The sequence below is a fragment of the Xyrauchen texanus genome, chromosome 1, assembly GCF_025860055.1.
Source record: "Xyrauchen texanus isolate HMW12.3.18 chromosome 1, RBS_HiC_50CHRs, whole genome shotgun sequence".
NCBI lineage: Eukaryota > Metazoa > Chordata > Actinopteri > Cypriniformes > Catostomidae > Xyrauchen > Xyrauchen texanus.
The window spans coordinates 17,411,292-17,472,239 of record NC_068276.1 but is presented as its reverse complement, the minus strand read 5'-3'; the positions used below and the strand labels follow the sequence as shown (position 1 = coordinate 17,472,239).

At 40.8% G+C, this 60,948-nt stretch overlaps 2 protein-coding genes across 2 annotated transcripts; both read right to left on the bottom strand.

The window, feature by feature from the left end:
• Nucleotides 1-591: 591 nt before the first annotated feature.
• Nucleotides 592-25,477, bottom strand: LOC127649906 (E3 ubiquitin-protein ligase TRIM39-like). Its single transcript, XM_052135107.1, has 8 exons — nt 25,402-25,477; nt 15,352-16,060; nt 11,767-11,862; nt 9,312-9,545; nt 6,229-6,376; nt 6,051-6,095; nt 5,920-5,946; nt 592-1,627 (listed from the first exon to the last, which is right to left on the bottom strand). Exons 2-8 carry the CDS (start codon nt 16,033-16,035, stop codon nt 1,086-1,088), a joined length of 1,776 nt encoding a protein of 591 aa, XP_051991067.1. The 5' UTR covers nt 16,036-16,060; nt 25,402-25,477; the 3' UTR covers nt 592-1,085.
• Nucleotides 25,478-29,142: 3,665 nt separating this feature from the next.
• Nucleotides 29,143-58,706, bottom strand: LOC127651910 (circularly permutated Ras protein 1-like). The gene is made up of 20 exons (XM_052137969.1): nt 58,504-58,706; nt 57,848-57,931; nt 54,898-54,990; nt 51,468-51,560; nt 51,185-51,271; nt 50,673-50,770; nt 47,148-47,348; nt 44,523-44,573; nt 44,297-44,386; nt 42,309-42,460; nt 39,596-39,677; nt 39,292-39,416; nt 39,030-39,114; nt 37,285-37,391; nt 37,035-37,144; nt 36,137-36,248; nt 35,578-35,718; nt 33,587-33,680; nt 32,365-32,415; nt 29,143-31,485 (listed from the first exon to the last, which is right to left on the bottom strand). Exons 2-20 carry the CDS (start codon nt 57,927-57,929, stop codon nt 31,390-31,392), a joined length of 1,950 nt encoding a protein of 649 aa, XP_051993929.1. The 5' UTR covers nt 57,930-57,931; nt 58,504-58,706; the 3' UTR covers nt 29,143-31,389.
• Between the last annotated feature and the right edge of the window lie 2,242 nt (nt 58,707-60,948).

Sequence of the window (60,948 nt, the reverse complement as noted above, 5' to 3'; positions counted from 1 at the left end):
ATAAATTGGCAACATTTAAAAATCAAATTGCCTTAAAATCAACCTTTAGGCATTACAATCAAAGAGCTCATGGATCAAGAGAATTTTGCAGTTCATAGTGACAAACAGGTGTTTAGGAAAGTGCTGTGGTAGTTTTTGTTGCTATTTAGTGTTTTGTGAGAAAATAAAATCAATGGAGCTTTTTAACCTGCGGAGACTTTAGCCCCATTGTACCCTAATGCTCAGAGACTACATGGACATTATGTGCAGTAACTTGCCATCTGACACTGAAATTTTTTTTTTTTTCAACATGCCTACACAATTTCTTATGAACAGACACTAACTTGCAGTGGGTGAGAATATTTACAAGACTGGAAACTAATTAGGCTAGATGAACTAATTAGGCCTACAATACTCGACAAAGCCAAGACAAACTAAATTACATGAATTAACCAATCATTTTCTGTTTTTGAAAAAGTATTTATTTATTTTTGTTTTCCTGTTCAATACTTGACAAGTAGAGGAGACCCAGAGAGCACATGTACATCTTCTCATCTGGAAAGCATTACAATACAATTAACATCTGCTAAACATCTTAAAAAGATCAGATTTACAAACATTTGAAATCATAAACATCTCAAAAACATCTGCTGAATGTCTTATTGACATCTGAGGGTAAACAACATTTAGACGTATTACAGATGAGCAAACAATGTAAACAAAATACATCTTCCAGATATAAACACACAAATCAAATTGGTGATGTACGTGTGCAGTCAGGGTACTGGGACAATGTTGACATTGATGATTATAGATCATTATACATTGCAGATTTTATTGTAATTTACAAGAAACATAAATATAAAAAAAAAATACTTTAATCTTGTGTAAGACTGATTCCAAGACAGCTGTTGATTTTGTAATGTTAGCAGAATGATGGTTCTAGAGCAGAATTGTTGGTATTAAAGGATTTTAGCAGTGATAGTGTTCTCAGTGTTATCGCTGACACAGACATGATGTACCAATGTTCAAAGTCAAGACAGACCAATCACAATGCAAAAATCCCTCATCATTTCCTCAATCCCTCACACCAGTTTCTTCACTGTTCAGTTGAGAAGGACAGGCGTGATCACCAGCGGAGCTTCATTTTCGCCTGCTTTGATGGTACAGGGACTGAAGAATGGATAAATGGTCTCAGAGAAGGTATCCTTAAAAGTGTAGATATGCATCTTTGCATCCACATTATAGAAGGACACTTGGCCTTTTTCATAGTCCACAAACAGACCTATCTTCTGAGGTTTCAAGCTGAGGGGTATGGCAGTAGAAGGCTCTGTCCTGAAGGCATAGCTGTTTTTGTCCCGCAAGCTTAGGAACCAGTAGCCCTTGCTTGGACTGACTGTGATCTTACCTTTCCTGTTGCAGGAATGACTAGCCACCCCCAGATCCCAGTCTGTCTTGTCACCCACCTCGACCTCCCAGTAGTGTCGGCCACCGGTGAAGCCCTCGCGGCCCAGAACACAAACCACACGGTTGAAGCGCTCATGGTTGTTGTGAACTGGTTGGTGCCAGCTACAGCACCACACCTTCTTCCTGTCTTCTGATAGCACCAGGCGAGGATGGGCAGTGTTGGTGTCAAGGGTAACATCCACTGATTGAAGAAATTAAAATTATTCACCTTTGTCATTTTTAGGGTACAAATTTACATGATAAAATCAAATTCAAGTTTTTTAGAAGAACCTACAGGACACATTTAGCCTTCTAATTATAAGGTAAACAAAAAAAAAAAAACACTGTTCTGTAGATAGAAAAACACAGTGGTTGTGAGTAGAGCAGAATACCCTCTAAGAGCTAAAATGATTAGATTCATATTTATGTTGGCTTGACAAAGCTACCATACTGTTAGTCTACTGTACAGACTTGGTTTAGAGTTTTCCAAAATTCCTAAACCAAGCCAAGTTGTAACTCTTATAGGGCTTTTAAGCTACATCCATCAACGCGACATGGCGCAGACCTTCAGACTGTCCTTACTTAGTGTGCTTTGTCTTTTCTAACTGATTGAACTTAAAGGGATATTTCACCCAAAATAAAAATTCTCTCATCATTTACTCAACCTCAGTACATCTCAGATGTGTAAGACTCACTTTCGTCTTGAGAAAATAAACAGATATTTTTAGAAGAATATCTCAGCACTGTTGATCAATACAATGCAAGTGAATGGTGGCCAAAAAGAACACAAAGGCATATAAAAGTAATCCAAATGACTCCAGTGGTTAAATCTATATCTTCAGAAACAATATGATAGGTGTGGGTGAGAAACAGATCAATATTTTAATCTTTTTTTACTGTAAATCTCCACTTTCACTACTGCAAGCTTTTTTTTTCATATTGCTTCTGAAGACATGGATTGTCTTATGGATCACTTTTATGCTGCCTTTATATGCTTTCTGGACCTTCAGAGTTCTAGTAAACCTTCACTTGCATTGTGAGGACCTACAGAGCTGAGATATTCCTAAAAACCTTCATTTGTGTTCAGCAGAAGAAAGAAAGTCTGTGATGGCATGAGGGTGAGAAAATAATGAGGATTTAAATGTTTGGGTGAACTATTCCTAAAAGTTTTCACATAGCTGACAATCGAAAATCCCATTGACGGAACATTCAAACTGGCCAAGACTAAAAAAATCAAATGTAAACAAAACCATGGAGTGTCTGTCTGTCTATCAATCAATCTATCAGTACGAATCATGGGCAGGGGTGTAAAATAAATAATTACAAATACTCACGTTACTGTAATTAAGTAGTTTTCCCCAGGAATTGTACTTTTTTAAGTAGTTGAATTTTTTTTTATACTTGAGTATATTTTAAGTGCTGTAACTGTACTTTTAATGCGCTATTCTGTGTTCGCTACTTTCCTTTCCTGATTTTATTTTTATCTATTAACCTGATTGGCTAGAGAATCTCGTGACTCCCGTCAAATCAAATCACACACACTTGAAGATCAGCTGTAGATTTGGCACCAATGGTGGAGAATGCCTCAAGCACAGTTCAACTCCTGCAAGGGCTTTTCGCAGGAAAAAAGGCCAATTGCTTGACTGTGTCATGTGAGTTTAACTTGCTCAGCATTAATCAGCATTAATACTGCCTCTAATTTGAAGAAACATATTGAGGTACATTTTATATTTATTATTACTAGATTCTGTGTGTCTATAATGTAGCCTGTAATTTAACTATCTGTCACTGAGATTATTGTGCTGCTGTGAGAGATTAATGCAATGTTATCAATAGGGCTGGGGGATAAAACAATCTTGATGTTTATCTGAAAGAGAGAGAGATATCCAAGATATTGATGATAAAATTTGGGTAGTTCTCTGTATTTGGCCTATGATCTACATCTAGAACAGGGGTGTTCATTACATCAATCGCAATAACAAGACAACCACTGGTTGGTTGATCTAGATAAAATATAAAATATTGACTTTTTTTTTCTCACGTCTGTAGCTGCATGTTGTTTGATTGACAGGTGGCTAATGTTTGAGTGCTAATGTTACACACCTAAATGATCAAATACACTTTTTAATTCTGCCAATGCCCGTCTTGATGAGGATTTAAAGTAAACGCAGTTGGTTTGGTCTACAGTGAACAGTGGGATATATAAAGTGGAGATTGACTGAGCAGGGAGGAGAATTTATAGTAAAAAAGACTTAAATATTGATCTGTTTCTCACCCACACCCATCATATCACTTCTGAAGACATGGATTTAACCACTGGAGTCATATGAATTAGGCTACTTTTATGCTGATTTATGTGATTTTTGGAGCTTCAAAAGTTTGTGCAAAACATTTATGGGCACACATTCACTTGCATTGTATGGACCAAAAGAGCTGAAATATTCTTCTAAAAAGCTTAATTTGTTTTCTGCAGAACAAAATCATACTCATCTGGGATGGCATAAGGGTGAGTAAATGATGAGAGAATTTTCATTTTTGAGTGAATTATTCCTTTGAAGTCTGATGTGGCCCCTGTACCAAACAACTGCTCTACCCCCTCTATTGTGCGGGAAATAATGCACCAAGTGACCCTGCTTTTTTAGTGGGTTTTCATAATTAGTTTTTTGCATTCCTTGCATTGTTTTGAACATGTTTTATCTGCAACAGTAACTCTCTCTGTCAGCATTAAGGGAAATTTAGACCCTACACATAAATTGATTTTAATGTTTACTGAATTTAATTTCGGTAATCATGAAGCCCTTTTATTTATTTATTTATTTCAATCAGATTCATGTAGTGTTTACAGTATCATAGATAAGTGATGTATTTTAAAATTTGTCAATCACAAACACCTATAAAATACCTAATTTTTATTCTTTCTGGCAAACAGCCATAAAAGGGAATGTAAATTACAGTATGTGTGCAACATTTTTAAATTGCAGCATAGTTTTTATTATAAAGGGGCATAGCTTTTGCAACTCAGTACTCAATACTCAAGAGTACTTTTAAATGAGATACTCTTTTACTCTTATGTGAGAAGTTTTTAGGACAGGTACTTTTACTCTACTCATAATACATTTTTTAAGATGTAACAGTACTTTTACTTGAGTATTATTTTTCAGTACTCTTTCCACCCCTGATCATGGGTAACAAATACACCAGTAAATAGGATATTCCTACAATAGCATGCAAATCCTTCACTTTTGTGTGATGCTGTATCCATGCCAATAGGTATCAGCATAAAGTCCAAGTCCACTGATGTATTATTGGTCAGTGTAAAATATGTGAACAAACTAGCCTACCTTGGTGCCACTTCAGTTTTAAAGGAGCAATATGTAACATTGACATCAAGTGTTTAAAATGGGTACTGCAGTCAAAATTCAAAATTTTGGAGAGAGTTGTCTCCCCCACCCAGGGCTGGACTGGGATGGAAATCGGTCTGGGATTTTACATAGCAACTGGCCCAAAAGCTGTGCTTTTCTGCATATCAGGGCACCGTTTTGTGGTCCATTCTGCATAATGCGGCGGCTCATTTGTGCTTATTGTGGACCTTTCGGCCCGTTTCGCTCAGTCCTCCCTTGATTGGCCTCCCGGTGCGTCGGCCCACCGGGAAAATGCCCAGTATGCCAGATTACCAGTCCAGCCAGATTGGAGACACGCAACAGGAATGAGCAAACTGACAATGGCAAGTGACAAGCCTTAAACTGCAAGTTGGTCAGTTAATATATACCTTTGCAATGTATTTATTGTTTGAAAATTATAAACTAGCTCATGTGAATTTTTTATAACTCTATCAATGTTAGCTAGATGTATTGCTGGCTTCTATGGCTGCAGCACGCTAACTTGATTCAAATCTGGCAACCTGGGGTGTCAAAAATCTATTGGGAAAAGGGCAGTGGGCGGGATCACACAGGCCAAAACAAACAGAAATTCCGGCCCAGAACGGACATTTCAATGTAGATTATACTGGCTGTAGCATTATTTTTGGAGAAGCCAGTATTTCAACTTAGCATGTTTCCTAAATCTCTGATAACATATTATGATAGTTTTATGCTTTAGTACAGTAAACATATTACATATTGCTCCTTTAATTATTGAAAGCATTAAACAAAGAATTTTCTATGTAAAAATGCTCAAAACATTCAATTCTAGGAAAGAATGTGCACAGTAACTTTAAAGTTCATGGACTTATGTAGTGCATGATATTCATGTGATATCACAATACCACAACTGGTACGCAGATGCGATGCAGAGAAATCAATAAACTAGAGATGTCATCTCAAATAGACTTTAGGTATAAGCCTAAGGGGTTTATGTTGTTATCAAACTCTGAGAAAAAAATTCACAAGCCATTCTATAAACAATGGCATCATATAATAGTACAAAATATGGCAAGCATATTTATTTAGGCTATACGTTGTAATAACGTAATTAAATATAATCTCTAACTCATACCTGCATATTCTTGTATTCTCTTCACCTCTGCAAAACATTGAAATAAGATGATGTTACTGAATTGAAGAACTTAAAAAATTTATTATGTAATTCTAAATCCATAATGGCTTGCCAACTGAAGTAAAGCTTACTTGGGTGTGACCTCATTGGTGATTGGTCAGCGGACACTGAGAAGCCTAAAGCAGAAGGAATCAGAATGTCAACACTTTTGACTGCATAGCAGCAAACCTAGACTGTGCATGTAACATCTACAGCTGCAACTAGATGGCACTGTAGCTTTGTGTTTCACAGGTGTCAAAATGAACCCACAAATGGCAGGTTGTTTCTGAAGCTCCTCCTTAAACTGTTCCAGCATTTGACAGGTAGAGGCATAAATTGCTTTCGTTTCAAGGTCACAGGTCAGTGAGACTCCTGTCCAGTCTTTGCTTGACAGGGGGAAGCAGAGATCAGAGAAGCCCTGTTGGAGAAGATCAAGAGATGGTTGTTTTAATCAACGAGGTCTATAATAATTGGAGAAAGCTATCCCTTCACATTCCTATTCATCTCAGTGACAGTTGCTCATTTGGAGCAGAACCCACATTTGCTCATGGGCTCCCAGCTGGCATTATTAATGTAATGTAATAAAATATTTGTTTTTCATTTGTTGCTTGAACAAAAATCTGCAGAATACTATTTTTGAATGGCCATCAATGGAGAAACAGGCTTTTTGTTAGCAAAATGGTGTTGTTATGGCATTTAATGTACCTGCCAGTAGGAGCTAACTAGCCAGGCGGCAAAAAGGTCTGGGGTTTACTGCAGCTCAAACGTTCCAAGAACTGCCTCCTGAGACAGGAAAATCCATCCAACTGATACGTTAAGCAATCACAATCAGTTTTGTCATTAAAATATTGTTGACATGTTGCTGCCGAATTTTCTAGTACCCTGACTTTGACCCTGATTTTGCAGTGTTACTGACAAGTGCTATATCCCTTCAGAATTTTTTTGCATCAGTTCAAGTAAGTTTACCTTCTCCTGTGGTGCAACTGAATTCCAGTTGGTTCAGGGTTTGTGTACCATGTTGAAAAGTAAGTTATCAGGAATGTTCACATAATCAACGATGAGAGCCATTTTGAGGTACATTTGTACTCAACTGATGGTTAGGTTTAGGTTTGGGAAGAGTTCATAAAATATGCATAAACAACTCGCTTTACAACTCGCTTTTGGCACCCCTCTGTGGGCATTTCACCCAGAAACGAGCTCACATGTGCCCTTACGTTCAAAAACACTCCCTGAATCGGCCACTGGAGGCAGTATTTAGTATTTCAATAAGCAAACTGATTTTAGCTGAAGAACTTTCGACCTACAGCTGCCAAATTTACAGTGAGATTAATCTGTTCCAACTGGTCAAATTTTTTTAGAGGAAAATCCAGTACAACAGGATCCACCTCTACATGTGTTTAATGTAGTGCCCAACCAATTAATCGGTTGGCCGATATTAGCCTTTCACAGATATATCGTATCGGCATATATACTTTCCGATATGCACAGATATTAAAAAATGGTCTCAACATATAATGCAGAAAACAGTGCTTGGGTGATTTAGAATTGGTGTCATAATGTAGTTTGTCCAGCAGAGCGCACACCGACTCCACTGTTTACAGAGCTGAGCTGACGGTGGTTCTGCAGACAAGACGAAGTTAAGTGGTGTCTTCATGGTAAGTTGCTAACTAGTTTGTGAAATACATACTGGAAAGTTAATTAACAATGACTCCATCATTTTCCCTTTTTATATAACTAATATAACTTGAACCCTGTCCCTGACAACCACGTCACTCATGTTTATCACATCTGTTTGCTGTTAGCCAGCTATAGTTTGTCAGTGCAGTCAGTAATGTAGCAGATTGAAAGGTAAACAGAGCATCTTTTTGGAGCTCAGCAGACAATGTGGTGGTGGATTGTGTCTGTTGAGTGTTGATTTCACACTACTTTGTTACCTAGTTGGTGAGATCTTTTACTCTCCGTGACAAGAAGCTTATAGCTAATTAGCTAACCATGTAACTACTTTCATACCTTGTCAGCTGAGTGGAAGCTAATGTGTAAACATGTATTCACCAAACTGTTTTGTTCAGGACTCGTAGTTTGGTACCCCTTTCAACCGAACAATTCCAGTCGTTGCATTTACTAAATGTAACATTTAAAAGTCTGGTTTTCCACTGGAATATGGTGTAACACCACTGCCACTGTTTATCTCTTAACTCGGCAGCAGCAAACCATGAGTTATAGTTTGTGACTGTTTTGTTACACATTAACAGCTAATTATTGCTGATAATGTATTGATAAGCAAGAAAAATATACTTTAGTACAATTTAGAGGTACTTGAGGGTTATCATGGCATATTCTATTACTTTATACTTCCACTACATTTCAGAGGGAAATATTGTACTTTTCCAATGTTGACAATGTTTAATAATAATGTCAAATATTCTTTGGTAAAAATATTTGTTTAACAAAGCAGCCTTCTGAATACCTTTGCATAGTCATATCGGTGCAAACTCGGTGGACAATCCACATAGAAAAGATCTGTTTTGATTCCAGCTCAAAAATGTACTATATCGGCCACCATATCGGAAATCAGGCTCTAGTTTAATAATTCCTGATTTTCAGAGCACTAAACTGACAGGTAGCCATCCATAACATCCTGCAGTTTTCTCTAACATGATATTCAAATGCCCTCTGAATCCCTAACTAGGATCCACCCAATGAATCTCAGCCATTTCCACCACTAATTATGCCATAAAAACATTGGCTTGGGAAAAAATAAATTAATAAATCACATGTTTTTGCACAGAAAACACAGGGGCAAACAGCGGAGAAAGGTGAGTAGTAAATTATTTGCTTTATTTTCATTTCAAAACCTCCAAAAGTAAACAAATAATTTTTTTTTTATAATCAATAAAAAAATTATCAATAATTACTTCAGGTGTACTGATTTTTACATTTTCACAAGTAAATGTGTGTTTTTTTGGCCAGTGCAAAACAGATTGCCATGATATTATGGTTTTATTGGTGGTTGCTAGAGCATTGCTATGCGGTTGTTAGCGTGTTGCTAGGGGGTTACTTACTAAGAGCACACTTTCAAGTGTCTATAACATTCTGGTTCAAGATATGGATTGGATCCCTCCTTTAATGTAAGTTTATCCGTTTTTTTCTCACCCTTTTAATTTTTCTGCCTGATAAAATGTGTCATATTAACATTCTTATCCAAAGCAAAATCACTGGGGGCCGAACTATGCACTGAAAGTTTATACTTATGGTTAGGGGTTTGTTTAAATCCCCAACCCTAAATATGGGCATTAATAATAGTGATGTTAGCTTTAGGAAGTAAAAATAGTTTAAAGTGACAGACTACAGACCTTCAGTCCAGTGACGTAATCTTCAGTTTGGGCCAGTTTACCCAGCGCAGAGCCTCTCTTCTTCAACTCTGCGATTTCCTGCTCCAACTCCCCAATCATCACCTCAGCCTTGTGCTCCGCTGAGCGACGATTTATCTCCGTCACCTCCAACAGTTCTGCCAGGCTGCGCTCGATGGAACTCACCAATGCTCCAAACACCTGCATGTTGCGTTGTGCCTCACGCTCGCCCATCATCTTGAGGATACAGTGAGATTAAAGAAAGAGTAAGATTGAGTTAAAAATGTGCACTTATAAATGCACAGATTTTATTGCATCACATAACAAAATATTATGTCAGTGGCATCTCCAAACAAATGTTTCTTGACCTTTTATTTATAACTAACTCACTTTTTTCTTGTAACGCTTGGGACATTCTCCCCAGCGGCCACTAGAGGCCACTAGATGGATAAATACTTTTAGTTTGAAGATTGTTTTTTGTTTTTGTTCTCTGTGTTCTCTTTGATTGATCACAGCTGTGTCTTGTTTAGTTCTTGTGTATATATTGCCCTCATGTTCTCTTATTTTGTGAGTTGTTAAACTTTCATGGACTAGACGGTTTGCTCTTTTCTGTTTATTTCTCGGAGATTTGTTAAAAAGCCTGCACTTAGACCCACCTTCTCTTGCCTCTTTCCTGCAAGCACTGCAGTTACATTAAAGGAATTTTCTGGGCTCAATACAAGTTAAGCTCAAATGACAGTATTTGTGGTATAATGTTGATTACCACAAAATTAATTTAGACTTGCTGCTCCTTAAAATATAAATAAATCTGTTACATTGAGGCACTTGTAATGGAAGTGAATGGGGAATTTTGGAATGTTAAAATAATTTTTCAAAAGTATAGCCACAATACATAAACAATATGCATTTTACAACTTTGTTGCTATTAGGATGTTAATGTCAACGAACCCTAAAACGGCTGTAAAAATGACACTTTACAGCTCAAATAATACAGTACATGAGTTTTAATAGAAATAATTAGTGTAAGGGCTATTATAAAAAAAATATATATATAAGCTTCACACTTCTGCATTTAAACCCTCCAAACATTGACCACATTCACTTCCATTGTAAGTGCTTCACTGTAACCTCAATTTGTGCTTTTTGCTTTTTAAAGAAAAGGAGGGATGATTCAAAATGAACTTTTTTGTTAATCAACACTATGCCACAAGTGCTGTCGATTGAACTGAACTTGTATTGAACCCTGAATATTCCTTTAACACCTTTTCCAAATCTAAACATAGCCATGATTTTGGAAAAATCACTTTTTGTTTACCACAACAAAAAGAAAATGGATGTGTTCCACAAAATTGAAAGGGTTAGTTCACCCAAAAATGAAAATCCTCTCATGATTTATGTGCCTTTCAGCCATCCCAGATGTGTATGACTTTCCTTCTTCAGCAGAACCGAAGTGAAGATTTTTATAAGCAGATTTCAGCTCAGTTTGTCCATATAATGCATGTAGATGGGTGCCATCAGACTGCTGGCTGTTTGACGGTCCAAAAGGCATATTTAGGCATCATAAAAGTAATCCACATGACTCCAGATCAATTAATGTCTTCTGAAGCAAACTGATAGGTTTATGTAAGAAACAAATCGATAATTAAAACATTTTTAACTTTGAATCCTTGCTTCCGCCCAGCGCTGTATTTCTGTTTGAAATGAAATAACTCTCAGGTGATGTTAGTTCCTCTGTTGTATACAAAGTCCGACTTCTCCTGTGAACGTTTTTGCTTTTGCATCCATTACGCTTACGTCACTGATGCGATTTTTAATGGTTAATAAAATTGTAATAATCGCTTTATGTTTTACACAACCCTATCAGTTTGCTTCAGAATATATTAATTGATTGACTGGAGTCGTGTGGATTACTTTTATGATGCCTAAATATGCCTTTTGGACCGTCAAACAGCCAGCAGCCTGATGGCACCCATTTACATGCATTATATGGACAAACTGGGCTGAAATCTGCTCATAAAAATCTTCACTTCGGTTCTGCTGAAGAAGGAAAGTCATACACATCTGGGATGGCTGAAAGGCACATAAATCATGAGAGGATTTTCATTTTTGGATGAACACACCTCTAATAATTAGAAAGTGTCAAAATATCTTTTGTGAAATTTTATCTTGAAAAGTGAGTTTGTGCTTGTGCAACTGTCTTTAAAATAAATGGCACTTAGTTTGAGATTTTGTTATTTAATGATTCAATGACATTTAATCATTCTCAAGTGTGTCTTAAATGTTCAAATATTTTATGGGGTATGTCAAAGCCTAGGACAGTTTTTTGATTTAGATGTGAAGGAAAAAAAAGAAAATAAATTCTGCTAAGATCAAAACCTTAGTGGTTAAGGGGCATGTGTGTGGGCAATTTTAATTGTGTGGGATGATGAACAAAAATTTGAGCCACTAGACTGCTCACTTTGATGTCAACCAGTGAATGTTTAATCTCCTCCACTTTCTGCATCCTCTCCTTGGTCATCTCCTGTATCTCTGTCTCTGCTTTACTGATCTTCATCTGTGTGAAAGGAAACAGGAAATCACACAGCAGGAAGTGCCCCAGATATGACTAGTGATAACATGACGTTTTAGTTCAAAGCGAGTGCTTCATAAGCCATGTCAGTACTTCAAACCTTTACAAGAGTTGAGGAGTAAATAACTAAAAGTAGCAATGCTACTTATTAAAAGGTGCACCAAGTCAGTTTTTACTCTGTAATTTTTTTAAGCCTAAATTAATCTGTTTTTAATGTATATTATGTTTATTGCATATAAATTATGCATACACACATGAAAAGGTACTCACTGAGAAGACTGTCATGTTCTAGTCCTGTCTTGTTCTTGGAAAAGGTGTTTTAATTTTCATAATGGTGGTCAGGGGTGATACCCCCTTCATGGAGGCTACCATGTTGAGATGATGAGATCACATGACCAACCGAATACTACTCACTTAATCAATTCAATTTCAATTTCAATTTCAAATTTGCTTTATTAGCATGACTGTGTAACACAATGTTGCCAAAGCATCAACATATTATATATAAATAATAAAACAAACAGACAAACAAACAAAACATATATGTATAAATCATGTCACATGTAGCATTGTAAATAGATGGATAAATAAATATACACACACTGTATAAATAAATACATTGGGTCATTCTAGAGAATTAGCTGTCTCTGGCGTTGTGAATAGCTAGCACATATTTAGCCGCTAGTGCAGCTGTATTATCATCTTCTCCGAGTAAGAAGGACATTTTTTCAGTGTCACTCAGTTCATAGAATGATGGGATCAAGGCTTCAAATTTGGGCAGAAACGTTTCTCTTATATTGCTATATTTCGAGCAAAAGAGCAGAAAGTGTTCCTCATCCTCTATGTGCTGTAGATCACAATGTCTACAGATCCTCTGCTCTCTCTCTGTCCATGTTTGTCTACGTCTTCCTCTCTCTATCTCTAGGTCATGGTCACTTAATCTGTATTTGGAGAGGATTTGTCTTTCTTTAAAATGTTTAATAAATAGATAACTGGCCAATTTAGTGGTTCTATTGAGGGTCGAGTAACATTGGAGTTTATTCTGGAGGTCAAAATGTGCTTTTAATGATTTATCATGAGTGTCTTTTAGATTTGTGTGGATTTCTTTAATAATAATTTTGGGGCTGTAGCTGTGGTCAATAGGGAGTATAGTCTGATGGACGAGTTGAAGAGCGAGTGTGTTCAGAGGATGAGGTTCTGCTGAGGATTCATTGGCGAGGAGGGCTTTATATTGCACTGACTCTGGATCAGACTGATGGAGGTGATGCCAGAACTGAACACATCTCTTCTGGATCTCAATGTTCAGCGGGTACAGGCCTAGCTCGGCCCTGCAGGCGGCGGTGGACGTGTTTCTGTGGACCCCTAAAATATTTTTGGCAATTTCCAATTGTAATTTTTCTACTGGTGTTTTATCCCAATTTTTAAAATTTAGTACTGGTCCCCAAATTTCACATCCATATAAAATAATTGGTTTTATTATTGAATTATATAATTTGATCCAGGTTTTAATGGGTAATTTTAAGTGTCCGCGATCGTGATTTTATGGCATAGAAAGCCCTCCGTGCCTTTTCACTCAGAGTTTTAACAGCCAGACCGAGGCGTCCCGAGGCTGATGTCGATACCCAGATAGCTATAGCTCGTGCTGTGCTGCAGGACCTGGCCTTTATACAGGAACTGGTGTTTGTGTGCCTGAGATCGGGCCTTCTTCTGGAACACCATGACTCTGGTTTTGTCCAGGTTGACTGTCAGGGCCCAGTCTTGACAGTACTGTTCCAGCAGGGACAGGCTCTGCTGAAGGCCCTCAGGTGTGCGGGACAGCAGGACCAGATCATCCGCGTACAGCAGACATCTGACCTCTGACCCCTGACCCCTGGCCTGTGTGTGGTGTAGAGTGAGACCGGGTACAGTCGAGCTCTCCAGCGCTGATGCCAGATCATTGATGTAGATGTTGATCTATCTAATATCAATATATTAATCTATCTCTGCAATTCCCCTACCCTGCCCCACTATTAACCTCACACAAATTACTTGGTGCACCTTTATCTCTATTGTTCATTAGCATGTCAGAAGCTCTGCTATTTTCATAATAGTATAGCTTGTCCTGTCATGAGCTAAATTTCCCAAAGATTAGCGTTGTAACATCACAAAACTCTTCCTTTGTCACATCAGCTCTTTGAAGCTAGCAATGGCAGTTTTGGCTGTTTCTAAGCAAGATCTGGACACCATGGTGTAAGAAAGCAGTTCCACACAGAAGAGTGTTTTTGTGACTCTCCTTGGTTTTTCCTTATTGTTTCCCTTATTTACTTTGTTGAACAGTTATATATAAGCAACATCACACTAGCAATCATGCTATATGGCACAAACAGCACTTTTGCTTGTGTGATAGTGCTTAATTAGTAACTTTTAACTAACCCCTTTTTTTAGTAGTTGCTTGACTGTTGTTTCACTTCTTCACAGTATCTGGTTGGTTGGAAGGCTACAGCAGCTTACAGTAGCTACAGGATCTTTATATCCCGAATATTTTAGTCTTTAACAATGACTTATTGCTTGCACAACAATAATGCCCAAAGATCTTACAGCACTTGCCCAGATTTGATCAGATTTGATGTAAGCACTTCAGTGCTTCAGTTATAAGCGATACAGTGGCCCCAAAAGTATTTGGACACCTAAGCCACTCTTAACTATCAATGTCAAGGCATTAGGTAACAAAATATCAATCCAGGTTCCATCTGCAAACTATTACTGCTAGACCTTTCAGAGCAAATATCAATTCTCTGAGCCATTTTTGACATTACATTTAACCAAATAGTCCAAGGTGAGTTTTAGTGGAAGTAGAAGTTACCCTCTAGTTCATACAGGTTCAAACGTCACATTAACTATAGATGTGTTCCATTAATTTTGACAAGTATCCAAATACTTTTTTTTTTCTTTGTACATGTTTTTTTAAAGGTGCAGTAAAGGTAATTTTTCCCCCATTATCTTTTTTTAACTCCTATAGAAATTAATTGTAATTTTGAAACATATGTATAAAACCATGACCGCTCACATGAGATGAGGACTGTAGTCATATCAGTAACCTTATGAAAGTTGTTTAATTCTACATGGGGCAGGGGTGCCCTCATGGGGGCTGCCATTTTAGAGTCACATGACCTGCTGAATATGACTCGCTTCATCTCAGTAAATCTCTTGTAATTGGACACTTTCACTCTTGGATTAAATTCAGCATGGCTGACTGTGAATATTGAATTTCTACAATGGCATCTGCAACTTAAAACTATTGATTTTGAATCATGCTGCATCCACACCATGAAATGTTTGCTTGTGAAATGCTATTGTTCTTTAAAATGAATGCCTCTCGGTTTGATATTTGTGTCTAATGTTCTACTGCAATGGCATTCATATTGTAAGTGTGTCTTAATTGTCCAGCTACTTTTGGGGCCACCAGAGATACAATTTTCTTTCATTCCTTCCTACCTTATTACAATGCCACTCTTTCTCTGCACATATGAAGTCATGTGATCGGTGTTCTGTTTGTCCACACTCTACACAAATACATTCCAAATCTGATCGACAGAACAGCTCCAGGCTGCGGTGGTGTTTTGGACAAAGGGGCACTTTAATAGCGTCTGCTGCCCCACTTAGGGTAAACCTTCGCAGAGACATCTGTCTGGTTAAAAAGGGTGGCAGGGTACTGTCAGTAATATCGTTGTTTGACGTGATGGTTTGGTTCAGTCCTGTTTTATCCAGACAAGAATTTCCATTTGGAGAAGGCTTGGTGAATTTCTGCTTCATTTCATCCAAGAGACCACCTGGTAGATGACATGGCTTTAGTGTCCCATCCACTGACCCTCGAATTCTTCCCCCATCCTTAACCTCTGAACCTACTCCAACCCCCCCGCAGGCCCCCGTTTTAACCGTCATCTGCTTGAACTGTTCGGTGATCTCACGAAGAGTGCGATTAATGTGTAGATCGGGCTTCCTCTTGAAGGTTTGCTTGCAGAGGGGGCACTGGCAATTCTTGGCTGAGTCCCAGTAGTGTCCAATGCAGGCCATGCAGAAGCTGTGGCCACAGGGCGTGGATACAGGATTGTCAAACACATCTAAGCAGATGGAGCACAGCAATTGCTCTTCGGACAGGAAGCTACGTGAGAATGGCATTATTGTGCAGAAGACTAGAGAAGAGCTGAGGAGAGGAGAGGAACAAAACATGCAAAATTAAGAGGAAATAGAGTTTCTAATTGAGAAAACAAACAGTCTGCATGTTCAGAATGTTTCTTTTGCACTTTTCTAATAGTGACAGACAAAGAGATCATGAAAAACATGTGATTCTCATGTGCGAATGCCACAACCCAAAACCTGACAGTTTGAAATATGCCAATAAAAACAAAAAAGCATGATATGTAAATTAGATTCACTCTTGCTATATTGGAAGGACTACAACTACACATTATATGATGTTTTAATTTGTGAGTTTCATAGTTTTTCGAAAATGTACAGTATTTCAAATCAGATGATTGCAATACGCTCGAAAAAATTGGGACAGTTGAGTGTTTACTTCTGTGAAACATCACCATTTCTTCTCATAACACTTATTAAGCATTTGGGCACTGAAGGCAAAAATTTGTTAAGTTTAGAAAGTGGAATTTTCTCCCAGTCATCCATTATGCAGGTCTTCAGCTGCACAATTGTACGGGGGCTATCTTTGTCGTATTTTGTGCTTAATTATGCGCAACGCATTCTCAAATGGAGATATATCAGGACTGTAGGCAGGCCAATCTAGCACTAACAATCTCTGCTTACGCAGCCATGCACTGGTTATCTGGGCAGTTTGTGATTTGAAATTGTCCTGCTGAAAAATGCAGTATATGTTGCTCCAACATTTTTACATATCTGTCTGCATTAATTGTGCCCTCACAGATATGCAAGTTACCCATGCCATGGGCACTGATACACCCCTGGCCCATACAGACACTGGGTTTTGGACCTGATGCTGATAACAGCTTGGATGGTCCTTTTCCTCTTTGGCCCGGAGAATACGATGGCAATGATTTTCAAAAACCTTTGAAATGTGGACTCGTCGGACCAGAAAACACAGTTCCACTGTTCTACTTTCCATCTAAGATAAGACCGAGCCCAGAGAAGTTGGCAGTGTTTCTGGTCAGTGTTGATGTACGGCTTCTGCTTTGCACAGTTAAGTCTTAACTTGCATCTGTGGATGCAGCGGCGAATGGTTTTGACTAATAAAGGTTTACTAAAGTAATCCCAATCCCGTGTTCATGATATCCATTACAGATGAATGATGATTTTTAAGACATTGACGTCTGAGGGATCAGAGATCACGTGCATTCAGAAGTGGTTTTCATCTAGCTTTTTACGCACCGAGATTTGACCAGATTCATTGAATCTTTTAACTAAACCTTCCAATTTGTCTTTAGTGAACATGTTCTTAAAAGTGCTGGAATATTTGCTGAAGCATCTGTTGGCAAATTGACAAGTCTAGATCCATCCTTGCTCTTGAAGGACTAGGCTGTTTTTGGAGGCTCAACATCACCTGTTTAACATTTGTTTCACATTGCTTTGTTATTTAAACTCTTTAAATCGTAAATTGACCCTTTCTCAACTTTTTTGGAGTGTGTTGCAATCATCTGATTTGAAATTACTGTACATTTTCAAAAAAAAAACAATGACAAGGTAAAACATCATGTAATGTGCAGTTGTAGTGCTTTCAATAGAGCAAAGGGTGAATAATTTACAAATCACTCCATTTTGTTTTTATTAACATTTTTCATACTGTCACAACTTTTTTTGGAATTGGGGTTATAGTGCGTTGGCATGGATGAATATATTTTGAAGGATATATCTTTTTCTGTTTGGACACACTAGTGTGACCCTCTGGATATCCTCTAGTCACCCCTTCAGTTATCTGAGAAACTTACACATAATTCCTGCAAGAACACTAAAGACTGTCAATGTTTCCATCAGTAAATCCATCATAAGTGAAAGGCCTTGAGACCCTTGAAATTTATCTTGAAGTTCCTTTAGGAAATAAATAGGATGTTAGAGGCATCTTTAAAGGTTGTCTGGAGGATCTCCAAAGGGTTCTGTCTGTGTGGTATGTGAGGAAACCCAAATGGAACCTCAAGCATCTTGTAATGTTTACAGTGTAAGACACATTAAACTTGAGTTCAAATTCAATTACTTCATCCAGTAGCAAACATACATGTGGAGTACCAACATAAAATCTTTTTGTTAGTGAGTACAAAAATGTGAGTTTTAAAATAAAACCACTTTGGGCCAATATGCCACTGCACACATGAAACAGGAATGTCACATGAAATTCAGACTAACATTTATTTAGTTGTTACAACTGAATTTCAAATGACATTTCATGGTGACCTGCTGTAAATCCTGATAAGTTGAGCTTACTCAAAACAATCGATTAAACTCGTATCCTCAATTTAATTGAGTATCTCTCAAAACTTGCATTAAAAAGTTTTACTAACGTGGTATTCACACACAGTGAACTCAATCTTTTAAGTTACACTAACTAGATGGGAATGGACTTACCTCAGATTTGCTATTAAAATATAATTGTTTCAACGTAATAATTTCAATTGAATTGGCTAAATGATGACTAATTCTAGGTCTGTTGGTATATACGGTTGATTACACACAGATGTGCACATACAATGACACATTCAGCAATGCACAAGGAGACATGTTTTAAAAAGGGGACACTAATCATCCTTACAGTGACTTCACAAGAAACAACTCTTTACACTGAAATAATGTAAACAAATACTAAAAAGAGTTAAAATGTCTGTAAATTTTTATTAACAACTATTTAATTGCCCCCATTATTAAAGTCTGATTAAATTATTTAAGAGCAAGTTCATATGGGAATTCCCGACAGTCTCAATTTTGTATTTCATCTTTTGAGTTACAAACACTTACAATCTTAATTTTATGAATTTTTAGGTCAAGTATGTTCAAAAAACAGACATATGAGATTCAAAAACATTTAGGTAATGTTTAATTAGGACAACTTGATTGTTTCTAGGATGAAATCTACAGGGTTTACAGAATGGGAACGAATGGGAATCTTCACAAACAAACGCAAAATACATTATTATTGGTGGATTAAACCCAGTGCTACATTAGTAGGAGTGAAGGCTTAATTTAGAGATTATAGGGTTAGCTTCGTTGAGGTTAGTCAAAATGTTTTCTGAATTACAATACATGAGACGAATAATGAAAATGTTTTTCTAACATTTTGTTTACTTTTGAATGAGCAAACACTGGAATGAGGTACTACATGGCTAAATTGTGGTCATGATGTTTCAGGGATCAACAGAGGGCACTTTTCATGCTTCAGATCTGTCTGCTTCATTGGTATTGTATGTTCCTTGGTTGCCAAGTTTCTTGTGCCTCTTGTGTTCTCTTGAGCGGCTCGGTTGATTTTGTAAATCTTGACTTATTTTGAATTGAGATAATGAAACACACACACAGACACACACACACACACACACACACACACACACACACACACACACACACACACACACACACACACACACACACACACACACACACACACACACACAGCTTTCCTTATGAGGACTGTCCATAGACATAATGATTTTTATACTGTACAAACTATATATTCTATCCCTTAACGGTTAGGGCCTAACCCCTAAACCCAACCCTCACAAAAAACTTTTTACTTTTTCAAAAAAACATTGTTTAGTAAAAGGCCATGAGACATCAGTGTATTACTCCCTGATTATTCTAAGTCTGGGGGACGGAGCTACAACTTCGCTCAAGTGATGCGGAGATGGACAAGTGGCATTTGAAGATCTGTCACACAGAAGGTTAGGCATCATAGATCTATTCAATACGAATGCAGATCTATAAGATGTAATCTCAGACAGACACAATGTTCAGTGGGGGGATCTGTGGGGGCCATGACATCTGTTGCAGGGCTCCCTGTTTTCTATTCTAATCTTTTCTATTTGCAAAAGTAATGCTTGCGATGCTAACAAATACTTTTGTGAAACATCTTATGTGCGTAAGACTTTTGCACAGTACTGTACAGAGGTGCCCAAAATTATTAGGACACTTCAGCCACACTGAAGTAAATACACAAAATATAATTTATATTTCAATTTTAATATACATTTAAATTAAAAATTCACAATTCCGTTTTATTCATAATCCATTAGTCAATTGCTTTACGTAAACCATATAACAAAGTGGAATCTGCACACAAATTACGGCATGTATTCTTTTTATATACATTGTATATTTTCTCAGAACTAACTTCTCCATTCTTAACAATTTATGCACTCTCTTTTAACTTTAGATCCCAAAGTAATTTTAGTATGTTGAAAGATTCCATCATATTCACAGAAGTGTCCTAGCAGAGTAACCACAGGTGTCGTTCATCACCTTAACTATGCACATGTTCCAATTCATTTTTACAACCATGTTCGACAAGTGTCCAACCACTTTTCATCTTTATTTTGAACAATCTATTGTTTTACAGTGTAAAACCTAACAAACGTAATTTGAAAAGTGTGCTTTAAGTGTGGCTTAAGGAATGTTCCATGTTCTGTACAAGTCGGCAGCATTTGTGGCATAATGTTGATTACCACAAAAAATAATCTTGGTTACAGTGAGGCACTTACAATGGAAGTAAATTGGGCCAATCTGTAAATGTTAAACTACACTTTCATAAGTATAGCCACAAGATGTAAACAATGTGCACGTTAACATGTCTTTAGAATGATAAAATCGTCTAATAACCTTTTCTGTAATAGGTTCCCCTTCTGTCGCTCTCTCCACGTTGTGTCGGAGAAGCGACACTAGGGGTCTCTCTTGAGCACCGATATTCACCTCTGACCTATTGAAAAGGGCCAATGAGAGTTGGCAGTCAGTATTTGCATACCCCGCCCCCGTATACGGGTATTTAAGCGGGGCAAATACGGAAGTTTAGTCAGAAAATTTCTTCGGAGCCGATGGTCTGTCTGCAGTTTGCTGCGAGTTACACACCACATTAAAACGTTCCTGTTTCCTCTGACGATCTGCATGCTGTTGGATCTTGACGGCGCACAACAGCGGCTTTCTCCTTTACATTGGACGGCGTGCATTGTTGCCCCTGAGCGCTTCGACAGCGCAGAGACACACACACACACTGTGTATTAAAAGAGTAAATTCCTATTAAAAGAGTAATTTCTCTAAAAGAGCAAAACACAGCGGCGTTGAACGTTCTTTTCAGAATGCGTCTTTTTCAAGATGCCCTTCCGCCCCTGTGTTGTTCCTGGATGAGGTAGAGTGCTCTCCGCCACAGGCGCTGTCTCGTGTGTTTGGGCCGCGATCACACCGAGATGGCGTTTGTGGATGGTTCATGTTCTCACTGCGAGAACATGACCATGACCACGTTGCGGTCGCGGCTTGCTTTCAACAGAAAGCAAGCCACCCCAGCTGCACCCCGCATTGCTCCTTCTTCCCACGGGATTGAGGATGATGCGGTTGGCGCTGAGGGCGATTTGAGGCGGCAGCGGGTGCGGTTTCGCCGGGTAGCCCCCGCGAACCTCCCGTTCCCCGACACGCTCGCTGGTCCCCGTCCACGCTCACGGCGATAGCGGCTCGCCTCACGGCCCTGCTGTCTATCCTCCCGAGCCCGAAGCAGATGAGCTCGCCGCTGCATCGGAGAGTGTGATGTCTGATGCCGAGGACTCCCATGGACTGCCGCCTTCGGGCCAGCAGGCCCAGGCTGAGGCCGACGCTCAGATGTCTGACATGCTTTCCCGGGCCGCCATAAGCGTGGGGTTGGATTGGAACCCTCCATCCTCCCCACAGCCTTCACAGTTGGAAGACTGGTTCCTGGGGGCAGCGCGCCGTTCGCGGCCTCGCATCCCCCTGGTCCCGTTTTTCCTGGAGGTGCATGACGAGCTGACGTCTACGTGGAGAGCCCCGCTCTCCGCCCGTCTAGGTGCCACCCGCTCCACTCTCACCACCCTCGACGGCGGAGAGCGCCACAGATACGGGCCGATTCCCCAGGTCGATAGGGCAGTTGCATACCATCTATGCCCCGGTAGCCCTACCTCCTGGCGTGGCCGCCCCGTACTCCCATCCAAGCCCTGTAGGACAACATCCTCAGCTCAGCGAAGGCCTACAGTGCGGCTGGACGCGCTGCCTCCGCCCTGCATGCGATGGCCCTCCTGCAAGTCCACCAGGCCAAAGCACTCAGAAACATGCACGGGGTGGACCTGATCCTGATGTGCTGCAGGAACTGCGCTCAGCGACCGACCTCGCCCTGAGAGCGATGAAGGCCACAGCGCAGGCACTTCGGACAGGCGATGGCCACCCTAGTGGTCCAGGAACGCCATCTTTGGCTCAATCTGGTCGAGATGCGTGAGGCCGACAAGAACCGCCTCCTGGGCGCACCTGTCTCTCAGACTGGCCTTTTCGGCGACACCGTCGAGGACTTCGCCCAACAGTTCTCCGCGGTGAAGAAGCAGAAGGAGGCCATCTCTCAAGCATCATGCCCGCCACAGACCTGCCGCTCACGGGCCCTGCCCGTCTGCCCGCCGAGGGCGTCCCCTGTGAAGAAGCCAGCTCCTGCTCCGCCTCAACCCGGGCCCAGCTCTCAGCCCCACCGTCGAGCACCCGCGGGCGGCGACGCCCCTGTCTCACGAACCCCCTCTAGGACCCGGAAGGCTCCCAAGCGTTCCTGAGACAGCCGACCCAGAGCCGAAGACGTTAGCTCCGGAGGTGGTAAGACCGCTCCATCCCCGGTGGAGGGCCGGGAGGAGAATCCTTTGTTTTTCATTTGCCACACCCCTGACGGGGCTGTGGTACCCACATTCTCAATAAGAGCTATTTCCTTTGCCTCTGGGTCACCTGGCCCGCAAATGCCGTTCTCACGGCAATCTGCTTTCAGATTACAACAGCCCCGGTACACCGGACACGGCGATCCCGCCTTCCGCCTGCCCACGACTGTCCCCCAGCCGGCCGGTTCAGACGAGTCCAGAGGACGCCAGCATCAGACCTCCTCCTCAGTCATGAACCCGCCCCCTGCCGGGTGCGCAGAACAAGGTAAGTGCTTTGAGTCTATTCTCAGCACCTCAGCCTCAGGCCGCAACGAAGCCACCCGACGCTGCATTACCTGTTCCGCCCCGCTGCGAGGCCCCACCGGGTACGTCCAAAATACTCGTCCCTTTGGTGCCCCTAGCGCAGAGCTGGGAAGCGTGGCTTTCGCTTCCCAACACATCACGCTGGCTGCACCGGACCATTCGGCTTTTCCGCAGTACACGGCGAGCATGCCAGTTCCCTGCGCACGGAAATCGCGACCCTCTTAGCCAAGGGCGCGGTAGATTCTACAGCCCTTACTTCATTGTACCCAAGAAAGGCGGTGGCTTACGACCAATCCTGGACCTGCAAGTTTTCAATCGGGCCTTGTTAAAACTCCCGTTCAAAATGCTCACGCAGAGAAATATTCTGGCTGGCGTTCAGCATCTAGATTGGTTCGCAGCGGTAGACCTGAAGGACGCGTACTTCCACGTCTCAATTCTGCCACGACACCGACCCTTCTTAGGGTTCGCGTTTGACGGCCAGGCGTTTCAGTCCTCCCCTTCGGCCTTTCTCTGTCGCCTCGCGTCTTCACGAAGGTCGCAGAGGCGGCCCTTGCCCCGCTACGAGTAGCCGGCATCCGCAGAGACCAGGTGCTCCGGCACCTCAGCCGTTTGGGGCTTCAGGTCAACTGGGAAAAGAGCAAGCTCACTCCGGTTCAGAGCATCTCTTTTCTCGGGTTGGAGTTAGACTCAGTCTCAATGACAGCACGTCTCACGAGCGAGCGTGCTCAGTCGGTGCTGGACTGCCTCGCTTCCTTCAAGCCAGGCACAGTGGTCCCTCTAAAACTTTTCCAGAGGCTCCTGGGGCATATGGCGTCCTCCGCGGCAGTCGCACCGCTGGGGTTGATGCATATGAGACCACTCCAGCACTGGCTCCAGACTCGAGTCCCGAGACAAGCATGGCACCACGGCACGCATCGGGTAAGGATCACCCCCGCCTGCCTCAAAACACTCCGACCCTGTACAGACCTCTGCTTTTTACGGGCAGGAGTGCCCCTGCAGCAGGTGTCCCGATGCGTTCTGGTCACAACCGACGCCTCCCGGTCCGGGTGGGGTGCCGTGTACAGCGGGCACGCAGCAGCGGGCCATTGGAAAGGGGCCCCGCTGCGTTGGCACATCAATTGCCTGGAGTTGCTGACCGTCCTTCTTGCTCTCCCCCCTTTCGAGGCTGGATTTACCACCGCACCATACTTTCCACACGAGCCCTAAGACGGCCGTGTGACGTGTCTACCACTTTTCCTCCCCAAGAAAAAGGGCAGGTGTGGTCTCCGCAGGGTCTGGGTAAGACCCCCTTCCCTATATGTAAGGGCCCCGGCCGTGATTGCTCTATGCGAGAAACATAGAGAGAAAAGAGGCCCAGCCAGGCTGGCCCGTTCCCATGTTGGCAAACATCGCCTTGGATCCCAATGGTCGTATGGAGCATTGGGGAAGGGTACGTGCAGCCAGGTACAGACGATGCGCGGCACTGGATGAATCCCTGCCCGCCTCTGTATCGGCAGTTCACGTACACGGTTCAGCACATGGCAAGATTGGAATGGGTCCCCTAGTGTCGCTTCTCCGACACAACGTGGAGAGAGCAACAGAAGGGGAACGTTTGGTTACGTATGTAACCTCCGTTCCTCGAGGAGAGGAACGACACGTTGTGTCTTTCCTCCGCCATGTCGCTGAACCGAGCCACTGTTGTGGCCGGACCATTTCCGGCTCCTCAGAAAAATCCTGACTAAACTTCCGTATTTGCCCCACTTAAATACCCGTATGCGGGGGCGGGGTATGCAAATACTGACTGCCAACTCTCATTGGCCCTTTTCAATAGGTCAGAGGTGAATATCGGGACCCCTAGTGTCGCTTCTCCGACACAACGTGTCGTTCCCTCCCTCGGGGAACAGAGGTTACATACGTAACCAAACGTTCTATCCAGTTTGACAACTTCTTTGTCATGATGATGCTACATCGTACATCCTGTAATCCTAAAAATGAGGATTTAAACAACTGTACAGCTCAAATAATACAAACGTTTTAAAAGAATTAATGTAAGTGCTTTTATAAAATCACAAGCTTTACATTTCTGCCAAAAAAAAACACTTTTACTTCCATTGTAAGTGCCACGAGTAACCTCAAATTTTGCTAAAGGAGAGACAAATCGTAATTCTTTTTTGTGGAAATCAATATTATGCCACAACCTGGAATATTCCTTTAAGTGTCATAATACTTTTTGGGGCCACTGTAGGCTTCTTTTTATATGCTTCTCTTAGATTCTGAGTCAAGGTAACATGCAAACAAAAAATCTAAATAATCAAAGTTTGTTAAGTGTGATTTCAGTGTAAAGTGCTTTTAAATGAATCCATCTAAACAATCACAAAACCTACATATGGTGATTAGAAAACCTTACATCTCTCTGTAAATGACCTCTTTAAGATTCCTCCTTTGGTCCTGTCTTCTCTCACTCCTTGTGCTATATCCAGGTGATTCAGTTGTTCAGGTGTGAAATAAACAACATTTGGCTTGCTTTTGATGCATGTTCTACTCCTCCCTCCTGAACTCTTATTCACTTTTTCTCCTTCTCTTTCTCTCTTCCAGATGCAGTACGTTCAAACCTGTCTGACTAGATTCCATCCAAGGTTACATATGCCTCATTTTCAGGTTGTGTTATAATAAACAATTTGCATGCAGAAAAATCACTAGTTGTTTATAGATTCACTGTAACCAAGACTGACATTGATCATGACTATCACTTTCCATAATCCAAATGACCACATGGTCAGTTAGTGGAGTGAACCAAAGTTTAGACATACAAAACAACACTTAATTATGGGGAAAACCTGACGCAGTGTTAAATTAGTAGACAAACAGATGTCTTTTACAGGGTGTCACGAACCTTGCTCCCCGCTCTCACACGCTTGCTCCCCGAGCTCACACGCTCGCTTCGTCGAGCTCACACGCTCGCCCCCCGAGCTCACACGCTCGCTCCCCGAGCTCACACGGTCGCCCCTCGAGCTCACACTCTCACTTCGTCGAGCTCACAGTCTCGCTCCCTGAGCTCACACGCTCGCTCGCCGAGCTCACACGCTCGCTTCGTCGAGCTCACACGCTCGCTCCCCGAGCTCACACGCTCGCCCCCCGAGCTCACACGCTCGCTTCGTCGAGCTCACAGGCTCGCTACACATCCCCGAGCGCCGTAAGCCTTCAACCCATTGAGAGGTTTGATGGCTCTTCGGGCGCTTGCCAAGGGTTGTTTATGCAGGGCAGCGGTTGTAGAACCCATAACCTTGCCCTTAACATTATGGAGCCAGCGGCCCGACTCTTGGTTTTGCGTCAGGGGAGTCAACCCTTGGAGGCCTACGTGGTTGATTTTTGTGCCCTGGCTAACCAGGTGAACTTCGATGAGGTGGCTCTAAAGGACATATTTCAATGTGGACTGAATGAGCCAACCTCATCATTTATGCCTGGTGGTCGCTGCTCCCTCGACCTGGCTCAGTTTATTGACCTCGCCCTACTGTTCGCTGGTTCCTCATTTACTGTGGGGGAGGCAGACTCTGAACCAGAGTTCCACGCCACGGCCCCAGCCTCGAAGCCTGCCACGGCCAGCGAGCCAGCACCCATGCCTGCCACGGCCAGCGAGCCCACGCCTATGCCTGCCACGGCCAGTGAGCCGGCGCCCATGCCTGCCATGGCCAGCGAGCCAGCACCCATGCCTGCCACGGCCAGCGAGCCCACGCCTATGCCTGCCACGGCCAGTGAGCCGGCGCCCATGCCTGCCATGGCCAGCGAGCCGGCGAAGGAAGAGGGCCCCTTCTCCCCAGTCTCGTCTTGTGCTCAAGACCGCAGAGGTTCCCTCTGAGTCTTTCACGGCTCTACCGGCCTCTGCTCCGCCCTCAGAGTCTTCCACGGCTCTGCCGGCCTCTGCTCCACCCTCAGAGTCTTCCACGGCTCTGCCGGCCCCTGTTCCGCCCTCAGAGTCTTCCACGACTCTGCCGGCCCCTGTTTCGCCCTCAGAGTCTTCCACGGCTCGGTTGGGCTCTGCTCGGCCCTCAGAGTCTTCCACGGCTTGCCAGCCTCTGCTCGCCCCTCAGAATCCTCCAGGGCCCCGCCTCTCGAGCCTCCCAGGGCTCCTCCTCTCGAGCCTCTCAGGGCTTCGTCTCTCGAGTCTTCCTGGGCTCCTCCTCCTCTCGAGCCTCTCAGGGCCTCGTCTCTCGAGTCTTCCAGGGCTCCTCCCCCTCTCAAGCCTCTCAGGGCTTCGTCTCCCGAGTCTTCCAGGGCTCCTCCTCCTCTCGAGCCTCTCAGGGCTTCATCTCTCGAGTCTTCCAGGGCTCCCCCTCCTCTCGAGCCTCTCGACTGAGCCCACCGGGTCTTCGCCTCAGAAACCTCCCACGGCGCCACCTCCCTTGGCTCTGCCTCCAGAGCCTTCCAGGTCTTCGCCCCTAAAGCCTCCTTCAGCTCCACCTCCAGAGCCTTCCAGGCCTCTGCCTCTAGAGCCTCCCACGGCGCCACCGTCATTGGCTCCACCTCCTGAGCATTCCAGGCCCCCGCCTCTAGAGCCTCCTACGGTGCCACCTCCATCACCTCTAGAGCCTCCCACGGCGCCACCGTCATTGGCTCCACCTCCTGAACCTTCCAGACCCCCACCTCTAGAGCCGCCTACGGTGCCACCTCCGTCGGCTCCGCTGCCAGAGCCTTCCAGGTCTCCGCCTCTAGAGCCTCCGCCTCAAGTCCTCCACAGCCCCGCCTTTCACGGCTCCGCCCCCGGGAACCCTTCCTCACTGGGTTCTGCCAGCTTCCCCAGTAACCGTTCCTCCTCCCGGGCCTCCTGACCCTCTTCCTGTCCTGTGGCCTCTTCCCTGGCCTCCTGACCCTGTCCCATCCCTGTTGCCTCATCCCTGGCCTCCTGACCCAATCCCTGTCCTCCAGTCGCCTTCTAGACCCCCTGACCCAGTCTCAGCCCTATGGCTGCCCCCTAGATCTCCCGACCACCCGCCTGTCCGCTATGTCCCCCCTGACCTTGCCTTCCTGCCTGCCCTCTGTGCCCCTTGGACTGCCCTCAATTTTGTCGTTGTGTTTTGTGGGTTTTCTGTTCTGGGGTTTTTTGTTTGTTGGGATCGCCAGCATCCCGATCGTCCTGCACCACTTCCCAGAGGTCGCGCACCTCACAACCGAGCGCGGCCGTCCGGAGCCGTCCGTAGCAGAGGGGGGAGTACTGTCACGAACCTCGCTCCCCGCGCTCACACGCTCGCCCCCCGAGCTCACACGCTCACTTCGTCGAGCTCACACGCTCGCTCCCCGAGCTCACACGCTCGCCCCCCGAGCTTACACGCTCACTTCGTCGAGCTCACAGGCTCGCTCTCCGAGCTCACGCGCTCGCTCCCTGAGCTCACACGCTCGCTTCGTCGAGCTCACACACTCGCTTCGTCGAGCTCACACGCTCGCTCCCTGAGCTCACACGCTCGCCCCCCGAGCTCACACGCTCACTTCGTCGAGCTCACAGGCTCGCTCCCCGAGCTCGCACGCTCACTTCATCGAGCTCACACGCTCGCTCCCCGAGCTCACACGCTCGCTCTCAATCACCAGTTATTAGTTTCACCTGTACTGCCCTGCAAAAGCAAAAGACCTTAACTCACTAGAGTGTGAAACTGAGAAAAATGACTTTAAAGTTTGTTTTGTCCAGACAAAAGTATTATAGGTAGGACTCCCAAAATTTCACAACTAGTTGCTATACAGAAGAAATATTTGTATGCAAAAAATCTTGAGCTCAAAATTGACCTTTGACCCTTGTTTGGCAGTTAATGTACTCTGCCTTTGTATCATGTGCCAAAAATCAGGAGTCATGCAAAGGCAAAAGGCCGTAACTGACATATAATCAATATTTACTTGCTGTTCACCATACTTACATCCATTATAAGAACACCTAACCAAGGTCTAGTCATCATGGTATTTGTTTTAAATTATATAGAAGACCTTTGGTTGTTCCTATTTAGTGCTATAATGATCAGGATAGTGCGGCAACACTAACACCGTTAAACAGTATAACAGATAAGTTACTTTGCAGTACAGTATGTACAGTATGAATAAATACAATACATATTTTCACAATAAAGATAATTTAATTATAATTGAATACAAAGGTATATGTATTTAAATGCAAGATATAGAGTAATAATTAATTAAACATTAGACCAATACATTAGAGATTAGAGGCTGCTCATTCCAAGTTTTTTACTGCGCCCAAATAAAATCTTACTGAAAGCAAATTTTTTGAGATATCAACCTAAAATTTGGAACACAACTTGTCCATAGGTATATATGACAAAACATTCTTGAAATACAACCATTTAAGTTTGGATAGTGATTTTCATGTCTATGCGAAAAAAGGGGGAGGGGTGACAGTTAAAGGGTTAAGGGCCACCAAACTGCTCAAGATGCTCAGTCAACGAACTTGACTTGGATTACTACTTTTTAATTCTGAGATAATATAGACAGAGTATACCGAAAAAAAGTTGGAATTACTTTTACTATTTAGGTTAGCCTACTTTGTACGGACGTTAGCGATAGCTGTAAAATCTGACGTGAACACCTGCAAGAAGGAAATATGGCTCAAACACGTATGGATTGTTGTGGGTACAGCAGATGACGTGCATTGCTATGGATTATATCTTCTATGGATTATATCGGATTGCATGGAAAGGTAGGATGCCTCTGTATTTAATATTTGGTTTTCAGCATCTGATGTGAGGCGAGTGTCAGCGTCAACGTTAGCGCTAATTTACGTGACACCGATTAAATTTAGCTAGCTCCAGGCTGTCACTGACATTGACAGATCTGAACCATCGCCCTATCACATCGCTATCACAGAGTAATAATACAAACAAGCAGTCGGCAGTCTACACTTTATTTCAAAGATGTGTCGTGTGTATGTTACGCGGTTTGGTGACAATAAAAGAGCGGTAATCTTTGACAGTATGGCAAAGCCAGAGTACAGTAACATCACAGTGGCACCGTAACATCTCTCTTGATGCCAGGCGAAACAAAGTTAGAACACCTTAAACTCAACTTCAGCGTGCCGGAACAAAGGCTAAGAGCCGTAACAACTGTTACGGCGTTCTGCTGTGGTTTCTCGTATGGTTTTGGATGTTACGGTTGTCATAGCCCTTTAATTTCTCGTTAAAACAATCAAATTGACTGATGATATTTATTCACATGATAAAGGGGGTCTTGAATACCCCAAAAATGACATTAACTCATTTTTGACCAAACATGATGTTACGGCGTTTTGCCTTTGTAGGGCAGTGTACTCGTCTCTATCACTAGGTTATTCGTTTCACCTGCACCGCTCGTTTTTTCCCCTATATATATCACAACCCTTTCGTCTCACTCTTGTTGGTTATTGTTTAGTGTACCCCTTCGCTTTGCCAGCGCTAGTGTTCCCCTAGTTTCCCTTGTCTTTTCCTCTCGCAAGTCCCGTCTAGTTGTTTACCTATTTCCCGGCTTCGACCTAACGCTTCCCCCGACTACTCTTCACTGGATTTGCCCTTTGTTATATTCTGATTCCCCGGCTTCGACCTCACGCTCCCCCTTGACGACTCTTCACTGGATTTGCCCTTTTTGTACTGTTGCCTGTTTTTTCGAATAAAGCTGTTTTTATTCGACATTGTGACTGTCTCTTCTTGTGCGCGTGACACAGGGGGTGAAACCAGATGTGACACAAGGTACATACCGATGGCAGAGATTTAAATGTTAGGTAGAATCACCTCATTTCAAGAATGCTATTTTAGAACACAAAAGTTCTTCTACAGCTGCTATAAATATAAAGAATGAACATTAGAGAGCAAGATAAGAAGGGGACAGAATGACTGAGTGATCAAGACTGTCTTGTCATGTACCACATCCCTGAGGTTAGTTCCAACCAGTTCTCACCATTTCTCTCAACAATATACACCAAAAAATTGTTTGGTTTATAAAAAGCATAAGTAATTTGCAGGATGACTGTACTTAATAAGATGTTGTGAGCACAAATACAGAGAAAGCAAGTCTGGGACTGTGAAATATTTTATTTATTTTATTATCTATATTATTACAGTCCCCATGTATAGTACCATAGTGAACACTGGTTATTTGACATACATTTATACAATACAAGTTGCCAGACAAAGATAAACACTAGTACATGTTGAACATGCAGTCTTTCCACTACAGAGGTTACTAGGTCAGTGACTCATGCTTTACACAACACATTTTTTTGTACATTCACATCATGTACATTCCAAGCAGTATTAACTGTCCATAGTTGGCGAATGATGCAGCAATTAATTCAGAGTAAATTTGTAAAAGTTCATGGGTATTTCACTTGTTTAAGACTATCAAATTACTTCCTATGAGTCTTGGCAACTCAGTTCTCCAACATGGCAACTCTCTGTCCTTTTCCGTTCACACTCTTTGCTCTCTTCATTTGGTAGACCACCTTGGCCACCTCATCTGAAAGACTCTGGTGGAAACAAATATGCTATTGTGTTAATGTATATAGATAGATGACTAACATTAAATAATATAATAATAATAACTTTTAGCAATTTACAACAAAGTGATTCACAAAATACAAAATCAAAACACTCATTAAAACACAACACATTCACATAGTAGTAAAAACAGACAGATTCAGCAGATCTAATATCCCAGGGCAGGCTGTTCCAAAATTGTCAAGCTTTCATCACAAAAGCTCTATCACCTTTAGTTTTGCATTTGCATCTTAGGACAGCCAACAGTTCTTGACAAGAAGATCAACGAGGTCTAAATATCTCAAAAGGTCTTAAAAGTTCTGCTAAATATTCTGGTGCCAACCCATGTAACGTTTTTAAATTTAATTAACAAAATCTTAAATTCAACCCTAAAATGAATTGCCAACCAATGCACAGAAGCTAAAACTGGAGTAATATGTAATAAAAACCTAGTTAATGTAAATATTTAAGTCTGTAGCATTTTGCACCAATTGCAGCTATGCTAAAGTGCATTGATTTAAAGTGTAAAACAGGGCATTGCAATAATAAAGGGAATATGAGATAAAACCATGTATAATCTTCTCTGTATCCTTAAAACTCATGTCTAAACTTGGAAATGTTCCTTAAATGATCTTCTGCATAGAAATTAAAATGAATGTTGTACTTTTGAATCACACAACCAAGCGGTAACATACAGTAGTGAAAACTATATTGGCCCTAAAATGGATCCTTGCGGAACACCACAATTAATTGTTGAAGAGGAGGACATCTCATCTCCAACAGACAATCCAAATTTCTTATTCAACAAGTAGGAAACAAACCAGTCTGAAGTCACCACAGATATAAACAGATAAAGAGATAAAACTCACTGCGTTGGAAGATGTTCGGCTTGCTGGTTGGGCGTCAGTTTCTGTTGTGTTCTGTTTATTTAGAGCAAAGAGTTTCATGTTTTTAATAACAATGTCTTTAATGTTCAGTCACAATGATTCATTCATAATACCTTGGAGCATGTTGCCTTTTAGGCTGAACAGATTTCAACACATCTAGTTCAGCAGTCACAGCCACATATCCAGGCCCAAATCTGCCTGTCAGAAAATGCTGCCGAATTTGAATGACCGTCTTTCACACCGTCAGTGTTAAAGTCTTTTGGCTAATTTGATAATGCTTTCAGCACCCTTTAAGAGTGAAGCACATTTCACCATGTTTAAATACACAAAATGCTGTAGGTTTCTTCCAAAACATTAGAACGGAAAAGGTGGTAACACTTTGCAATAAGGTTGTATCTGTTCACAGGAGTTAAACCCATTAGTTAATATGAACTGACAATGCACAAAACTTTTACACTACTCATCCTTGGTTAATGTTAACTTCAACATATACTGATACATTTTTCACATTTAAAGTAAAAGTTAAAATTTGTTAATGCATTAACTTACTTGAATTAACAATTAACAATTTATTTTCATAAATTAACATTATCCAAGTTTAATAAATGCTGTAATGACACCGTCATGATTCATGACACCGAATGCATTTACTATTATGTTACTTAATGTATGTAAACAAATACAACATTTTGTAAAGTGTTACCGTAATAGTTAAAATAGCTGAAAAACATTTATACAATAAAATTGCAGACTCTGTGTGGGCCACTACATATCTACAATACACGAATGCATTTTAGCATGTGTGTATGTGTGCATAAGAGTGTGCCCTTGTCTGCTGACTAAATGACAATGAAAAGCATTTTTCCCTCTTCAACCCTCACAAATGGTGATTCACTTTGGGGTTATTCTTTTTTCTTTTTTGAAATAATGTCAAATAAACAGATCTTAACATTACCAAATATTTTACATTATCATTGAAACCTTGACTAATGTTTATTTATATGTATTCATATATAAAAGTACATGAACTTCTGACCTGTTTAGTGAAACGTTGCTTGTTAATGACCTTTTAATGTGTGATACGAGTCCGTTTCTTACTGAATGTGATGTGTTGAAATGTGACGTATTAAAAAGTGTTAACATAAAATAATTTAATTCATTTATTGACAGTGATTATTTTTGGTGATTAAGGTTGTGTTCTGACCTTTTTGACAATGGTGAGGTCATCACAGATCATACTCATAGTACTGATCCAGTTCCCATAGACACTTTCCTCTTTAGGTCTTGGCTTCTGTTCACTGAGACGTTAACAGAAAGACTAAGTATCTCACACACACTTACAGTATGACTGAATCTGACAATGAAATGTCTAGGTTTTACATTATAAAAATAAATAAATACAATTGGAAATTACATTTAGCAAAAAAATAAAAAATAACTTTAGGACCATTAACATTGTTTCACTATGACATGATATTCATGATAACTATGGACAAATTCTCATTACTGTGACATCCAGTCTATGCAAGCACATCACGTCACATCAGATGCAAATAGATTCCATTATAATCAATGAAGCGGTCTACGCTGGAAGCATCCATTGTAGTAAAGAGAGTAAACAGATGACCCATTCTATAGAGTGCAACAGTCAGGTTCTGGAAGTCAAAATCCCATACATATTTTTTCCATAGGTGAATTAATTTTAAGTGATAACTTAAATGTTTTAATTCAGGTCTACCATGAGCTCCGATGTTGTTAATCGATTGGTGTATATGCCTCTCTAAAAGCAATCAGTCCATTCCATTTCAACTTTGTTTTTAGAAATCAAGTTCAATAGCAGAAGAACTACACTACCCATGGATCTGAATAGAAACACTCCAATAATCAGAGAAATAAGCCAAGCGTTGACCGCCCACTTACCCATGTACTGTGAATGATGCAACGGAGTCTACCTACACTCCCAAATCTATTGTACATTTGTAAATAAATTCATATTTGGCACTACAATTAAAATGTACTGTTTTTAATTTGATTACATCATTCACAATGCTTCATGGGTTTGTAGTTCATGCCCTCATAAAAGACATTATGTCAAAGTTTCAAATCAAAGTTTATAAAGGTGTGATTCACCTCGAAGCTGGTAGGTTTGGTTCATGGCTCAGAAATCTTTTTTTGAAGGATTTCATGAAATGCCTATGGAAAAAATGAATAGGAAAAATACCTCAGGAACCCAGGCTGCTGATAACGTGGGTGGGCGGGGCACTGTTGTGCTTTATTAATGATCCGTTTCTCTAGCCACTTTATTATCCCGTCCATCTGAAATAGTGATTTTACTTACCAAATAGCATGCTATTCAAATAACATCTGACTGCTATATTAAAGCCAGCTTGTGGTGTTTCCGGCCTCTAGTCAGATAATTTAAATAATTGTTTGTTTCTTTAACCAGATTTATACGCAGTTTTAGTAATAGTCATGTTACAATAATAGTTCTTTAATGAGTAAATATTTATACCAGTTAAATATTGCTGACGTTTATGCATCCAGCATAGACAGCCTTCAAGCTGTTGATTCAATACCGCTGTTGTAGATAGGGTGTACAGTATTTAAAAAAAATAAATCACATTCTCATTACTGTAATCAAGTACAAATAATTATTTTCCATTAATTACATTTATCTATCATGGTAAATATGTATAATTTTCCTTTACATTTGTACTGTTAATTTAAATAATTGATTCTTTTTGTCATGAAAAATAATGTCACAACACATAAAAATAACACCACTAGTGTCACCAAACAGAACTGCAAAAATGATTGTTCCCAAACTGGTTTCCTGATCCCCGTGTCTCATAGGTCAGGAAAAAAAAAAAAAAAAGATGGTCCCACCCCAAACTCAAACCATTGGTTGAGCCAATATCACTGTGTCATTGCTTCAATAAAAAGAGCTATGTTTTGAAAAGCCACAGAGCTACAATGTTTACACTTTTTGGCTTGCAAATGGCTTACTTATAGTTGTCTCTACATATTAAACTGGGATAGAAGAGTTTTTCTTTTGACTTTGGGGTGAAATATGACCCAGCCATGTCTGCAATAATATGTCTTAATATTTTTTATAAGATTCAACCCATATTGATATTTACACATTTGACTTATCAGACAGCATCATGAGTAGCTGTCTGGAGATGTTTGCTGTACCTTATATCTTTTAGAAGTTCCTGCTGAGCTATGAGTTGCCTTTGTGCTTCCTGCACTTTGCCCTCCATAGTCAGCCGGGCACACAGCTGGGCACAGTGAACGGCCAACACAGACATATTTAAACTGCCCGCCCACACCCAACTATGTAGAGAGGGAAAAAGATGTAGACATTCTGTACCCACAATAATTTTTTTTGCTGATATTTTGCATGTAAAACAATTAATTATAAAGCAGGCAGAGTAATGTAAGATTTTATAGGAATATTCCGGGTTCAATACAAGTGAAGCTCAACTGACATTATTTGTGGCGTAATATTGATTACCACAAAAATGTATTTTGACTTCGCCCTCTTTTTCTTTAAAAAAGCTCTTACTGTGAGACACAGTGGAGGTGAATGGGGGCCAATATTTGAACGTTAAAACACTCACTTTTTATAGTATAGCCACAAGACATAAACAATATGCAGGTAAACATGATATTATAAATTCCTTTAAAATGAATGATGTGTCACGAGATTGAGAACTGGAGTGTATTGGCTGTGATGGTGTGTTCATTTTACCTGGTTGTTGTCACTCGTTTCTGTTGAGTGATAACTCTCGTCACTCTTTGCAAATCTCGAGTCCTGAAATTGAGCTGCAACTGAAAAGGGACCCTGTCTCTTCTTTGGAAACCTAAACACACGCACATACTTAGCTATCTACTTCTCTTGTTTCTTTTTTATAAAGCTAGTTATAATGACTACTAACCTTACTGTCACGATTCCCTGTTGTCTGCCCTGTGTTTCTCACTTGTCATCTGTCCCGGACTACACTTCCCATAATTCCCTGCCCTCATCACTGCCAGCTTCATTGTTTTCACCTGTGTGTCATTATCCTTGTGTATTTAAACCCCATTGTTTTATCATTCGGTGTCAGTTGTTAAATGTAATGTATGTCCTTGACTGTGTTCCTGCCCGTGCCCTTCATGGATGTTTCTCTTGTTTATATTTTGGTTTTCCCATCGTGGATGTTTCATTTGTTCCCTGTGTTTTTAGTTACCCTGTTCATCTTTTGTTTTTCCATTAAAAACTGCATCTAGATCCTCACTCCTCGTCTGTTTCGTTACAGAACAAACAATGGATGGGGTTTAAATTAGCTGGCAGTGATGAGGGCAGGGAATTATGGGAAGTGTAGTCCGGGACAGATGACAAGTGAGAAACACAGGGCAGACAACAGGGAATTATGACACTTACCTTAAAATAACTTTTTGCATTTTCTTATTTTCTTATATGTTTTTATTTGCTTAATGATTTTTCAACTGAACATCCCTGAATATCCCTAAAGCTTTTGGAGGAGCTTTTATGGAGACTACATGCACGTAAACACACAAATGCACACACCGACATACTTAAATCTACTTGGTGATCTACCTCTTGTCCAATGCGTTAGCATCGTTTCAATGTTTGATATAATGCTTACTTTCAACTTTTTCTGGTCTGACTGCAAACTGGAAGGTGATCTCAACTCCTTCTGTCACGTTACCGATATCTCTCACTAAGCAATGATCTTCCTCCTCATAGGGGAAGTACCTGTGACAATCAGAATGGAAAAAGAGTAAGAAAAACAGAGAGAGCTTATACAGTACGTGTACGTGTGTGTGTGGGCATGAATTCATTTGAGAGTATAATGCATGTGTATTTAGGTTGAATGTAACTGATACAATACTTACATGCCATCAGGTGCCAGCAGTGTTGCCATGACACTTGTTGCCAGGACATTGTCAGCTATAGCACTCTGAATCTCTGTGGCAACTGTACCAATATTTACAATATTGATCTGGGAGGGAGCGTGAAGATTTATATTAAAATGCATAATTAGTATTTAATATTACTTATGTGTATAGAGGATAGATTGTCGACTGATCTTTAATTATTGCACATGTAATAACACAGTTCTGGATTTTTAAAGAGATATTATAGTCAACCCATGTACAAACTGATATTAATAAATAAAAATAGACACATATTACAAAAGTAATTGATGTCTGGTAAATGTGCACCAGTTTACTTTTATAACTGCTCCGATGCATAAAACAGTTCAAATACACTTGTAGGGGAAATACAGAACACAAAATCTTCCTCCCATCTCTGTGTTATACTGTGTGTGTGTGGGTGTCATTGGTGACAAGCATCGGTTTCTCTGAAATGGACTTCAAAGAAAATGTTGCTTAACTCTTTAAAAACAGGTTTGACATCTACAGAGAGGTTATACAAGCAACGCAGGCATTTTCCACATTGTTCAGGATGTTCTAAAACAGTGCGAGTTGTAACTCTATTAACAACAGTCTTGGTTAAATTATCCTGAAGGGGGTCATACAGACAATGCAAGATAATGTGTTACAACAGTGTGACACATAATAGAGTTAGTGACAAACAGTGCAGTTCCTAGAAAGTAGCAAGGACTACTGGGTGAACTTAATGAATAATAGCCTGGGTCTTTAGTGACCCAGGACCTCATTCCACTTTCTTTACCTTTTCCATTTTTCTGAGCTATGCCCACACCTTTTAGTTTCTCTCAATCTTTCTCTGCAGTAGGAAGCCCCTTAAGTGACCTTTGCAGGGGGAAATTCCAGAGATTATACCATGAATGGAAGAAAGACTTGTTGACTTTTTGAGGTCACAAGATGTTCTTCACCACGGATGCTAACTCATGAAAGGTGAAAAAGATGAGAATGTCATAGCAGGTGTTCCAGATGCACTATATATTTATAGTTTTTATTATTATTATTATTATTGTATTTTAAGCTTTTTTTATTTTTATGAGGGCATTTTTTCTTAACAAATAAAAATGTATGGTGTCATTCTTTTATTCAAAACATATTTAATGTGATAGTGTGTAATGCTACTCTAAAAGTAGAAACTCTAGAAACCAGGATATATTTTGCCCCAACATTTTGAACTTTAGGTTATTTTTTTTGTCACTTTTGGTGCCATTCAATGCCAAGGTGCCACCAAGCACTTGCATTCTCCTTGAGATGGTGCTGACCCAAAAGGAAATTCGATATTCATACACCATAAATTGTGACACGTGCACATGGGAAAGTTTATTTTAAGCACGTATAAATCTCTGGATTTTCCCCCCACGCAAATGTCACTTAAGGGGCTCCGTAATTCTGAATAGTGTGTAAAATTTATTTTTTTGCAAAATTGCAATATAACTCATCAGCTCGTTAGTAGATACTCCAAGAACTGATCTGGGTGTGTCAGAAAAGGGAGATGTGCTGTGCTGGGAGGCCTCCAGGATCTGGGTTGGGAACCACTGGTCTAGAATACTCTCTTGTTTCAAAGGTTCACTAAACCAGACTCAAAATCAGTCTATACCTTCTAATCTGAGTCCAGCTAAATGATCTTGCCTGCTCTGACCCTAAACACAATTATAAAGTTGGATTTTAGATTATCAGTAGCTGTAACTCACTCTGCCTCCAGTGTGGTCAGCCAGCCTTCCCACCTCAGCCAAACGACAGTCCTCTCCTTCAAAGGTCATCACTGACACTATCACACTATAAACAATGACAGAAACGAGCAACTTAATTACCCTCATCGCATTATACATGTTTATATTACACTTAATTATCAGATTTGCATCTTAAATTTTATCCTATTCAACAAACGTGTGCTCTGTTTCTGAGTTTAAACTAGCGTAATATTCAAAATTAGAATTGTCCTTTATTACTCACCCCTTTTCTGCAGCATAATAGGCTAAGTGGTTGTAAAAATAGGGTGAGGGGGTGGGACAATGGGAAGACTCTTGTTGTAATTGGCCTAGACCTATGTTGGCCTGCCCATCTGTGCAAATTATGACCTGAAAACAAATGAAATAAAAACTAATCAAATCAGTAAATAAAGAATATATGTGTAAAAATATATATATATATATATATATTAAAAAGGCCCCACTTTGGCCATGGCTTGTCTTTGGTTATATTTATTATAAAAAATACACAGTATCGTTTTCAGAATGTGGAATTATGAAATACAAACCTTTGACCCAGTGAACTGTGATGCCATGGCGACAGAGATGAGAGCAGCTGGACCCAGTGCTGTAGCACCATGCTCTCTGAGTCTGGTGAGAGGAAACAATTGTTAAAAAATGTCAAAAAATAAATAATAAATGAATCACGTGTTGAGGTAGACACACAACAGAGCTGTTCAGGTTGTAGTCCAGGAGGAGAATGAGCATTTTTGAGCCATGGGTTCCCTTGTATTTACTATGGGTTTTTATAATGTGTTTTTTCATTTTATGTTTAAAACAAGGTCTTTGATAAACATTTCTTCAAGACACTTGAACATTTGGTTCTACAACATAAATTAGACATAATCATAACCCAAACTTGAATTGAAATTTGAATTTGAAGTTGCTATATAAGAACTACTAAATACTCTTTAACCATTACGATTGCAAAATTCTGGCCTGTTAATATTATCTAGAGTATAAAAATACACAAAATGAGGGACATTCTTTTCCTATTTTGCTCCTAAACTATGGTATTATATATATAATTTATTCCTAGCAGTGTTCGGGACTCAGACACACTCTCTCAGTTTTAGTCTAGACTAAAGACTCATCTATTCAGCCAGGCATACACCTAATTTATCCATCATACTCATAGTTATGCTGCATTAGTCAGGTATGCCAGAACCGGAAACACTTCCCATGTTCTATAACTCTGCCTCATATTCTTTCAACCTCGGGATATATATCCTGAGATTACCAGATCCTGCCAGATCCAGCTCTGGATAAAATGGAATGCATAGACAATAAAGTAATTGCCAACTAAATCCTTCATCAGCCAATCTACAGTATGTGCACTTCTGCAGTTAATTCAAGATGGACTTTGAAAACTTTTACTCATTTATCTTACAATTCATGCAAAATCATTTGTTTAAACAATGGCCCCTAACATTTACTTAGTTTACTAATTTAAACCATGACTTGTTCTTCACATAAATAACTAATATTGGCATTATATTCATGCTGTTTAGCCAGAAGTTGAAAGTGAACCACTCTATAGGTCGTGTCTAGAAGGCAACCTCCGAATGCCCTAATTCTAGCAAGAGGCACTTGTGACGTTATCTGGAGTCCCACAGAAACTCTACACATACCACTAAATCTAACCTTAAACCTAACCTTAGTAACAGTGAATGAGACTGCCGCAGGACTATGGCTGCCGGAAGATTATTTTCTAGATAATACCCAAAAAAATAGACCTTTACCACAGATTCTGTCATCACATCCAAATAGTAGCAGAATCAACCCTCTGCCTCTAGTTCTTCTATAAATGGATGATCGCAATTTTTGATGGCTTAGAAGCACTTGATAATAAACATCAACCATTTAAACATTTCTTTAGCTTGACACAGTGACTTTACAATGAGTTTCATCTTCCATTTGAATGTACAGAAGTACGAGTGAGGCTATTATCAGGGCAAAGGGTTCCCGGCTCATGAGGTTCTGTGCGCTGCTCAGGAACTCCCACAGGATTAATGCGCTTAACTCATGTCAGAATAGGCAGTGTATAAACCCAATCTTACATGTTAATCTCCTGCTTATATTTTAAATACAATGCAGGTGTAGACACCGTGACATTTCCATCTCAATATGTTACATATTTATTATTACACTGCATTGAAATCTTAGGACTTGCTGTACATATTTGGTCACCAGTGAATGCTTCCCCAATCATTGCACTCAAACTGGGAGGATATTACTCAGCGTTTAAAATGATCAAACCAGTTATTTTCTGAAATCGGACTCTGGGATGGGAATATTCCTTTATTTGAACATTTGTTAAATGACTCTTATAACATACCTGGAGATTTTAAAAGTAACGACATGAAAGCAATATGATCATTGTCATTGCTCATACTTTGTACAATCTTTATGTGTAATTTGTTTGTGACATACTGTATACCCCTGTCTTGTTTAAATGCTCTATTATGTGCTAAATATACACTTGTTTGCACTATATTCTAGCCTTTCTCTAATAAAAACATAGTTATATTTTGCAAGTGCTGCATGTTGATATATATCCTTCCCTTTAAAATCATAAAATCCAACTACAGCATTTAATTCATTCTTCATTTCATCATCCCTGAATAATGATTGGCAGGTGATGTGGGTCTGTCTAAATCAAGTATTTGGGATGAATTATAAATAAATAGACCATAATAATCCCACGCTATGTGCACTGCCATTTAAACAGAGTGCAGCAGAAGTTGTCTAAAGCTACAACTTGAAGCTTCCGTTGTGCGAACATGAAAGAGCAATTAAAGGCATTTATCAGGGTTAACATTATAGACTATGGGCTCTATTTTCATGAGTGTGCAATGTGCAGTACTATGCGCAACAACCATGCGCAACTTATCCAATTTTCGTGACCGTGCTGATTCTGTTATTTCTGAGTGCAATATTGCCATGCACTTGTTTCACAGAAGAGTCATTAAAAGACATTTTCAGATGAAGAGGCCTGTTTTGATTATTAATTACAGTGATGCCCACACATTTCATCTCCAAAGATCCATCAGATATGGCCATGCATCATGCATGGGGATATTGAATGGTACTTCAGTCTGCTGGGTCAGATTGCATTTTATCCAAAAGTGAACTGTTCCAAAGATTACTTGAAATAGGACAGAGGGGACATTACAAAGGGACATAATGCAAATAAATATAGCCACACAGTGTTCAACTCACTCCTTGATTTTCTGAGTAAGAGGCTGGATAGTCTCTGCAATGCAGTGAGGGGTGCTGTAGTTTTCTCCTTCCTTCTTCAGGTAGTCGTAGTCCACCAGAGCCCAGTCTTTCAAGGAGAGAGGAACCCTGGTACCATCCCCATATACCGTGACCTGAAAACCACAAACACAAACATCATGCTTTACTCAACTCTGATCTGTCCATTTGAGAATAACGGAAGCAGTTTGAGGATATGAACACTTGGGGAAGTGAATCTCTTGTACATTTCTGTTGTAATACAGTGATTAAAAGAATGAATAAAAGAATGAATGAAAAGAACACAATTTAAAACAGGCCACCAAAAAATTATTTGGGTATCTATTAATACTCTCTAATGATGTATTTGTCTACTTCTCTAAAAATGTATTGCTTGTCATTTTATTTGTTTCTTCTTATTCTGCGTATTTTCACGATGATATTTTGAAAAACCAAAAAGCCACAGTTGCTCCCAATGGCACGGTAGCACCTTACATAGCAGCTCTGCCGCCATTGGTGTATGTGAATGTGTGTGTGAATGGGTGAATGAGTCACAGTGTAAAGCGCTTTGAATACCGTTAAGGCTTAAAAAGGCGCTATATAAGTGCAGACCATTTACCATATGTTTGTAAATATGTAAATACATTTAATTATCAGTAAAGCCTGATTCTTATGCTTCAAGCCTTGTTGGTGGTCTGCTTAAGCTTCTTTATGTTTATTTACACAAGGTTGTTCTAGTTGGTTCTGTTCTGGTTTATGATGATGTCCCTTTGATATCCCTAGATTAATACGTCCCGTAACACCTGTGGCCTCCAGTGGCCCCTGACTCGAGGAACCAATCGTCTAGCCGTGAGGGTTGAGGGGAGGGTTCCAGTCCAACCCCATGCTCATGGCGGTCCGGGCAAGCATATCGGACAAGCCCGAAGGCGGCAGCCCAGCTGAGTCCTCCACGTCAGACGCTGTGACGCTCTCCAATGCAGCGGCAACGTCATCATCTTGCTCCATGGCTCCAACGGAGACATCAGACTGGCTGTGAGGCAAACAAGTCTCATGTCAAGCCCGGACGGAAGCAATCGAGTGTGCTGGGGGGCGGGTGGTTTGTGGGGATTTACCTGGCTAAACCGCACCCCCTGAACTCCCCAAATCACTTCCATAGCCAGCCGGTCGTCCTCAATCCCTTGGGAAGAAGGAGCAACGAAGGGGGCGGCTGGAGTGGCGTTTCCTTTAAGAAAGGAAAGCCGTGATCGCAACGATGTCATGGTCAGGTTCTCGCGATGAGTACACAAACCATCCACAAACACTTGGTTTGATCGCGACCCAGACATACAAAGCAGCGCCTATGGCTGTCAGAAGCGGAGAGATATCTGCTGCATCCAGGAACAACACAAAGGCGGAAGGGCATCTTGGTATAGACATGTCTTTAAAATTACGTTCAACGCCAAACGTAACTCTTTCATTTTCTCTTGAAAATAATACTCTTTTAGAGGAGTGTTTGCTCTTTTAGAAGACTGTTGAAGCGCCCAGGTGTGAGGACTGCACTGGCGTGCAGAGGAGGGAGAAAGCTGCTGGCAATGCACCATAGATCCAACAGGAAAGCTCGCTAGAGGTGAGGTGGAACAGAGTGAGGTTTCAGCTCGCTGAACACACACAACCGCTCAACATCGAAGAAAGAGTCTGACCGAACAGAGGCACATCCTGCCTTTTATACCCGTATGTCCGGTGGTGGGACATGCAAATTCTGTTCGCCAATTTGGCATTGCCCTTTTTCATATTCAGAGGTATCCGAGGCTCACGAAAGAAGCCCCTTGTGTCACTACAATCGACACAACGTTGAGTGTGTGACAGAAGGGGAACCTATTTTACTATAGCTTGTGTATTATTATTACATTCAATATTTTAGAAATGTCTGATTTCTGTCGCTCCGCTACTCCTTCTCTGGCTCGCCCTTTGTCTCCTCCCATAAATGTTTTTACCTCATTGTTGAAGGTCACCAGCGCCACTCTTCGGTGAGGGGATGTTTTCAACAAGGAGGACAGCACCAACTGAAGAGCTTCTTGGACTCCCTTAATCCGGAAAAAAAGGAGAAACTTAACAAAAAATCAAACAAACAAAAAACTGTTCCAAATCAGAGAAAGTACTCCATGTTCAGTGTTTGTTTAAAATAGCAGAGACAATGGAAATGTAACTATCACCACTCACTTGCAGTCGTGAAATATATGTGGGTGAGCGCATGCTGTTACCAGGAGAGATCTAAGAGAAATGACAAAGAGAGAGACAAAGAACGGCAACATATCAAATGAGGGTAACGCAAACATAATAGGTCTTGTTCAGTGTGTACGCACATATTTGTGCGTAAAACCTGTGTGCAAACCTTTTCACGCAAACATCATGATCCAACAATAAGTTTACACTTAAGATTCTTTCTAAATTTAGGATAAAATTCCAACTACAACTCAAACCACAGTAAAGCAAAACAAAACAAAAAACAAACAGAATCCCGGTGGCCTTAGTGTGGCCGATTTTGGGTTTGGGGATTACCCCCTTAGATTTGCCTCAAGCTCCCCCCAGAAACTTCTGATACCCCCACCCTGACTGACAGCAAAACGATCAAGGAGCAACCCCCCTTAACATACAAGTGCCACAACAAAGGTTGCATCATAGGACTGGCCCTGCATGCATGTGTGGGAGGTTATGATCCAGTTTTCACTCAATACGTGTCTCATCAATGGTAATCGCAATCATTATCAGGCAGCATTTATATTAAATCTGTAATAATCTGGATAATTTCACATACTGTATGTACATGCCGCTTTATCCATGCCAAAGTGTCTGTTATTGAATCTGTTACAGTAACAGAGTCTGTCCAGATTTTCGGCTAAAATGTCAGTGCATCTCATAAGATACCTGATGTAACTTCTCGGTCTGAGAAGCTGTGAGGAAAGAGATGCATTCTGAAATTATTCTGAATAATGCAGTTTTTCTGGCCACTTACCATAGTCAACAATGCGCAACCACAGATGCAGAAGATCTTGCTACATTTATGTAAAGAACTAATTTTCACTTAGCTTTGTAGGCTATTGGTTGGATAAAAGAATCCTCTACATTCCCCCCCAAAAATTAAACAGTTTGAACCGGAACTTTGTTCCCTCTAAATTCATTTCCTGGAATCAGTTCGACACCCATTTCCAGCTCTGTGTGTAACCGAAGTACTTAAAAATAATTAACTTAATTGAAAGTCAGTAATTATAATAGAACTCAATTACTATAATACTACAATGTGTAGTTTAGACCTTATAAAAGTTGTTTTTAAAATGGCACACTTTAGATAGCACCTAAGTCTTTAAATAAACATGGTTTATAATGGGGTTTGGGTGTGCAATATGCCAGTTAAAGGGCACCTATTATGGAATTTTGAAAATGACCTTTCATGTAGTGTGTAACATAGATTTAAGTGAACAAAAACATCCTGCAAAGTTTTATATATGAAAGTTCACCATAAAAAAAGTTATTGTCTCTCAAAAGTAGGAGTCGACTCGAGTCATTTTCCTTTTCGTTGTGACGTTAAGACGAAAAATTATCAAATTGTCCGCGCCCACTCATTGCGCACGCAGACACCAGGGAAAACTTGAAAACATCATGTCGACAACAAGACACTGTGTTCTGAAGTGCATATCAAAAGCGACCTTTTTTCACTGCCCAGGGACGAGCATGTGGAGAATCAGTGGCTAGAGTTTTTATTTACAACTATACCACACAAGTATAGCCGAACCTTGTGCTGTGTTCGCGTCATTTTAATGACGATTGCTTTACGAACATGAATGCTTTCAAGTGTGGATTCGCGAGCCGGTTGATACTGAAGGAAGGTTCAGTACCAAGTTTATTTGGATCAGCTTCCTCCTCCGAATCACAACCTGTAAGTATTATTAATAATTGTTGCTTTTATGTGTTTTTTAGCATGCTAAATAATATTTGTGTGTGTTGTGTAAGTTACGCTCAGTGCAGCTTCTAGGTCTCCAATGTCAATTTTTTTGAAATATGTGAAATGTTTGTCGATGTTATTGGAGTTGTCATAAAGAATAGAGTAATAACTTGTAGTAGTGCAGTGCTTTACCAATATGTTTATGCGTTGGGCTAACGCAAACAATAACTGATTGGGTGTTTACCACCGAACTTTGGGCTATGATCGCTAACATAAATCAACTCAAATTCCTTCTCTGATTTTGATTGTTTTACTACAAAGCGGTGATGGGCGTTCCGTTTCCAACAATCTCTGCACAGAGTATGATCGCTAACATAAATCAACTCAAATTCCTTCTCTGATTTTGATTTTTTTACTACAAAGCGGTGATGGGCATTCCGTTTCCGACAGTCTCTGCACAGAGTATACCAATCACAACTGACTGGGTCATCTGACCAATCACCGCAGATTAGCGTCACGCAAAGGAGGGGTTTGGAAAAATGAGTCGTTGAACGAATCATTTGGGAGTCGGTGAGTAAATCAGGTAAACATAAATGCATATTATAAGACAACAGAAGTGTTTTTTGTCATTGCATGCATGTAAAACTGTTGTTGGGGACTCCCAAAACAATATTAGGAACAATTTTAAATGCCATAATAGGTGCCCTTTAATATCTGCAGACATGCACTCCATTTAAAATAACCCAGATTCATCGACATCGAATGTTGTGTATACAGCAAATTATTTTTATGAGAACTTTTCTGCACTGATAAGTAAGAAAATCTTAGTGGCATTATTGGTGAACGAGATCCAGTGAGAGCTCTGGGAATAAAAGATGTAGATAAAACAGAAAACTGATCACCACCTCAGATGTGACACTCATACTTCCGGAAATATCCACGCAGAAGACAATGAGCATGTCATCTAGATTCTCATAATCTGTATCCTCGTCATCCTCCATGTACAGTATATCCCTGCCTGGAGGAGGCCGCAAGGGAAACCGGCCACCCTTCAGTGCAGACAGGGAATAGACATTCACCTTACCACAAAACTCACAGCTCCACATCTAGAAGAAAAAAGGGACAGGGAGCATTTTGAACACTGTTTATTTTGTGTAACACAAATTTCAGTGAAACTGGGTTTTGCAACTATTGCTATAACTTCTAGGTTACTATTGTACAATAGTAACCTAGAAGCTATAGCAAGTTATCGATTGAAGCGACACTAGGGGTCTTTCTTGAAGGCCTCGGTTACCTCTGAACTTGATAAATGATAGATTGGCAGACATCATTTGCATGTTCCCGGACATACGGGTATAAAAGGATGGAATCGTGTGTCTGTCCGTTCAGGTTTTGCACTGAGGAGCCGAGATTGAGGTTCTGCCATTACAGTGGCTCAGTACAGCATCGTGGCCGGGGGGACACAATGTCTCTTTCTCTCCATCAGGGAACGGGGGTTACAATAGTAACCTAGAAGTTCCCCTTCTGTCGCTCACTGACGTTGTGTTGATTGAAGTGACACTAGGGGTCTCTATTCAATCATGCCATGCGCTGAACCGTGTACGTGAACTGCTAATGCAGGTGCGGACAGGCAGTTGCGTGCCAAAGCAGCGGGCTGCGTCAGACTGCACGTACCCTTTCCCAATGCCCCATAAATGTGTCATAAATGTTTTAGATTCCCGGCATCCCCGAGGGGGGGAACAAATGAAGTGCCAAGCATGGGAGCAGGCCGCGACAGCTGTGCCTTTTCTCTCTCGATGTTTCTCGCATAAAGTTAAAGCGGCTGGAGCCATTTATCACTATAGCATGCATCAGGGAAGGCATTCTTTTCCAACTCCTATACTTTCAGGAGGAAAAGACCCAGCGGGGACCACATCCTGCCCAGGCTGTGGGAGATTAAATGTGGCAAATGCGTCACAAGGGTTTTCAGGCCACATGTGAAAGTGGCGCGGTGGTAGATCCTACCTAGCGAGGGAGGAGTTACTACAAACACAGCGACCTGGGGCAGAGGGAACTGCCCAAGGGAGACATGGGTCCACCAAGAGGGGGGCCATACCACGGAAAATACACACAGGGGGATTAATCCGTGATGGCCATACCCTGTGGAGCACCTATTCCAGTACAGAATAGTTAGTAACCGTAGTGGGTCTGGCTGGGAATTCCTCCGCTGACTTTGCGGATCAGAGGGCTAGGGAGGAAGAAATCCAGGGAGCGCAAGTTTAGTGGACTCTCCTGGGAGAAAGAGCGCACGTGATTGCCTCAGTGGAGGGGAAGGGTGCTAAGTGCAAGGGGAACACCCGGTCAGTCGTTCCGTATTACCGAGTTTTATGTGCTCAGACCTTAGAGAATATGGGACGAAACCGACTCAACCCTTAGATTGTAAAATCTCGTAAAGATATTGGGTGTTGCCCAGCCTGCCACTCTGCAGATGTCTGCTAGGGAGGTGCCGTTGGCCAGTGCCCAAGAGGATGCCACACTTCTCGTCGAGTGTGCTCGATCCCGCAAGGGGGCGGGCATGGCCTGGGTCAAAGCGATGGCTTCGATGACCCAGTGGGCTAGCCTCTGTTTGGAGACAGCGTTCCCTTTCTGCTGTCTACCAAAGCAGACAAAAAGCTGCTCAGAACATCTAAAGCTGCAGTCCACACAGGTACGTAAAGCATAACGATAAGGCTGGGTCTGCCTCCTCCCGGGGCAGCGCATGCAGGTTCACTGCCTGGTCCCTGAAGGGGGTCGTAGGAACCTTGGGCATGTAGCCCGGTCGAGGTCTTAGGATGACATTGGCATCTGTCAGACCGAACTCCAGGCAAGTGTCGCTGACAGAGAATGCTTGCAGGTCCCCAACCCTCTTGATGGAAGGGAGCGCGATCAGGAGGGCCGTCTTCAAGGAGAGGGATCCTATGATCAGGTTGTGCTTCCCTAAGGACTTACCTTCCACTGCATTGTGGTGAGCCGATATTGCGGCTACATGAACCTTCAAGGAGGAGGGGGGTATGGCTCGCGCTGGGACGGTGCAGGTGGGATGGCCTCTGTCGGTTTCTTCACCGCGGAAAACTGCTGGGCGAAGTTGTCGACGGTGTCACCGAATAGGAGCTAGGAGACTAGGGCATTGAGAAAGCGGGCTAGGTCGACCCCCGCATCTCGACCAGCTTCAGCCACAGGTGACATTCCTGGACCACGAGGGTGGCCATCGCCTGCCCTAGTGCCCGCGCTGTGACCTTCGTGGCCGGGAGGGCAAGGTTGTTCGCAGAGGGCAGTTCCTGCAGCACGTCGGGTTTAGGACTACCCAAGTGCAGATCTTTAAGTGCCTTGGCCTGGTGGACTTGCAGAAGGGCCATGGCATACAGGGTGGAGGCGGCCTGTCGGTGGAGGCTTTTGCGTTCAGTGACGACATCATCCTAAAGGCCTTGGAGGCAGGTAGATGCCCTACAGGCAACCGCTCTATCCACCTGGGGGACAGAGGTCAGACGCCGGGATGCTCTCCGATGCAGCGGCAAAATCGTTATTCAGCACGGCGGGTCCAAGGGAGTAGTCAGACTGGCCGTGGGGTGAGCCGCTCTCACCTCGAGCCCGGACGGAAGTCAACTAGCGTGCCTGGGGGCGGGTGGTTTGTGGGGATTTACCTGCCGAAACCGAGCCCGCTGCCATCCCTAAATCGCCTCCATCACCAGCCGGGTCGTCCTCAATCCCGTGGGAAGAAGTAGCGACGGGGGGGGACAGCTGGATTGGAGTTTCTTTTCAGGAAGGAAAGCTGCGACCGCAACGTTGCCATGGTTAAGTTCTCGTAGTGAGAACAAGAACCATCCACAAACGCCGCCTCAGTGTGATCGTGGCACAGACACACGAGGCAGCGGCTATGACCATCAGGAGCGGAGAGATATCGACCGCATCCAGGAACTACACAGAGGCGGAAGGTAATCTTTAAAAAGACATGTCCAGAAAAGGACATTCAAAGCCTGCTGTGTGTGCTCTTTTAGAGAAATTACACTCTTTTGTGAAAATTGTGAAGCTCTTTCAGAAGTGCTGTTGAAGTGCCCAGGGGCAAAGGCTGCACTGGTGTGCAGAGAAGGAGAAAGCCGCTGATACGTGCCGTAGATCCAACACCAAAAGGTCTGCAGAGGTGAATGGAACGGAAGGGATCTCAGCTCGCTGATCGCACAACTGCTCAGCTCCGAAGAAAAAAATCTGAATGGACAGACGCACGATTCCCTACTTTATACCGTATGTCCTGGGGAGGGACATGCAAATTCAGTCTGCCTTTTCAGTCAAATTCAGTCAAATTTCTCATTGGTCTTTTCTCAAGTTCAGAGGTAACCGAGGCCTTCAAGAAAGACCCCTAGTGTCAGTTGAATCAACACAACATCGAATGAGCGACAGACAGAAAGGGAACTCACTATTGTGTTTTGTTGTGTCTCTGGGTTGCTTGTAGAGGACATGATTGCATTGCATTTCTCACACTGTACTGGTTTCTGGTTGCTCTGTATAGCAGATGCTAAGGAAATAATGAGTGAGCTGGTCAAAGTTAGAATAGATAGCTGAGGACTTGTAATATTTAAAAGTAAACATGGAATCAAAATGTATCCTTTTTATTTTCTTATTGCATTTTCCTGGGTGTATTATGTACGTACCATCAGGGCATGAAATTCCAAAGTGAGAAATCTTTAATCAAAATGTAATAACATGCTTTGCATCGGAAATGATTTTTTGGCTTACATTACCTATCCCTCTTATTTTTCAACCCATTTTGGTATATGACAACCCCTTTTACAATCATATAATTTCCTGATGCATAAAACTAAGTCCCACCCTATTTTATTTGTTGAATATTCCATTTCATAAATACAGATTGCAAAAGTAAAACAGGTTACAAATGTCATTTTATGTTGACTGCAGACTGTTATCACACCTTTTCTAATCTCAACAAGGCTTCCCACTTTCAGTGATACTACATTAACATTAGCTTTAAGTCGAGCCTCTCCATTGTTATCCAGATCTGAGAGAAATAGAGAGAAAAAGAGAGAGAGAGAGAAAACATGTTATTTAGCAGGCAAAACCTAATAAGTGAACTTATTAAACCAAAAAATGTAAGTAATTTGTGGTTATTTGTGGTAATAACGATTCAGTTTATGCATTATGGAATAATTTGTGGGAATCTATTTGTAAGTAAGGATGGGTGAATATGTTCTCACCTCTTGGTGGCAGAGGTGGAGGGTGAAAGCTAGAGTGTGTGTGTTTCTGCTGTATGTTACGGGGTGGTACAGGAGGTGGAACCAGTGACGGAGCTGTAAAAAAATGGAAACATATACCTAATTATACAGTATATATCAAATATACATTGGCCCCAAAAAGTGTTTGGACAATTGACAGTGGCTTCAGTTAAAGGTCAAAGTTAAAATGTTTTGCAGGAATTCTAGGCATTGTTTGGGCATATAATCAACAAGCTTCAATATAAGTGCTGTGGTTAGTTTTCCTCAGTTTTAAGCCACCAAAGCTTTCTGCTTATGGAAACTAGAGCATCAACAATCAGACATTTTCTTTTCTGTTGCATCCTATATGACTCTGTAGGGTTTAGATTAGAGCTTTTGAAGGTCCTACAGTGATTTTTACTGGATGTATGAGGTTAGTACCCCACAAAATCACAAAGGAATCCGGAGTACTCATGGGTGTATCTTCTATTTGACAACCAGAAAGTGTCCAAATATTCTGTTATTTATCAAACTGGAAAACAATAGATATAATTAGGCTAAGTTCTTTTTGTGCAATGTGTGCTTGTACTATCTTTCTTTAAAATTGATGCCACTTGGTTTGATATTCTGTTGCATTGCAAATAATCTAAAGCAATGAGGTTCATTCATTTTCAAGTGCATATATAATATATATACATATATGCAGTATATAAAATTGTATATATTTATTATTGTAGTGGGGTTAAAGGGAATGGAGGAGGTGAGAACCGGCTTGACGATATAAATAATATTTTAATTATAAATTTAACCAAACACACACACACACACACACACACACACACACACACACACACACACACACAGGTGTCGGACAACTGTCCGTAAATCTCTCTCTCTTTTGCACTGCCGTCCTTGTCGGCCTTTATCCCTCTCGGAGGCATGATTAGCCTGATTAGGGGCTGGGTGTGCAGCATCATGACCCGGCCCCACCCTCCACTCTTCCACAATTATATATACACCGATTAGCCACAACATTAAATCCACCTGCCTAATATTGTGTTGGTCCCCCTAGTGCAACCAAAAATGCACCAGAGATTATATTCTTTTCACCACAATAGTACAGAGTGGTTATCTGAGTTACTGTAGACTTTGTCAGTTTGGACCATTCCGGCCATTCTCTGTTGACCTCTCTCATCAACAAGGCATTTCTGTCCACAGAACTGCTGCTCTCTGAATGTTTCTGTTTTTGGTACCATTCGGAGTAAATCCTAGAGACTGTTGTTCATGAAAATCCCAGGAGATTAGCAGTTACAGAAATACTCAAACAAAGCCCATCTGGCGCCAACAATCATCCATGTGATTATCTAATCAGCCAATCATGTGGCAGCAGTGCAGTGCGTAAAATCAGTCAGATACGGGTCAGGAGCTGCAGTTAATGTTCACATCAACCATCAGAATGGGGGGGAAAAATGTAATCTCAATCATTTGGACTTTGACATGATTGTTGGTGCCAGATGGGCTGGATCAAGTATTTCTGTAACTGTTGATCTCCTGGGATTTTCACACACAACAGTCTCTAGAATTTACTCAGAATGGTGCCAAAACCAAAAAACATCCAGTGAGTGGCAGATCTGTGGATGGAAACACCTTGTTGATGAGATCAACAGTGAATGGCCAGACTGGTTAGAACTGACAAAGTCTGCAGTAACTCAGATAACCACCCTGTACAATTGTGGTGAGAACAATATCAGCACAGAATGCTATTCTTGTTCAGGTTTGTGCTGTTCTGGTGGCACGAGGGGGACATACACAATAATAGGCAGGTGGTTTTAATTTTGTGGCTGATTGGTTGAATATATACGGTTGCCAAAAGTTTGGAATAATGTACAAATTTTGCTGTTTCGGAAGGAAATTGGTACTTTAATTCACCAAAGTGGCATAAAACTGGTCACAAAGTATAGTCAAGACATTACTGATGTAAAAAACAACTTTTTTGTAAATTTTTGATCAAATCTAGAAAGGCCCCATTTCAGCAGCCATCACTCCAACACCTTATCCTTGAGTGATCATGCTAAATTGCTAATTTGGAACTAGAAAATCACTTGCCATTATATCAAACACAGCTGAAAACTATTTGGTTCGTTAAATGAAGCTTAACATTGTCTTTGTGTTTGTTTTTGAGTTGCCACAGTGTGCAATAGACTGGCATTTCTGACAATATTAGTTCAAAAATGGCAAAAAAAAGAAACAGCTTTCTCTAGAAACTCTTCAGTCAATCATCAAAAATTGCCAAGAAAACTGAAGATTTTATACAAAGGTGTACACTACCATCTTCAAAGACAAAGGACAACTGGCTCTTACAAGGACAGAAAGAGATGTGGAAGGTCCAGATGTACAACTAAACAAGACGATAATACATCAGAGTCTCTAGTTTGAGAAATAGACACCTCACATGACCTCAGCTGACAGCTTCATTGAATTCTACCCGCTCAACACCAACAATTACAAGAAAAAGCTACTTTTGAAACAGAAAAAGAAAAAGAAAAAGGTTAGAGTAGGCAAAGAAACACAGACATTAAACAGATAATTGGAAAAGCATGTTCTGGATCTGAACCCCCAACAAGTGCACAACAAGACTGCCACATCTATGGCAAGTGCTACAGGAAGTGTGGGGTGAAATGTCACCTGAGTATCTGGACAAACTGACAGCTAGAATGTCAAGGATCTGTAAAGCTGTCTTTGCTGCACATGGAGGATTTTTTGATGAGAACTCTTTGAAGTAGTTTAAGAAGTTCTGAATATTTTAATACAATTTTAATAGTACATTTTCACATTATTAATGTCCTGACTGATACATTGTGATCAGTTAAATGCCACTTTGGTGAATAAAAATATATTTGGTGAATATATACTGTATATATACACACACTTTAGTATAATCACATGAATATATAAATGTGTGTGTGTGTGTGTGTGTGTGTGTGTGTGTGTGTGTGTGTGTGTGTGTGTGTGTGTGTGTGTGTGTGTGTGTGTGTGTGTGTGTGTGTGTGTGTGGCAGGTAGTTTTTTCCGATCTATGATCAACCAATCATCAATGTTCCGTCATCGTTTCCAGTTCTTCACACCCACAAAAGGATGTGAATATTTTTTTCAAAGAAAGAAAGAAACACTTCTTTGTAAGAGCACTTGTGCACTTTTAAACTGGATGAATGGTTTCACTCAACTTTTAACTGTCAAGTCTTTTTAATGGAACAAATCTGTAATTTATGTAGTTCTGCATCAATAACAATAACAAAAAAGTTGGTATAATAAAAAACATTCATCATGCATGGGCTCATTTTATGCAAGCTCACATGTACAAGCCACATCAATTGGCCGGAACAATGTTCATAAAGTAGAGCTTAAAGGTGAAAAACACAACTTCATCAACTCACTTGGTTTCTGAACGATGGTAACGCGGTTGTCGTAAGGATGCTCTGAGACAGACTGAGCTCTGGACAGACCAAAGGGCAGACTTGAGGTGGAACCTATAAAGAATGAGGATTACAGATTGGTTATTTGGAAATAATCGAATGTTATAAGAGGTTCAGAGGCGTAACCATATTAACAATAAACAATGGACTCCAGATATAGTATAAGCCATGTAATATAATATTACCACAAGAGCAGCGTATGCTGTCATACTATGTGGGCAAAATGATCACAATGGAAACCTGCCATTTATATGTTATTATAGGCTATATAATGGCCTTTAACAGTAAATAGATTATGCTGTACAAAAAATGTATGAAACAGCAGCAAATATCTAAAAGTTAATAAAAATGTACGTGTGAAATGCATGACAACCTAACATGTATGAAAAAAATTGGTGTCTTGTAAACAGTTAAACTTTTTAATTAAAATCTAACATTTAAATTATCCTAATTTAAGTTTTTCCATAAGGTACTTGGTACTAAGGTATGGTGTTGGGTATGTTACTTCTGCTTTGTAATCTGGTGCTGATTACAAATGACACAATTAAAATAGCAATCATTAATGGCCCTTTTTATGTAATTTACATTTACATTTACATTTATGCATTTGGCAGACGCTTTTATCCAAAGCGACTTACAGTGCACTTATTACAGGGACAACCCCCCCGGAGCAAACTGGAGTTAAGTGCCTTGCTCAAGGGCCCAACAGTGGCATCTTGGTGGTGCTGGGGCTTGAACCCCCGACCTTCTGGTCAGTAACCCTGAGCCTCAACCACTGAGCCACCACTGCCCCAATATAATAATGTAATATTATCTGATTACTTCTGCATTACTTTTGAGCTAATATAGATCTATGAGAATTGTACAATGCATAGTACATGAAAAACAAAAAACAGAGCAAAGAGGAACATTTTCCTACACTAATATCAACAATACAAATTGCCACACATAAAGTGTTTTTACAGCATGTTTTTATTTTATTATTATTAAAATCTTTAATTAAACAATGGTATACTAGTTATTTCTGTATTTGGTCAAATATTGAATGAGACAGCTCCATCTTCAGTGTAAGCAGTCAGTGCACTCTGGAATCACATGAAGTACCAGTGAACTTAACTCAGATTCAAACTACTTTATTGTTCGGTGACAGGCGGATTGTTTTGTCTTCTTTTTTTGTTTGTTTTGATTTTCTCTTTTTCTCCCCAATTTTGAATGCTCAATCCCTAATGCACTCTAAATCCTCATGGTGGTGTAGTAACTCGCCTCAATCTGGGTGGCGGTGGACGAATCTCTGTTGCCTCCAAATCTGAGACCGTCAATCTGCACATCTTGTCGCGTGGCTTGTTGAGCGCGTTTCCGCGGAGACATTGTGCGTGTGGAGCCTTCATGCTATTCTCCACAGCATCCATGCACAACTCACCATGCATCCCATCGAGATACCATGGTGTGGTATAACCACATTATAGTGACCATGAGGAGGTTACCCCATGTGACTCTACCCTCCCTTGCAACCGGTAAATAGAAGTTGGAAACAGATGAGCAACTACATACTGTTTGCAAACATTCAGGCTCTGGCCACACCGTTGTGGAAGGCGTTTAGGGTATTATTTAAATATGAGGATCAAGACAACATGTAGCCTAAAACCTTAATGAGTTTGTCAATAAAATGCGTTATCAATTACTTCATGCCTCATTCTAAGAACAGCATTCACACAAGATCAGTAAAATAAGCTGTTTTAAACACTCTATGATGATTTAAAGTAATATATATATATATATATATATATATATATATATATATATATATATATATATATATTCAGTAGATAATGTGCGATTTATCATGTTTACCTTTTGCATTCGTGGTGCTAATGTGCTAACACGCTATACGCATCCATAATATGCTCCAGTTACACTCTGTTATTGTAATTTATGATGACACCAATACTACTGCAAAGTTGGGTGTATAACCAAAAGTGAATACCGTACAGAAAAAGGTTGATGATATGTGAAACTTTGCGGTTCCAGGTGGCACATGATGAAGCAGCATATCAAACAACAGAATTAATGGGCACGTAATAGTATTTAAGTAGATTTGAATCCTTTTGTAGACTAATTAAACAACAACAACAACAAAAGCATGACATGGCCTTGGAAGTGTCTTGGAAGATGTAGGTACATTTACACCAGCAATAACTTTACGGCAGCATGTTCATGTTGACTAAGCTCCAGGTCACATCCACCATTGTTGACATGAACCAATGACAGAAGGTGTTTGGCAGGCGGTAAGAAGTTTTCCTAAAGGTTTGCCTTGGTGAGATGTTACGAACCACAAAAGAAATTCAAAAACACATTTGTTTTGTCACAGATTTTGTTCTAAATTACATCGCACACGTTCATTCTTTGATTACGTAGGAAAGTATGCATGGGCTTTTAACCCTAATGATACTGAGACCAAGGAGTGTTCTTTCACTTACTTCTGTGCAAAAGTATAGCCAACAATCAAAAGGGATGAGATGGCAAAAAAAAAAATTTTTTTTTTATTATGTGTATTTAAAACTGTACTCTCATAACAAGTACTTGATTTTTGTAGTCTGGTTACATTAACCCAGATTAAATGTAGTCCAGGACTATCCAACACTGTTTGAAACTAGCACACAAAACCACTGTTGGTGAAAACAATTCTTTGTGTAATTGAACTATTGACTCAAACCCTTATGATTACCGAAATACAGTCCTCGTGACAGCCTTCCCTGTGTGACAACTCAAAGCCTCTGTCTCCATATAATTTTCAGTTTGTCAACAATTCTCAATTCTTCTTCTTGTCTAACATCTCTTGTCAGCATAATATTCCAAGTAATATTACATGTGGTCTCCGTTTTCATTCATAGATTTACAGCTTGTGACTGACCTTGATTTGAGACTTTAGCTTCATCTTCTGTTAAGTTTTCAGCCCTCCAGTTACACACAACATGACTGCATGCAAACTCCATCTCTTTTGAGTGAAAGAAAAAGAGAAAGTAATGATAAAAACAGCCCAAGCTCTATTCTCTATAAGTCAGATTAAAATAGATTGTGATAGCTACAGACTTCAGCTAGTTTTACGTAAAACTATTAACTCTTTCCTGGTTTTCTTTTGTACATAGATTATAGCAGATAATACTGTGCGTTTCTATGTAATTTAGGCAGGACTCGGGTTAATTTTTTTCTAAGACTTTCATTTCCTGCTGAAATGGTTCTCACTAACTTTGATCTTGTGAGCTTTGTTGATGGCAGTTCTACTATGAATAAGCTGAATAAACCTATTCAGTTATTTAGTTTCCTTGTAAATCAAACTAATCTAGAAAATGCTCTGACTAAATCACTGAAAGGAAACTGGCATGTGCTTTATTTTATAATAACATCCATCAGTGTGTTTCTCCTTTCACTTCTCTTCTCTCCTTTTCTAGCAGATTTAGTAGAAACCACAAATATGATTTCAACATAACCCAAGCATTAAGTGAAACTAAAAATATAATGAGAAATATAAAGCCAATATTTTAAAGTATAATATTTTTAAGAATGTACCTGGTGATAGTAGCTCAAAGTGATGTGTCTGCCATTCAGCTTGCTAGAAACCCGACAACATTATGGTACTACTCTTCACACAACTACTGTGCATGTTTAACTGCGATAAAGGAAGTGAGGAAACTGTGGTTACACGAAAGGAAAAAAATAAAATAAAAAACAGAAAGCGTGAAAGGAAACATGATGTCCAGATTGAATGTGGTTAAGTGTCTTTATTTTGTAAAGACTTCTTAAGTCAGACACTCCCTTGTTTTTCTTGTCCTCATTCATTTAACATGGACTTTGACACATATGTCAGGCTGACCTTTATATAGATATAGTATTATAGCTTAACCATTTAATCATTAAAAGCATTGCAATTCTCTATTGTCACACTCTTTCTATTATAAAGAGAAGCTCAGCACATTTACTTCAAAAAGATAAACATCAACCAGGGCACAATGTGGATTGTCAAGTTTCTTGTGTGGATGCATTTGAGCATGTGGGTAACGATAATACTGATGTGCAATGTTAGCATGCAGTGTTTGCAATAATTATATTAACCGTATATCATTTTAAAAATGATGTAGCCACAGATTATAAAGACAAAGTTAATTTATTATCTTAAAATTAAGTTTAAACATGTAACAAAATATATATATATATTTTTAAGGTTCTAATAATGTTCCTCTTGCATTCAAAATGAACATATCTCAACAAAAGTCGTTTTTAGAGTAATACATAAAAACAATTCAGTTACATATACTTGATCTTACTAATTCATGATTTTATTCTTCCAGTATTGGCAATTTATGAAAAATTATTTATAAGGAATGTCCATTTTCTCAACATGACATCTAAATTTACCCCTATTTACCTTCCAGGCCTTATCGTGCATGATTCATTAGTGCATGTTATTCCAAAGAAAAGTAGGGCTATCGATTTTAACATGTTAATTTCATGTGATTAATTATATGAAAAATAGTGCATTAAAAAAATAACAATTAATCATGCCCCCGAACTGTACTGAAATTCCATAATAAGAAATGTCTCTACTATCGGAGCATTTCAAGCTTGATGTACCACCTTGATGCAGTAGGGGCAGTCAGCACTCCATCAAGCTCCAACGAACAGGCAATATAGAACCTTCCACAGAAGCGATTTTTTGCACTCAAAGTCAGCTGGACCAAGCCTGGATCTTGAGACATGCTTTCAAAGTTTCGAACTAGGTTTAACTTGGCACATCATCTTAAATACAGCACTTACCCAGATAGCAATAAGTCGGCGGTCCGCTGGCGGTGCGCCGGCGGCAGTAGAAGCGGCAGAATGGCGATATCGCAAACACGTTTGACGGCGGTCCGCCGGCCCGCCTTCCTACCGCCTTCGATACGCGGACGGTCCGCTGGCCAGCCGCCGCCGTTATATCGAAGGCGGACCGTCGGAGGCAAACGCTTTTTTCGAGCGATCTGCCGCCGCTTATTGTATATATATAATGAAACAAGATGTCAGATCACTGAAATATAAATAACAGAAAAATACAAACATTATATAGGCCTATATACACACACACACACACACACATGTTGTGTTTCCATGTTTTATGGGGACTTTCCATAGACATAATGACTTTTATACTGTACAAACTTTATATTCTATCCCTAAACCTAACCCAACCCCTAAACCTAACCCTCACAGAAAACTTTCTGCATTTTACATTTTCAAAAACATAATTTAGTATGATTTATAAGCTGTTTCCTGATGGGGACCGACAAAATGTCCCCACAAGGTCAAAAATTTCGGTTTTACTATCCTTATGGGGACATTTGGTCCCCACAAAGTGATAAATACACGCTCACACACACACAAAAGAACATGCAGGTTTCCAATTTCTTTTTTTTAAAAAAAACACTATTGTAACACTTACAATAATTGTTAATAATATAAAGAGGTCAGCTCTGGGATGAAAAGAATTACCAGTAAACACAAGCAATGAGGATATTTGGTACCAAAGAAAGTGCAGGATACCAAATAAATTGAGGTATAACATCATATTTACAAGTCATTTCTAACAATAGGTTAAGTGGTAATAATTTAGAGTAAAGCTCTGGAGTAGAATATACCATTATAACTGCAATGCTGACCTGTGGCACAAGGATTTACAAGCTATATTTAACAATAGAATAACAGTTAAGCACTGTGATGGAATGAAAGTATAATTTTTGGTACTAGTTAATGTGCAATATCAAGTATCAGAGGTATGAAATAGGATTTACAAACTATAATAGAATTGTTAAGCACTGACGGAATGAAATAAGCTAATACTAAAGTCACGGTAAGTAGAATATTTGATACCAGATAATGTGCAAATATCAAGTATTAGATGTATAATCTAGGATTTACAAGCTATATTTAAAAATAGAATAGTTAAGCACTGTAACAATGAAATAAGCAGCAAATTATATATGA

What these genes read in the sequence shown, in the direction of transcription:
- LOC127649906 (XM_052135107.1), bottom strand. Translation starts at nt 16,035, where the DNA reads ATGCCATTCTCACGTAGCTTCCTGTCCGAAGAGCAATTGCTGTGCTCC. An exon ending in ATTACGTCACTGGACTGAAG is followed by an intron (nt 6,377 to 9,311) that starts GTCTGTAGTCTG and finishes CTTCTCCAACAG; the next exon opens with GGCTTCTCTGATCTCTGCTT. An exon ending in GAGAATACAAGAATATGCAG is followed by an intron (nt 1,628 to 5,919) that starts GTATGAGTTAGA and finishes TTCTTCAATCAG; the next exon opens with TGGATGTTACCCTTGACACC.
- LOC127651910 (XM_052137969.1), bottom strand. Translation starts at nt 57,929, where the DNA reads ATGGAGTTTGCATGCAGTCATGTTGTGTGTAACTGGAGGGCTGAAAAC. An exon ending in AGACACAACAAAACACAATA is followed by an intron (nt 47,349 to 50,672) that starts GTGAGTTCCCTT and finishes TTTTTCTTCTAG; the next exon opens with ATGTGGAGCTGTGAGTTTTG. An exon ending in CTGACCACACTGGAGGCAGA is followed by an intron (nt 37,392 to 39,029) that starts GTGAGTTACAGC and finishes GCTCCCTCCCAG; the next exon opens with ATCAATATTGTAAATATTGG.